Source organism: Grampus griseus (genome assembly GCF_964374135.1).
Source record: "Grampus griseus genome assembly, chromosome: 5".
Taxonomy (NCBI): domain Eukaryota; kingdom Metazoa; phylum Chordata; class Mammalia; order Artiodactyla; family Delphinidae; genus Grampus; species Grampus griseus.
Window position 1 is genome coordinate 100,810,159 of NC_138998.1, and position 72,089 is coordinate 100,882,247.

The 72,089-nt window shown below is 36.9% G+C and overlaps 1 pseudogene across 1 annotated transcript; it reads right to left on the minus strand.

Moving 5' to 3' along the window:
- Nucleotides 1-17,373: 17,373 nt before the first annotated feature.
- LOC309822976 (14-3-3 protein theta-like) lies at nt 17,374-18,059 on the minus strand (annotated as a pseudogene). The gene has a single exon. The product of its transcript is annotated as a 14-3-3 protein theta-like (transcript).
- Between the last annotated feature and the right edge of the window lie 54,030 nt (nt 18,060-72,089).

Consider the following 72,089-nt stretch of genomic DNA (forward strand, 5'->3'; position numbering starts at 1 on the left):
GTAATAAATCCCATTAGAAAGTGCTTCAAGCTGGACATCTATTATCATTATCTACTTTGCTTATAAAAAGAAAAAAACCTGTTGTTATGATCTTCACTGGTCTACAAATGTTTTGACTAGATATTCAGGCATTTTTAAGAAAGGATATTAGAAGACTGTTGACATAGTAGCCTGGAAAAGGAGAATGTGTGTGGACCCCTCAAAATAAGCCCATTAAAAAAATATATTTAGATCATAGGGTTGTGTTCACATTCAATAGGCTGCCATTTTCTAAAAGGAACTTAATAATAAAATGGAAAGATAAACCACTTTGCGCATGTTCATCAACATACTTTCTTAGTCACTAGAGTGCCTGCTCAGTGACCTCATGGAAAAGCTTCCCTAGCAATACAGGAGGTCTATGCATGGGTCTGCACAGTGGGCTTGCCCTCATTAAACCAATCAATCATTAATACTTAGTGCAAGAGTCTTCCTTAGCAGCTATCAACGATGTAACCCCTACAGAGTTCCTAAAATTTTAGAGCTGGAAAAGCCATATAGTTACTTGATGGCAGGTTGATTACATTGGAACCCCACCCATAAAGATCAGATCAATATTTTTTCCTTCAGTAAAACAGACACATTCTAGTTGTGGAAATGCATTTCTTATCTGTCATTCTTCCTTTATCACTACTAACACTAGACCAACTAAATGCCTTATATGCAATTATAGTATTACATACAATGTTGATTCTAATTAAGCAACTGGAGAGTTGCTTAATTAGCAGCAAGAAGTTAAGTGATTCTTTTGTGCCCAAGCTCTCACCATGTACTACATCACACAAAAGTGGCTGACCTTAAAGAGAGGTGGAATTGTGTACTGTTACTTAAAGTATCAACCATTATAGTGCTACAATACAGAGAACTATAGAATCTATATCATTCATTCTTTCTCATATGATAAGTTTCCTGAGAGAAGAGAGCATTTTCATATTACTTTTGTGTCCCCAGTATTGTACACAAAATGGGTGCTTAAAAGAATGCTGGTCAAAATTAAATAAATCAATTAAAAATTATTTTGTAGATTCATAAAGTATGATTAAAACCCACTAAAAAAAAGAGACCAGTATCATAAAATATCCAGAAATGCGAATCTAATTTGCCTTTCAGGTTTCACATAAAAATGGTGCTTTGTTGATACCATTACAGAGTACTCACTGTTTCTTTCAAATAATCAACTATATTTAAAAGCTATATTTTAACACTGTTCTTTACAAAGAACTGAGTATTCTGCCCTTATGATGACAAATGTTTTGCACAATTGAATTATATCCAAGCCACTGATTTCATTTTGATAACTGCCTTTCCAAAATCATTTGCAAAGCATTTGTATTTACAGCTCTCAAAGAACTGAACTTCTGGTAAGGAACAGTAATTTGACTATCCTGAAATTGTGAGTTTTTTAGCTTCTAGTTTCCTTGCTGTATTTATTTTTATTTGTTTATTTTGTTTTAGTGTAAGGTGGTATGGGTAGATTTAGTCAAATCTAAAACATTTTTTTTCTTATTGATGATTACTAATATATATTTATTTGTTTTCATTTTCAAAGATTAGTAGGGCTGCTATCTGACTATACAACTTTAACTGATTCATCTATTGAAGGAAGACCGAGAGGTTGTAGTCTCTGAGCTCAGCATTGCATTAGTACACACTAAAAATATAGAGTACAAAAAATAAAATTCAGTCCTTCAACTCCTTAATCAATCATCATCTTCTAAAGGAAGTGCAAACAAATTATTACAACAAGCACTGCAAATAAAGTATGCTTAAAAATATTCTGAAAGCACAAAGCAACTTTCTTGAATACAACATAGATTTAATAAACTCATGTTGTTGGGGAGAAAGAAATCTTCCTCTACGCTTCTAGGTTGGTCTGGCTGGTCTAAGAATTAAATCTACATGAGATAGATTAACAGGAGAAAAATCAGACAAAAGTTTAATAACATGTGTACATGGAAGAGACCCAGGAAAACTGAGTAACTCACCAAAATGACTGCAATCTTTACCTTACATACTTCAGCTAAAGAAAAAAGAGGATGCTGGGGAGTAGTGGTTTGGGACTTCAAAGGGGAGGAAGGCAATTGACATGGGGATGGAAAAGCAAATGTTTGGTAAATAAATGTTTGCTAGGCTGGCCATACAGAGACAATGGTACAAAGAGAGGAATTTTAACAAACAGCCTTTGCCAGGTTCCTCCCTGTCTACACACCTAGTTTATACTATAGCTGTCTATGGTGATAGCTACATTCTTTAGGCAGTCCTGGAAGGCCACAGTTTCCTCCTGAATCATTTGGGCCTTGACTGTTTTCAGCTCAAAATAATCTGCATGCCAAAAAGACATTTTGGGGTGGGAGATTTTGCTCCCCTATAATATGCTGAATTTTTAAAAATTAAATATCATGTTTTTAGAAAGGAAGTACTTTTTTATTGTTATAAAATCTCCAGAAACAAGTTGGTCTCTAAATTTTAGAGACACAATATATTTTTGGTGAATTAATGAATATGAATGATTGCAATAACAAAATTAAATGAAAGCCTGAGTCATTTTTATTAAAGTTTTACACTTTGAACAATTTATAATATTGTTAGAACACACTAATCTGTAACTTCTGCCTTTTCAAGAATTTTATAGTAAGTCTGGACTCATTCAAATTCTGTCATCACTATTATACCTTTCTTATTTCTCTGGGTTTCTGGTAGAATAATTAACCAGAGTTTTAAAACTTGAAATGAATCTGAATTTTTATAGTCTACCTATGAAAAGAGTATGATTACTGTTGGGTATTTACTTTATCCACTTTTTTCTCCAATCAATCAATAAGAAATTGTTGATTAGTATTTTAAAATATTGCTTGTGTTCGGAAATTATGGTGATAATTAAGGTCAAAATAAAATGAATTGCTTGTAGACAGTAAGTTTAATTTAATATCATATCAGTATATTTCATATCAAATTTTAATGTATAACTTTACTGAAATATATGATCTTGGTCTACAGTGATATTTTCAAAGAAGAAATAAAGGATGACTATAAAGATCAATTTACCCTTCAATCTCAGGAAAGTACCTACAGACTATAACAGAGATGCAGTCTTCACTTACAAGACGGAATCATAGCATCTTAATATTTGAATTTCATGTTTATACTGGCAAAGATGAGTAATTGGTAAATGTAAGCTGCATAAACACAAATACAGTCCTCAGGACTGAATCTCTTATTCATGGTATTTTTCTGAATTATATAATTACTATATCAAATACACAGTGACTGTGAAGAGCATGTACTACCAGCTTTCTTGTGTGTGTGTATAAGATTCTGAGGATATTTGGACATTTTCCCATTAGCCTTCTAATAAATTGTGGATATGCCCAACCAGAAAAGAATGAAATACCTGGCTATAATCAGAATTTCAGGAAAAAAATCAATGAAAAAGCAACTCCATTTCCCTTCCAGATCCATTCTCCACTCTGTTCCATCTTATGCCACGCTCCAGGACACTGACATATTGAAATATATCATCAGATCTCCTGTGCTCTTCCAGCTGGGGAGGCCCGGGGAATTTTGGAGGAAGAGATGAGAACATGGTCAAGGCTTTGACCCTGATTCCCTTCCTTTGAAGTCACTTCAGTCTGACTGTCCCCCTTGAAAAGATGGCACTACTGCACTCAAAATGGCCTATTCTACACAATTCCTTTTGGTTCTGAAAACCTCTCCTACTCCACATCACCATTATACGTAGGGAGAGTAACATTTGCTTCTGTTACCAAGGTTCTGGGATTTTGCACCAATCTTTGTGTTATTCCAAGACTCCAGCCATTTTTTTTTTTAAATTTGGCACTTTATAAATAAACCATCTTCAAATCATCTACTATGAATGTGCTATTTTCTGATGCAGCCATTGATATCAGGAGTGTCCTAAGAAACTTACCCTTAAAATGGGACTATGGGATTTGGTTGGTCATATATTCCAGGAGCTCACAGATAACCTCTATTCCAGGGAAAAGTAGGATACAAGTAACCTGTGGCATGCTGTGGCATCATAATTACTCAAATTATTACTGCTAGTAACACTGGATAAAATACAGTTGGAGGAAACGGCATTGTGAGATTGACTGCTTTGACACCATGCTATGAGAAAAACAGTGATCTTAAAGTTCAGATGTTCACCTGGTTTCTTCTAATGCCCCTAGAGAATTAAAATAAGGCAAAGAGAAATTTGAAACTATGAATGTGAAGCTAAGAATATATATGAAAAAACAAAATGTGCCTGTGACAGCTTTCATGAAGACTTTTATTTCCTCTACTCACAAGGCACACATGGCTGAGGACCATGCATAGGAATTTATAGTAAGGGTTGCAGTTTCATCACCAATGAAATGCTCAGCTCCTCCACTAGTGGGGAAGGAGCAGGACCCTGAAATGTGGAGTGGGGACAATTAAACACGTATGGATGAGATCTTGAAACTTTAACTTCCCCCCTATGCCTTCCTCCATCTGAAAAAATCAGTCCATCCTCAACTCCTGGTTGCACCTGGGACAATTAGCTTCATAAGATAATAAAATTTTTTAGAACTATTTTCTCTACTTCCCCTTCCTGTCAGATCTACAACAAGACTTATACCCCAGGATTGTCCAGACAGTGAGGTACAAGGTCTATTCTAGGAGGAGAACAGTGTATATACCAAGCAAGTTAAAATCTTTCACAAATTTAAATTTTTGGATCTGTGTGGTACTTGGTTCTACATGTGTTAGACCACACACAAAATTTAAGATTCACTAGGTTCTAATCAATGGCATGGACCCTTTCCCATTGGTTTCAGAATTTGCTGCGTAGGCTTGAGCACCTGTGCATGACAATAATATTCTACTAGGCTGGCTAATCTAAGTCTTCTCTCAACAAAGCGCTATAGTTAATGAAATTGAAAGGCAAAAAACTTCCTTGTTATACTCTAAAGGAAAGTCTTAATTCTTAAGGAAATAGACTTGTTGGAATGAATCTATTAAGTGGACTATTCTCAGCAAGTGCCTAGCCACATCCTCCTGGGATATCTGGGAGGACATTCTCTCAACAGGACATTAAGAAATGCTTTCATGAGGGAGGCATGAGCATTCTTGATCTCTCTGGTGTTTATACTCTTTAAGCCAGAGATGCCAGTGTGAGATGCTACAATGAAAATTGGCTCAGTGACCTCAGTGGTAAGAATGGGATTCTAGAGTGGTAGAAAATGTGAGCACTATTACACAGAAGCCATAGGGAGAAAATGGCTACAATAGTGTTTTGATCCATGGGGATCTATTGCTAATTACTCATAGCCTCAGATATGAAATAAATTGATTCCTAGAAGTCTACTTAAGTGCTTCTTGACATATATAGGATGATAAATTCTAGACTTGTTGAGAAAAATCTGACCCAAATTGCCATTTGGAGATTCTCAGCTTAGTTATTACACAAAGTCAGCTCAAGTCAGACCTTTCCCCATGAAAAATTTTGAGGCTATTCAGTTTGAAAAGTAAACCTGCATCAGGTTCCTCAAATGGACCCATTACCATTTTCCAGAATGATTTTAGAAAGGGAAATATCCGTAATTCAGAATTTTTCAGTTACTGGCTCTGAACTCATGCTTATCCTCAGAGACCCAAAATACTGTCATATTTTACTAGTCAGAGTAAATCTTGAGTTGTTCTAGCAGCAGTTTCAGAACATGCAGTAAAAATAGAATATACTTAATCAACAAGAAGAATTCTCATATTTGTTCCCTAGTATATGGAATAAAGGCTATTTTTGTAGGAAGAACCAAAGAGAACCCTGTATCTCTTCTCTTCCTTAAAATAGCAAACCAAACTACCATCCCTAGGGGAATTACAGAGATTAGTGCTACCATCAAGGACCTGAGATGTGCAAGGGTTGTCATTCCTAGCACAGCAACAATGAACTAGCCTGGCTGGTCAGCACAAATACTTGATGGGTCATGGAGAATAACAGTAGATCATCAAAAACTTAATCAAGTACTGATGCCTATTGCAGCTACGGTTCTAGATCAGATATCTCTATAGGCACAACTCAACACAGATTTTAGCACTTGCTATGTAGTAAATAATTAATTTTCTAATAAAGTTAGTAAGCAAAATCATAAATGGTTTGCATTTTCATGTCAGAGAAAACTAGGTAACGTTACTGTCTTGCTACAGGGCTTTGTCATCTCTTTAGCTTCCTTACATAACATATAGAGAGTTTTTAGTTCACTAATTAGCTGGCACTCTAGATAACTTATTAAGGCAAATTTGTGCCAGAAGTTATGGGATAAACTACAAATGTTCATGAATCTGCCTTATTGGTGTAGTTTCCAGAAGTCCAGTAGCTTGGATCTGTCAGAATACTCTTTCTAAAGTAAAAGGTATGACCAGCCTCAAAAGAATAAGCACATGGGACTTCCCTGGTGGCACAGTGGTTAAGAAGACACCTGCCAGTGCAGGGGACATGGGTTTGAGCTGTGGTCCAGGAAGATCTCACATGCTGTGGAGCAACTAAGCCCATGCACCACAACTACTGAGCCTGCGCTCTAGAGTCCATGAGCAACAGCTACTGAGCCCGCATGCCACAACTGCTGAAGCCCACACGCCTAGAGTCCATGCTCCGTGATAAAAGAAGCCACCGCAATGAGAAGCTCGCGTACCACAATGGAGAGTAGCCCCCCACTCGCCACAACTAGAGAAAGCCCGCACGGAGCAACGAAGACCCAACACAGCCAAAAATAAATAAATAAACAAACAAATAGATTTATTTAAAAAAAAATAGGCACAATGTTTCATGGGTGTGTATAGATTTTAGAGGCAAAATATCCTGTATTTGGGTGAGCTGTTTGTACCCAGACGCCAGGCACCTAATGCGCCTGTTTTCAGTGTGATCTGGAGAGAGAAATTTCACTTTATCAGATTTAGGTTGTAATATGATTGTGCTTCTACTAGGCATAATGACTCAGTAGTTCAAATGGTTTTGGAATTGTCTTTGGCATACAGATGCTGTATGATGTTTCTGGTAACCCCAGAAAGAAAATCAGAAAAATCCCTAGGGTAAGACCATGTCCTCCTCTTTTGGCAAATGTTCTACATTAGAAAAGCAGCTCCAGGATTGTAGCTGGATCCTTGTACAGACTAAATGACTGAACATGAGATACCTAAAGACCACATGAACCAAACTGCCCATTATGACAATAATCCAACAAACCTTAGCATTGGAGGTCAACAGGCAGCATTCCCTTATAAAGTAAATGTAAGATATACAAAGCAAAGCTCTATGAGGCCCTGAAGACATGCTTGAACTGCACAAGCACATAACTAAGACGCATGGCACCTGTTCCTACTGTTTCACTTCCTCTCTCTCTCAACCTACATTTGTGGTCTCATGGAAAGTTCCCTATGACAAGTTAATAAAAGAGGAAAAGGTGTGGGCCTTATTCATGGATGGATCTACAGTAAATTAGAACCAGATGGAAGTATACGATTAGTGCTCCACAATCCCCCTCAGAAATGGGCCTCAAAAGCAGTGGAAAGGCAAACCTTCCTGTATGGAAGTGGCTCTCCACATTATGGGAAGGGAGAATAACCTCGCATGGATCTGCTGGAACAGAACCTAGAAAAAAGTCAGAAAGTTAATGAAAAAGTGGTCTAGTAAAAGATAAATGAGAAAGATTGCTGGAATCATGAAAAGATTAATAATATAAAAGGAATTAGTGTGGAAGAAAAAAAGACTCATTCTCCTATTCTTAAATAAAACAAAAAGCAAATGTTTCTAAAAATAGAGAAAATGAGCACCATGAAAAAAATGAAATAATTTCTTTTTAAAAATCTGCTGTCAATTATAGTCACTCTGTGATTCAGCTAAATTTCCCATTATAATTGTTTTCAGTTTCCTTGATTTGAAGGGAGCAATTGCCAACACTTGCTTAAATTTAGATCAGTGCAACAATATACTGAACTGCATTCCTGATCATATAGGAGCATAGTAATCAATAATTATTTCTGCCCCTTTTAGAAATGCTAGAAACCTGTCTTAAATGTTAAGTTGCTGAATAGGCCATGGATCATTATCATACAGAAGCAGGAATTCATGCTCTGAAAAAGCCCACCTTGACATTCTGAGTCTTGCTACTTCATGGAGCCAGGTAAATGATTACTTAGGGCCAGTTGCAGGGTCATGCCAAGGCTCTTGAGCTCGGGATCATTTCAGGGGCCTACAATTAGGACAGCCCAATTAACTGGTGACTTAAATGACCCAAGTTTTACCAAAGCCTATGCCAACTTCAGTCCATCTTTGCATTTATCTCCTATAATTAATAAACTTATAATTAAGTAGCTTAGATTCTTTCTCTGATTATTAAGACTCAAAGACCTCTCTGTCAGAGGTCACAACAACATTGATCAAAAGTCTGCATTCATTTATTATGATTAGAAAACATATTATTTAACCAACTAAAAGTAAAAAAATACAAAGAAATATTATCAAGACCATTAAAGAGGAATATGTCTGTCCATACACAAATTTTTTTTAAAAAATATTTCCTTTTTACTTAGGAATCCAACAGAGAAGTCCTCTTTGTTTCATAAAAAAGCACAAGTTGAGCATAGGGGGAAGCTGTCAGTGTGCCTTTTTAAATTCACTTTCAACATACTCTTAAATAAAGAACAAAAAGAATATTCTTACTCTCTGCTACATGGAAGTTAGAATTCCTTCATTCATTTACAAAAATTATTTGGCTTGAACTGTGCATATAGTATAGGACATGCAATTGTTTGAGGCAGGAATACCCATTAGAAAGGCTATACAAAGGCTGTTCCTGCCCTTAAACCTCCTAGAACCTAGTAAAGACTGATTGAATGCCTGCTCTGAGGTAAATCTCCAGCTCCACAAACAGTTAAACTCATAACTCCCTCAAGTACATGCATTCACAGGTACACAAGCAGCACTTAACTCTCAATTGTTATGTCCAGGCTCTGTTCTCCCTCAGGTGAGAACAGCCAAAGTATTCTCTAGTCCAAAAGTCCAACAGAAATTGCTAGGACTTGTAAATATAGCAGTAGACAACCTTTACCTGCAATGTTAGAGATTATTTCTATGTGATTTCCCTGGCCCTTTCACCTACACAGGAGCACACTTTGGAACTCTGACTGTTATCCAGTATTGTACTTTTAGAAAATCGTAACTACCACTCAAAATAAATAAACTTAAAATAATAAGTGGAAAAATGAATGAGAACTTGTAAAAGTGTTTAATAAATTTGCAGCTAAAAAATGGTATTGAATTTGATTGGTCTAACTCTGTGATTAGAATTTGAATGAAAGTATATTCTTGGGAACATCTCAGATTTCAAGGTCATCTAATCAGATTCCTAACAGTTCTTCACTGACTAGCATCAGGTCCTACAAATTTCCCTAAGAAAATATTTTTATTTAACACATTTTTATCACCAAAAACTGGACCTAGGGCTTCCCTGGTGGCACAGTGGTTAAGAATCACCTGCCAATGCAGGGGACACGGGTTCGAGCCCTGGTCCAGGAGGATCCCACATGCCGTGGAGCAACTAAGCCCGTGCACCACAACTACTGAGCTTGTGCTCTAGAGCCCGCGATCCACAACTACTGAAGCCCGCGTGCCTAGAGCTGTGCTCTGCAACAAGAGCAGCCATTACAATGAGAAGCCCATGCACCGCAGCAAAGAGTAGCCACCGCTCGCTGCAACTAGAGACAGCCCACGCATAGCAACAAAGACCCAACACAGCCGAAAAAAAATAAATAAAATAAATAAATTTATTTAACAAAAAAACTGGACCTAAAGGCTTTAATAAGTGGTTTAGTTTTAGAATGTGGTTCTTCTGAAAGTCGTCAAACTGATACATGCATCAGAAATTTATATCTGGGACTTCCCTGGTGGTCCAGTGGTTAAGATTCAGTGCTTCCACTGTAGGGGGCATGGGTTCAATCCCTGGTCAGGGAACTAAGATCCCACATGCTGTGCAGCCAAAAAAAATTAAAAATTGTATCAGATTATTCATAACAGTGTAAGTAATGTCCTTAGGCCATTTAATGTAGAACATGAAGTTCACAGTGGTGAGTACATGGTGAAACCAAGACCTCAGATCATTTTGTTTCCAGGGACTAGAATAAAATACTATAAGGATTTAAATCCTAGGATTTTATTTGGTTGGTCAGATGCAGAGAATAAACTATGAAAATACAATAGAACTATTGAAATTATTAACTTGGAATTCTCATGTATTTTTTTTGCACCTGTAAATTATGTCCTCCCTGAATAATAAAGTATTCTTTATATTTTAAATTGCATAGACAACTTGCAAATGGATACAATGTATTAAATGGCTACATTGTACAATGTAAAACACATTAGTGATTATTAGAAACAGTTTTTTTAAAAACTCCCAGTATATTACTACGAATCCATGTTCATAAATTCTAAAATTTGTAAAAACGGATCTAGGCCATCCTTGAAACTGTCACTCATTTTTTAGATGCTTAGTAAACAGAACCAGCTGTGATTCTGATGGCTATGAAAGTAGATATAATACCTTTTCTTCTTTCTCTTATAGTCTTCTGTATATCTCTATGTTCAACAAATATAAAGATATGTTCCCATCAAACTACCAATGGCATTTTTCACAGAAGTAGAACAAAAAATTTCACAATTTGTGTGGAAACACAAAAGACCCCAAATAGCCAAAGCAATCTTGAGAAAGAAAAACAGAGCTGGAGGAACCAGGCTCCCTGACTTCAGACTATACTACAAAGTTATAGTAATCAAGACAGTATGGTAATGGCACTAAAACAGAAATATAGATCAATGGAACAGGATAGAAAGCCCAGAGATAAACCCATGCACATATGGTCACCTTATTTTTGATAAAGAAGGCAAGAATATATAATAGAGAAAAGACAGTCTCTTCAATAAGTGGTGCTGGGAAAACTGGACAGCTACATATAAAAGAATGAAATTAGAACACTCCTTAACACCATTCACAAAAATAAACTCAAAATGGATTAAAGACCTAAATGTAAGGCCAGACACTATAAAACTCTTAGAGGAAAACATAGGAAGAACACTCTACGACATAAATTACAGTAAGATCCTTTATGACCCTCCTCCTACAGTAATGGAAATTAAAAAAATATAAACAAATGGGACCTAATGAAACTCAAAAGCTTTTACACAGCAAAGGAAACCATAAATAAGATGAAAAGACAACACTCAGAATGGGAGAAAATACTTGCAAATGAAGCAACTAACAAAGGGTTAATCTCCAAAATATACAAACAGCTCATGCAGCTCAATCAAAAAAACAAACAACCCAATCCAAAAATGGGCAGAAGACCTAAATAGACATTTCTCCAAAGAAGACATACAGATGGCCAACAAACACATGAAAAGCTGCTCAACGTCACTAATTATTAGAGAAATGCAAATCAAAACTACAATGAGGTATCACCTCACACCAGTCAGAATGGCCATCATCACAAAATCTACAAACAATAAATGCTGGAGAGGGTGTGGAGGAAAGGGAACCCTCTAGCACTGTTGTTGGGAATGTAAATTGATACAGCCACTATGGAGAACAGTATGGAGGTTCCTTAAAAAAATAAAAATAGAACTATCATACGACCCAGCAATACCACTACTGGGCATATTCCCTGAGAAAACCATAATTCAAAAAGAGTCGTGTACCACAATGTTCATTGCAGCTCTATTTACAATAGACAGGACATGGAAGCAACCTAAGTGTCCATCAACAGATGAATGGATCAAGAAGATGTGGCACATATATACAATGGAATATTAGCCATAAAAAGAAACGAAATTGAGTTATTTGTAGTGAGGTAGATGGACCTAGAGTGTCCTACAGAGTGAAGTAAGTCAGAAAGAGAAAAACAAATACCATATGCTAACACACATATATGGAATCTAAAAAAAAAGAAAAAATTGGTTCTGAAGAACCTAGCAGTAGGACAGGAATAAAGACACAGACGTAGAGAATGGACTTGAGGACGAGGGGAGGGGGAAGGGTAAGCTGGGACGAAATGAGAGAGTGGCATGGACATATATACACTACCAAATGTAAAACAGATAGCTAGTGGGAAGCACCCACATAGCACAGGGAGATCAGCTCGGTGCTTTGTGACCACCTAGAGGGGTAGGATAGGGAGGGTGGGAGTGAGATGCAAGAGGGATGAGATATGGGGATATATGTATATGTATAGCTGATTTACTTTGTTATAATGCAGAAACTAACACACCATTGTAAAGCAATTATACTCTAATAAAGGTGTTAAAAAATATATATGTTCCCAAATTATTTGTAATATTTCACAAGGCTTCCTCCATAATGTTCTATTGTTATTATTCTTATTTGGAAGGAATGGATGTTGAGGAGAAAAGGATGCGTTCACTTAACTACAGAACATTTTTACTTCTGGAGCTTCTAAATAGAGATAAGAAATACACAGCAACAATATAAGGAACGATTTCTTAGGAAAATGTGTACAAAATATTTTTAAAGAATTTAAAATATATTAAAAGAATATACTTTTACTGTTTAATGATCCTGACCTGGTGAATTTAGGAATAAAAGGTAAACTTACTTTGATAAAAAGAAAAAAATAGAAAGAAAAAAAATAAAACCACCTCAGGAGCTTTTAAATTAAAAGTTTAAAAATCACTATTATTAAAAATGTAGGGCTTCCCTGGTGGCGCAGTAGTTGAGTCCACCTGCCAATGCTGGGGACGCGGGTTCAATTCCTAGCCCGGGAGGATCCCACATGCTGCGGAGCTGCTGAGCCCATGCACCACAGCTGCCTGACCTGCACTCTGGAGCCCTTGAGCCACAGCTACTGAGCCCACATGCTGCATCTGCTGAGGCCTGCGTGCCTGGAGCCCATGCTCCACAACAAGAGAAGCCACGGCAGTGAGAGGCCTGCACACCACAACGAGGAGTGGCCCCCGCTCGCCACAACTAGAGAAAGCCCCCGCACAGCAACAAAGACCCAACACAGCCAAAAAAAATAAAAACACATAAATAAATAAATTTATTTTTTAAAAAAAGAAATATAAACATATACTTAAGGTGTCATAAGAGTAGGAATGGGAACAGAAGGAAGCAAAGGAATGTTAATAAAGTCAATACATGTAAAACAAGTACATGCCTTGTATAAAGTCTCAAGATAGCAAGTTTTTGTACTTTAAAAGTCAGTTGTCGGAGCGGCTGGGCCCGTGAGCCATGACCGCTGAGCCTGCGCATCCGGAGCCTGTGTTCCGCAACGGGAGAGGCCACAACAGTGAGAGTCCCGCATACCGCAAAAAATAAAATAAATAAATAAATAAAAAGTCAGTTGAAATGGAGATTTCCAGTCTTCCTCCCCAGAGATTCTGAGTCTTTTGTTGTCTTACCCTTGACAGGTCATAGGTGATACAATTGGCCATTTACTAGTAATGCAGTGCATAGAAGCACAAGAGATATCCTAGTGAAACCCCTGGATGGTCCCCAGACGTACTCCTTTCTGCTCCCATTGTGTGACATCAAACTGAATACTTCATGGCAATTACCATTGCTTCTGATATTACAGGAGCTCCTGTGTTTGTTTGCTGGTCCACGGTCAGGAGGAGGAGCTGAAAGCAGTTTGTTCCTACTCACAACATCCAATTCAGTGAAATTCTCTGTCCCCTGGCTGACTGAGTGTTACCTCCCTGAAAACCACAATCCTCAATAGATGTTGATAGGAACTAATCCTATTTCCAACATATAGTGCCTGGAACTGTATATTTTAGCTTTAGGGGATGTCCCAACAGAAAATAAACTGTTAGTTGATTACATAATGGCCTCCTAGGGAACAGCGCCTTACCCCTACAGGGTATTGTCCCTAGGCCAGTGCTTTGGCTAAGCCTTTAGCAGTATGTTCCGTCATCCTAGTAGGTCAGTTGCATGCAGAAGACCAGTGGATCCTATCGTTATGCTTTTTATTTTTGTGCCTCCTTTACCATCAAATGGACCTCGGTCTGAAGCAACATCCTTTGGGATAACGTGTTTATAAATCAGACATTCTATAAGCACTCAGATGGTGGTGGGGGTGGACACATTGTAGATAAGAAGAACCAGCCCATATCTAGAGTAAATATTGATTGTAATTTAAAAAAAAAAACACTGCTATCTCATCCAAGACAGAAGGGGCCCAATGTTATCCCTCTGTGATCAGTAGCTAGTTGGTTTTCTCAAGGATTGGTGCCATATCAATCTCTGCAGCAGACTGAATAGTCATTCAGAAAGAAGCAGTAGCTAATAAAGGAAGAATACGCTATAGAGTCCATGCATTGCCTCTATGCCTTCCACAAGGGCTACTCTATTTATGGGCCCATTGTATCATCTTGTGCTGGCATTTTAGGATTCAGATCTAAGCACTTTACCACTCTTTCAGTTAGTAGTGGGGAACGATCCATGAAGCTGAAGGTAGGAGTTGAAGTGCAAGGGTAGTAAATACCACGGGAATCTGGACTATTTATTCAAGTAATTTTCTTGTGCCTTCTGGACTTAAGCTGGTTCAATCTCAATTATAAAATTTCTATTAGCCAAAGGGTTGTTGTACTCACAGTGGAATTTATGACCCAGAGAATCTGATAGTATCCAGGTTATTCCAGCTAGCAGTCATTAAAGCTATCACTTGCTTAGGTTAATGTAATCTACCTAATCTATTTGGTTTTTACATGTACTAGAAAGACAAAATAAGCAGGGAAATTATGGGAACCACCACATCTGACTTTTTCAAGTTATAGATGGCACAGATTCTGAAATTTGTGTCTTTTGTATGCTGTAAGAGAGAGAAATCGAACCTAATTTTCTTCTAGCTGTTTTCACATTAAATAAACTATTCTTTCTCACTGGATTTATATTTCATCTTAGACATACATAAATTATCATGTATACCAGAATCTATTTACAGACTGTCTTTACAGACCAGTTCTACTGATTTATTCCTATACTAATAATATGTAGATTTGATTACAGTAACTCTGTAGTATGTTCTGAAATCTGATAAGTAAATCCCAACTCAATATATTTATTGGTAATAAAATTTTTGGCTAATCTGAACCATAAAGTCTTGCAGAACATCTTGAGGTTATTTTATTCGATCTATATCTCCTCAGTGTTTGAATTCTAAAATATTAGTCAAAGAAAATGTAACTCATATACATTGTCTTCTCATCTAAGAACATGACTGTATTTCCTTTTGCCGTATCTTATTTTATATCTGTCTATTAAATTTAAAATCTGTTTTCCTTGAGTTCCATAGCTTTCTTGGTAAAGTTATTCTATCTCTATTATAGATCTTTATTTCCAGTATCAAAGAAAGCTATTGCTATTTGTTGTATTAATAACACTACATTACCACATTATCTTATTAGTTTTAACAGCTTTACTGAAATATAATTAAAGTAAAATAAACTGTACATATTTAAAGTGCACACTTAATAAGATCTGGCATGTGTATGTACCTGTGAAACAATCAAGATATTGACTATATTGATCACTCCCAAAAGTTTTCTTATGCCCTTTATCACACCTCTTTCCCACCCCATTCACTCCTGTCCTTCTACTGCCCCATTTCCAACTATTATTCTGCTTTCTGTCACTAGAGATTAGTTTGCATCTTCCAGAATGCTATGTAAGTGGAATTTAACATTATGTACTGATTTTATCCTGATTTCATTCACTCAGGATAGCTAGCTATTTTCAGAATCACTCTTTTTGTAACAGGTATCAGTAATTCATTTCTTCTGATTGAAGAAGATTGTTCCATTATGTTTGTTTAGTCATTAACCTGTTGATGGCTATTTGGTTTGTTACCAGTTTTTGAACATTAGAAATAAAGTTGTTATAAACATCTGTGTATAAGTCTTGGTATGGACTATGCTTTCATTACTATGTGTGGAATGCAGAGCAAAATGCTTAGATCTCATGGTAGGTGAATGATAAACTTTTTAAGAAACTGTCAAACATTTTCCAACATTGTTGTACAATTTTACATTCTCACCAGCAGTGTACAAAACTTCCAGTTTATTCATATCCTCATCAACACTTGGTATGGTCAGTCTTTTTAGTTTTAGACATTCTTACAGGTTTACAGTGGTATCATATTGTAATTTTAATTTGCATTTCCCTAATAAAGTTGAGCATCTTTTTTGTGTTTATTTGCTATCCATATGTTTTCTTTATTGCAAGAACTTGTTCAAATCTTTTGCCACTTTTTTTTTTTGGTTTATAAAATGTAATTTTATTTTATGCTACTCTGCTATTACATAGGGCATAACATTTTCACAAGGCTTTTTTGGGACTACAGTCAATGATTATTAGAGCAACATACAATAGTTGTCCAACTCTCTAAATAACAATCACTAGACAAACTGGACACCCTCTCACATGTGTACAAATCTGCATGGAAAAGTACTAAAGTTTTAGACTTGGACTTGTGTACTTTATTTCCCCTTTCTAGTGTATTAAGAAATGACATGCACTTTCATTTGCCAAAAGCAATGCTTGTATTTTGGCAGCAAAATGCTACTTCCATTACATAGTAAAGGGAATACCAGAACTACAAAGGCAGGAGATGTAAGTGAATTTTTATTGGGAAGGGAAGTTGTCAACTTAAACAGCAGTAAATGAAGAGTGAATGAGGAAAGTCCCTGTTGTCACAGATACACAAGACCTCCATCATATATGATACAGGAGGCATTTTAATTTGTGACCCCCAGCCTCAAAATGTCAAATGTTTTTCCATTCAATCTAATACTTCTGGATTCCTACCAAAAAGGAATATATTAAGAGGATGGAAAAGTTGCTTACTGAAAGAAAATCCCCAAAGAAGAGTAAGGGAGGGAATGTAGAAGTCAAGAAGTTATGTAGAACACTCTTTAAATTGTAATTAACTACATTTTCATATTTTCACAGTAATACAAAACACAGTCACGTGCAGAACTGGTTCAGGTTACTTAAATACCAGATAGATTTTTGGTTCTCTACATAAGTGTTTGGAAGTTACTTGTGTTTTTATAAAATGAAGCTATTAATACTTTTCTACAGCAGTAACTGCACACTAGGAAGGCCAAGACAAACACAAATCAAGGAATGGAGTTTTCCCAAAGCTGCAGTGTGAAAAGACTATGAACAGTTGATTCCATACACATGAGTGTGTTTCTTTGCTATAGGAAATCCAAATGGAATAAGGAATGGAGATGAGTAAAAAGGTTTCTTGAGGGGAAGAAGGATGACACCCTGTATGCACTTAGTTCTCTGCCCCTTCTGCCACATCACATTTTTCTCCTGCACTGTCTGACGTCCATTATGTTAGGTTGTCTCTAAGCAACTGCATGATGAGGGTGCTGTCTTTGTATGAGTCTTCATTCAGTGTATCAAGTTCTGCAATGGCTTCATCAAAAGCCGTTTTAGCCAGTGTGCAGGCAAGTTCTGGGTTATTAAGGATCTCATAGTAAAATACAGAAAAGTTAAGAGCCAGCCCCAGGCGTATTGGGTGTGTGGGTTGCATCTCTTTCTTGCTTATATCAATAGCCTCTTGGTAAGCTCCTTGGGAATTATCTATTGTTTGTTTCTGATCATCACCACAAACAACTTCAGCAAGGTACTGGCAGTAATCTCCCTTCATCTTCAGATAGAAGACCTTACTCTCTGGATTAGTTGCATTGGCTATTAAATACTTATCCAACAATTCCAGGACCATGGTGCAGATGGACCTCAGTTCGGACTCCACTTTCTCCCGATAGTCCTTAATCGGCTGCAACTTCCTGTCGGAGGTGTTGGTCTTCTGCTCGATGCTCGAGATGACCCTCCAGGCGGACGTGTGGCCCCCGACGTTCTTGTAGGCCACCGAGAGCAGGTTGCATCCTCGTCGGACAGCTCCGCGCCCTGCTCCATCACGGCTTTCATGCAGGTGGCCATGTCGTCATAGCGCTTGGCCTGCTCGGCCAGCTTGGCCTTCTGGATCAGCTCCGTCTTTTCTATGGGGCTGGGAACAGGACAGCGAGGGCAAGCACCAACCCGGATGGCAAGGAGGAGTCTCTTTTGCCACTTTTAAATTGGATTTTTGTTATCTTATTATTCAGATTTGAGTTCCTAATATATTCTGACAATCATTCCTTTATCAGATATGTGATTGGCAAATATTTTCTCCCAGTCATTGGCTTGTATTTTCATTCTTTTAACAGTCTTTCAAAGAACAGAAATTTTAAATTTTGATGAAGTTTAACTTATTAATTTTTTTTTATGGATCATGCTATTGATGTTGCAACACAGAGTCACAAAGGTTTTTCCCTTATGTTGTCATCTAGAAGATTTACAGTCTTAGGTTTTCAATCTAGGTTGATGATCCATTTTGAGTTAAATTGTGTGAGATGGTTGAAATTCATTGTTTTGCATATGTGTTTTCAGTTGTTGCAACACCATTCCTTGAAAAGGCTATCCTTTCTCAACGGAATTACCTTTGCAACTTTGTAAAAATTTAATTGTCAATATATGAGTGAGTCTATTTCTCAGCTCTATTCTTTTCTACTGACCTATACATCTATTTTCATGCCAGTACCAATCAAAACATTACTGTAGCTTTATAAATCGTATAATATCTTAAAATCAGGTAGTATTAGTTGTCCAATTTTACCCTTTTTCAAAGTTGTTGGCCATTCTAGGTCCTTTGCATCTTCATATAAATTTTAGAATCAGTTTATCAATTTCTACCCAAAAAGAAAATAGTCTGCTTGGATTTTATTGGGATTTAGTTGAATCTATAGATAAATTTGGGGAGAATTGACATTTTAACCCTATTGAGTCTTCTGACCCATGAACATAGTTTATCTCTCTAGATCTTTTTAAATGTTTCTCAGCAGGGTTTTGCAGTTTTCGTTAGATTTATCCCTAGTGGTTTCACATTTCCTGATGTTGACGTACATGGAATTCTTAAATTCCAATTTGAGTGTTAAAAATATATAAGATTTCAAAAGTTTTTTATACATTAATACTGTATACTGAACCAAAGATTAAAGGAATATTCTAAATGCTTCTAGTAGGGAGGCAAAGGGGAAGTGATAAAAATCTGACTGTGCTCAGACTTCTTACTTGAAACTCTTGAAGCCAAACTATAATGCCTTTGAAGTTTGAGGGATAAATTATTTCCAATTTAAAATTCTATTCCAAGTCAAGCTATCATGAAAGTTTGGAAGTAAAATTAAAATTTTTTTCCAACAAAACAATAACTAATACAGATTTGTTCAGCATTATCTTAATTTTGTACTTACTGTATCAGCATAATTATAATAGCTCTCATTCACTTTTCAATTTTTCTTCATAAATATCAACAATTCTGAAAGTCTGCCTTATATGCTCCATAAGGAAGATCCTAAGGTTATGTTCCTGCCCAACAATGACATAAACCATTAAAGAAGACTCAGAATTCAAGAAACAGAAGATAATGTAGGAAAGTAATAAAGAGAAATTATAATGTGACTGATTAGAAAAGGAATTACCAAAGAAAGGATTTTCATTCCTGGAAATAGTCAAACAGTCATAATAACTATCTACCTTGGGTTTTGTAGAGAAATCTATGGGAGGGCTAGATTAGGTGAACTGTGGTCTCCAAAGTTAAAAAAACCTTCTATTGTAAAATAACAGTTCTTTGATTATGATTCATAAATGTCTGCTTCTTTTATTGATGGTAATGTCAATGCTAACAACTTACATTTAAAGTTAGCATATATTTTTCCCTTTATTCTGAAGCAATATTTAAGAACTTCAATAAGATTGAGTAAAACTTTTTAAAAGTTATGAAATAGTGAATATAGGCTAGCTTGTTTCATAAAGTCCTAGGGAAACAGATATGAAAGAGATATATCAAAGTTTGTCTGCCCTTAATAATGATAATGGAATTACATTTGTGTTCTCTCTTTTCTTTTTTTTTTTTTTTTGCGGTACGCGGGCCTCTCACTGCTGTGGCCTCTCCCATTGCAGAGCACAGGCTCTGGACGCGCAGGCCCAGCGGCCATGGCTCACGGGCCCAGCCGCTCCGCGGCATGTGGGATCCTCCCGGACCAGGGCACGAACCCGTGTCCCCTGCATCGGCAGGCGGACTCTCAACCACTGCGCCACCAGGGAAGCCCCATTTGTGTTCTCTTGACCTACTTCTCTGATGACCGATAAAGCCTGTTGATAAGAACACAAGATTACATATAATTATCTGTAGAGTAATAACTGTCTATATGGATATTAAAACTATAACTTTGACGCTGGGTGTTACACTCATTCAAAAGAGTTTAGCAAACTTTATGTAAAAATTTTAATCTCCATGAATAGAAAGCTTGTCAGAAGTTATTAAAAAAAACAAATTGAAATTCCCATTTTTAAAAAAAGATTTCAGTTAGACTGAATCATCAACATTGTCTAAAGACTGATGGAAAGATTCAGTTAAAAAAAAAAAAGGTGAGATAGGATTCTCATGAAAAAGGAATCTTATTCTTGCTTAGTTCAAATGCATTCATTCAAAAATAACTTATTAAGCACCAAGGATATTCCAAACACATGGTGACCATGATGATCAGGGGGAAAAGCTACCTTAAACTTCAGACAGGAAAATGTCAAAGAAAGTAGTGAAAGATATAAATGGTCATGTAGTTTCAGACTCTAAAATGGGAAAGTTCAGAGTTTGGAAATCACTTGAAATTGAATTTCCGCCTATGAAATTACAAGAACACTTATCAAGGAGAGGATCTGAAGATTCATAGTGGCTCCATAAAGATCACTTGGATGGTTTTAAGTTTTAAATTTATATGTAGAAAAGAGGTATAGAGGCATATAACCAAGCACAAATATGAAAGAAACATGAGCCTGTGAGAACAGTGCCAGAAAACCAAGAATGAATTGAGGTTTGTGAATAAACTGCATAAGGAAAATAAAACATTTTTAAGTTACATTTATATCCAGAGCAAGAACAAAGAGAATTTACCTGTAATATGTCTGGCAAGATTTTATAAATTGAACAAGTGACACAAAATGGGATTTGGAAAATTCTATTTTACTTCCATATTCTCTGACCAGAAGAATAATTTTTAGCCTAGAGAAGGCTGAATAATACGGGTAAAAGCAATTGAACCTCAGGATATGTAAAGAGATGATAAGATAGCATTTAGCTTCTCTAAATGATTTCAAGTCTCCAGGCCTAAAAATATTACATACTAGAGTATGGTAAAAACTTACAGATGAGATAGTGAACTGCAGGAACGGAAATTTCTTATCTTTCAGCCACCAAGGAAAATGGGAGATGTGACTAGGAATCCAGTTATAAACATTTAGTCTTGACTTTCAAAATGAAAGGAAGAGATAGTGTCTTGGAAGAATTTATTATTATAATTTGTGTGTTTTCACACTGCTCTAAGCCAGTAGCTAGTCCATTAATACATCCATGTCTCTGGGATGGTTGCAGATGGAAAGCAGACAGAGCTTATGATCAGTGGCTCCTTCAGTCTTTTGTGAAAACCTACGTTTCTTAAAGAGAGGGTGTTGGGTTGCAGATGCCATTAATGCTCACCTAATATTCAAAATATTCTCTACAATTCCTAGCCTCCCTGGCATTTGATTTGGGACCATGTGACTAGTTCAGGCTAATGAATTAAGAGTAGAAGCAGAATATTTTATTTCCAGACCAAGGCAGTTAAAAGTCAAATTCTTCCTCTCACTCTCTCTCTTTCCCTGCCACAAGTTGAGATGGTGGCAGCGTAAGATGGAAGAAGTCTGGTTCCTTGAGTGACTACAGAAAGGACAACCTATGACAACTCACATCAGACCTTATGTGGATAAAATATAGCCTTTCGTTGTGTTAACCTACCCATTTTTCATGGTATCTTAAGGTAGCTAGCATTAATTTCCTTACTCTCTGAGTATAGTTACTCATTTAACTAAAAAGTTTAGAGACAGATAAAGCCTTAGACATTGCCAGAGAATTTTCATTTCATTTATAAGATGTTTTGTCAACTATGTGTTTCAACTAAGCCTTCACACTTAGGCTGGCATCCCTCATGTTAGCAAAGTAGCTATAAGCAGTTACAGGCCTCATATCTGCACATCTTATCATCCAGAGCAAAAGAAAGAGACTTCTTTTTCCTCAACCTAATATTCTATCCAATCAAAGAAGATCTATTCTCTGACTGAGCTATCCATGAACCAAGAACTGTGACATACTTAAATTATGCCAACTAGCTTCAACAAATCAGGGCTAAGGCCTAAAGAAGATATGAATCAAGCCCTCCCAACCTCATAGCTGGTACAAGTCAAGGGGAAGTTGGAATGGATCTTGCAGAGAAACAGCAATGAAATATACTAAAGAGGTCTTGAATATCCTTAGATCATTTTACTTTATCTTATTGAAAATGTTCATAATGATTTAATAGCTTATTTAGTGGATTCATAAAGCTTGTAAAGAAAGTCATTATGTTCGACAATACAATAAAGTTTCAGAATAATGGTTCAAGTCTAACAACATAAACATTTCTTAAATAGAAATTAAAAAACTAATATGTAAGATATTAGTAAGAACCTGGACTTGGATTTTTAAAAATTATACAAATACAGGTCCAGTAGGTAAAGATTATTAGTACCTCCTGTAAAAGATTAGGGGGTTATAGTTTAACAGGAAACACAATCAGTCAGCAATGTGATGAGACCATCCAATAAGGTCAATGTTAAATTGCACAAATGGACATAGAAAATCTCCAATGATACAGTGAAAAATCTCATGATATTCTATATAAATGAGACCACCCTTAGAATCTATGTAAAATTCTGGAATCACAATTCAAGAGGAATATTGAAAAATCAGGAACATCTGAAGAAGAATGAACAAATTAATGAAATTGAAGCTGTATCAATTTTGGAGCAGTTGAAGGAAATGTGGAGGATGCTTAGCCATGAAAAGAGGGGCTTAAGAAGAATTTGTTAACTGTCTTCAGACTTCTGAAATGCTGTATATTCATGCACATACAACTTGTTTGGAGGGAATCACTAGGACAAAGGAACTGAAACACAAAAAAACAGATTTCAACAGTATACAGAGAAGGCTTTTGTAACAGTTATAGATATGCATGAATGAAAGAGGATACTTCAGCGCAGAAAGCTTTCTCATCACCAGGGTGAGTTCAAGAAGTAAGACTAGCTTGTCAGATGTGATATGGAGAAGATATAAGCCTGCAGTGATACTTGAACAAGACAATTTTTATAATCCCTTTAATGTCAGTTTTCTAGGATAATATGAAATAAGCTAGATTTCACTACTATGTAGAAGTAGTCTATTTTAAAGCTTAATTCCCTAAAGATGCTGCAATTCCACCATATAGCTTCAGAGAAACAGAAAGAAAATGTCAACTTTAAACAATCTCTACTTTTCTAGCTCATGAGAGATTTCATAAATTTTATGATTTCTAATGACACAGAGAACATGTCATATTTCCATTAAGAAACAATTTCATATAAGTTAATATCGACCCATGAAATGTCACTCTCTGATCGTTAACTGCAATGACAACATTGGCTAAAATAGAGTGCTTTTAAAGAACTCTATCCATATCATTGGTTTAAGAATAGAGTGTCTCCAAAGGCATTCACTCAGGGAATAACAACTCAGAGAGATAAAACCAAGCCAAGAGAACAGTGGATAATTTCTATTAGCAGTGCATTCACCTTGAGAAATCACCAGCCTCTCTTTGACTTTTCTAACTATGACCAATTAATTTCGAATGGATTTTCTACAGCTCTTCTCCCTTACCCTAAAAAAAAAAAAACACATAATATCAATTTGTGGCATTGTATTTCCTTTTGTCTGGGATGAAGCCACCAAACACTAAAGGTTAGAGTCTTACATAAATTTAGATAGCAGGACTAAATGAAAATGAAGCTCTTATTAATGGAAAATAATCTCATTGGAATAAACAGACAAAAACTAATTTATAATACAGATTCCCTACACCAAGCAGTATCTGCTGAAAGCCCTTTATCTAAAGTATCGACAAACTACTCACACCTTTTAAAGAGATCTTAAAAATACACCAAAGGTATTCTGGAGAAAGTTTAGGTCTACAGATGTGAAAGAATTTCCCATAAAATTACATAATCTGCCTACAACCAAGTTTTTCAAAGTTACATTGTTTTCATAAAGTTAAAACTGCCTCTTCCTATGCTTCTGTGTAATGCCTAAGAGGCATTACTCTTTGGAAGCTTTCTAACGGCCTATGTGAAATAAACTGGTAGACTCCATCACTCTAAACAACCTTACTAATTTTTGAAGGAAACTTTAAAGACTTTGCATTTTACAAAAAGTGAATTATTTAAGGTCATTTATTACACGCTCTCTCTGTTTTCAGCAGGGCTGATCTAAGAAGCAAAGAGAAGAAAAACTGACCCCTTAAGCTCATGTGAGCTATTTTGCAGGGAATAGTTCCTTGTTCAAGAACAATTTACTATAAATTTTTATTATCCCTTTTATGGAGCTAGGGGAAATATTTAAGAGCTACTCTTTGAAAAGCACAAATAAGTGGTAAATGTGGCTTTCAAAGCATTGACATGTATTTGGAATTAAACTACTAAATACATCAGATTACTTCCCAAATTGATAAAAATGAATGCTGATTCTATTTTTTAAATCAATCCAAACTTTTGATGAATTACATTGTTAAATAGTTGTGTTTAGACATTTTTCAACTAGTATTTTTACAAAAAGCAGAAAAAAATTCATACATTTTACAACTTAGTAACATGGACATTTCTAAATTTCATGTTCATTTAGCTAATATCTAACAGGATTTTTAAAATTTGTAATATTACTCATCAGTGTAACAAGAAAAATCCTTTCTATTTATAGTACTCAAGGCCCAGTTCTAGAACATCTGAGTTTTAGTCCCTTATCATTAATTTGAGGCTGGGGTAGATGGGTGAAGAACTTGGTGTCTCAGGGCCAATTCAGCTATGTAAAGGAAGGAAGTGGGCTCATGCTAGGTAGGACGTATCCAAACCTGAGGGCTCTTGCCCTGGCTAATGAGAAAAATACTACCTGAATCAAGCATATTGTTTCTATATAGGAATTAAGAAATTTTCCCAAAGAAGCCACAACTTAGATTTTTGTGTAAAATTTCTCACTTTTGCAATTGACATCAAGATTGATGTCAAGAACTGACCTCAAGAATTGACATCAAGATTTTCAAAACACTATGCAGAACAATGTTATGAGAACTAAGCAAAATACACATGCAGATGAGGGAAACTTCACTTCAGTCTACAAGAGAATGTTTCGCACCTATGGTCTAGAGAATGCACAGGGCATCAAGAAAAGGGACTCATAATTCTTATTTTCAGACTCCTGCTTCACATTCTTCCCTCTTTTCACATGCTTATTCTCCAAATGCTACCTCTTTTTCCTTCCTTCCCAAGCCACCCCAGCATGTCCTTCTTCCTTGAGGAAAAACAACTAAAACTTCAGGAACATAGAAAGAAGTATATTAGAAAACCAAATCTAAGCTATTTAAATAGGCACTAGAGTCCACTGTGATTCACTTTCTAAGAGTAACTCATAGCTCTCTCCAGGTGTTCCTACCTGGACTTAGAATTAACCTTAATTGTGTGGCATAATCTTCAATCGTAAAACACAAAACACTAGAAAAACTTTCAGTATGAATAAAACTATTTAGTAGAACTTGACTTTCATATTGATATATGAATCTTCTATACTCCATACTTATAATTAAGAATGATAATAGAGAGACATTAGGTATTAGAAGTTGTAAGTTTGGCCAGACCAAAAAGATTGATCCAGTCTAGCAAGGATGTGTTCACCTTGGTTTCCAACTCAGTGTGCAAACAAACATCATAAAACATAGGAAAACAAGGAACAACTTCCCTGTACCTCTCTAATTACTTAGGAAGACATACCTGAAGGTTTAGTGGTGAAAGAAACCCCCAAAAGAGTAAGAACTGATAGTAAAAGCCCAAGGCCCCAAGCTTGTTGTCTTTTCTTCATTTAGCCAGAAAAGCCCTTGATTATACTGCTTGCTAAGCCAGTTACTTTCTTCCCTGTCTAATAAAAGAGTTACAGTATAGGAATTACAGTCCTAATTTTAATATATCACATATGAAGACAGAAGAGTTGCATAAAGGAGAATTAACATTATTTTTTAAGGTTGAAAATTAAAGAAATACACAGCAGGGACTAAAGGAGTTTAGAAAAAGAAAGAATTTTATTAGAGTGAACAAGGAAACCTTGTATATGAGAGAAAACTCAAACTAGAACATGAGGGAAAGTACTCTTGTTACACAACTAAAAGAGCACAATTCATTGCAGATTCAGAAAATTAATGAACTCACTGTTTGGTTGAGAGAACTATTTTATAGGGTTGAAGGGATTTGTGAAGGGACACAATAAATGTTGAGGCTGACGTGATAGACAGGGATCAGTATACGAGTTGTAAATGCCAAATTTCAGGCTAAGTTCAAACTTTTTTAGGCATTAGGTTTGGCCACCAGTACTTTCTGTGAGGAACTGGAAACAGCTACAACTAAATTTGAATTTTCAGAAAATACATGGTGAGACACTTTAGAGACAGAATTTGAAACTTCTTTTCCAACCTGGTTTGGCAAAAGCACAAATCAATCTACCTTTAATGCAGACTGAAGGTCCATCGGCTCAGGCTAGCCCACCCAAAAGAGCATACTGAATTACCATTGCTCATTGATGCATCTGTGCCTTTTGAATCGTTCTTCTAAAAAATTGTGTATTTTCAACTGTAAACTGCTCTAAGGCAGTATAAAAGATACCTTTTATAAGAAAAATAATTTTGTATATTTACATATACAATCCACTCAGCATTTTAAAAATGTTATTGAAATATAGTCCATGTACAGTATTATATTAGTTTCAGGTTATTACATAGTGATTTAACATTTGCCTACATTATGAAATGATCACAACAATAAGTCTAGAAACCATCTATCCCTATAAAAATTTATTACAACATTATTGACCACATTCTTTATGCTGTGTATTATACCTCCATGGCTTATTTATTTTATAACTGGAAATTTGTACCTCTTAATCCCCTTCACCTGTTTTGCCACTCCATCCTTCTCTCCTCTAGCAATCACAACAATCTCAGTATCTATGAGTCTGTTTTCATTTCCGTTTGTTTATTTGTTTTGTTAGATTCCACATGTAAGTGAGATCATATGGTATTTGTCATTCTCTGTCTGACATTTCACTTAGCATAACACTCTCTAGATCCATTCATATTGTTGCAAGTGACAAAATTTCATTTTTTTATGGCTGAATAATATCTATATCTATGTATCACAATTTCTTTATCCATTCATCAATCAATGAACACTTAGGTTGCTTCCACATACTGACTATTGTAAATAAGACTATAATAAACATTGGTGTGTGTATATCCTTTCCGATTAGTATTTTTGTTTTCTTATGGTGAATAACCAGAAGAGAAATTGCTGGATCACATGGCAGCTCTATTTTTAATTTTTTGAGGAATCTCCATACTGTTTTCCACAGTGGCTGCACCAATTTACATTCCCACCAACAGTGCATAAGGATTCCCTTACTCCACATCCTTGACAATGCTTGTTATTTGATACCTTTTTGATTCTGACATGTGTGAGGCGGTACCTCATTGTGCTTTTAATTTGCATTTCCCTGATGATTAGTGATGTTGAGGACTTTTTCGTATGCCTGTTGGTCATCTATATTTCTTCTTTGTAAATATTTCTACTCAGGTCCTCTGTCCATTTTTTAATCAAGTTGTTTGTTTTTTTTTTTGATGTTGAGCTCTATGTGTTCTGTGTATATTTTGGATACTAACTGCTATTGGATATATTGTTTGCAAATATATTCCTCCATTCAATAGTCTGCCTTTTCATTTTGTTGATAGTTTCCTTTGCTGTGAAAATCTTTTTACTTTGATGTTGTTCATTTGTTTATTATTGGTTTTGTTTCCCTTGACTGAGGAGACACATCCAAAACATGTTGCTAAGATCAATATTAAAGATGTACTGCTTGGGCTTCCCTGGTGGCGCAGTGGTTGAGAGTCCGCCTGCTGATACAGGGGATGCGGGTTCGTGCCCCGGTCCAGGAAGATCCGACATGTCGCGGAGCGGCTAGGCCCGTGAGCCATGGCCACTGAGCCTGTGTGTCCGGAGCCTGTGCTCTGCAACGAGAGGCCCGCGTACCTCAAAAAAAAAAAAAAAAAAAAAAGATGTACTGCCTATCTACTGCCTATCTATTCTTCTAGGAGTTTTATGGTGTCAGGTCTTAACATTTGTCTTTACTCCATTTTTTTTCTTTTCTTTTTTTTTTAAATTGGGTTTTGGTTGTTTTACAATGTTGTGTTAGTTTCTACTGTACAGCGAAGTGAAGTACAGTTCCCTGTGCTACACAGCAGGTTCTCATTAGCTATCTAATTTATATATATTAGTTAGTGTACATATGTCAATCCCCATTCCCAATTCATTCCACCCCCCTTCCCCTCTTGGTGTCCATACATTTCTTCTCTACGTCTTTGTCTCTATTTCTGCCTTGAAAACCCATTCATCTGTACCATTTTTCTAGATTCCACATATATGCATTAATATACGATATTTGTTTTTCTCTTTCTGACTTACTTCACTCTGTATGACAGCCTCTAGGTACATTCACATCTCTACAGATGACCCAATTTCATTCCTTTTTATGGCTGAGTAATATTCCATTGTATATATGTACCACATCTTCTTTATCCATTCTTCTGTCAAAGGACATTTAGGTTGCTTCCATGACCTGGCTATTGTAAATAGTGCTGCAATGAACATTGGGGTGCGTGTGTCTTTTTGAATTATGGTTTTCTCTGGGTATATGCCCACTAGCTAGATTATTGGGACATATGGTAATTCTACTTTTAGTTTTTTAAGGAACCTCCATACTGTTCTCCATAGTGGCTCTATCAATTTACACTCCCACCAACAGTACAAGAGGATTCCCTTTTCTCCACACCCTCTCCAGCATTTATTGTTTGCAGATTTTTTCATGATGGCCATTCTGACTGGTGTGAGGTGACACCTCATTGTAGTTTTGATTTGCATTTCTCTAATTATGAGTGATGTTGAGCAGCTTTTCATGTGCCTCTTGGCCATCTGTAGGTCTTCTTTGGAGAAATGTCTATTTAGGTCTTCTGCCCAGTTTGGGATTGGGTTGTTTTTTTTTTTTTTTGATATTGAGCTGCATGAACTGTTTATACATTTTGGAGATTAATCCTTTGTCTGTTGATTCGTTTGCAATTATTTTCTCCCATTCTGAGTGTTGTCTTTTCATCTTGTTTATGGTTTCTTTGCTCTGCAGAAGCTTTTAAGTTTCACTAGATCCCATTAGTTTATTTCTGTTTTTATTTCCATTACTCTAGAAGGTGGGTTAAAAGAGATCTTGATTTATGTCAAAGCAAGATTTATGTCGTGATTTATGTCAAAGTGTGTTCTTCCTATGTTTTCCTCTAAGAGTTTTATAGTGTCCTCGCTTACATTTAGGTCTTTAATCCATTTTGACTTTATTTTTGTGAATGGTGTTAGGGAGTGTTCTAATTTCATTCCTTTACATGTAGCTGTCCAGTTCTCCCAGCACCACTTATTGAAGAGGCTGTTTTTTCTCCACTGTATATTCTTGCCTCGTTTGTCATAGATTAGTTCACCATAGGTGCATGGGTTTATATCTGGACCTTCTATCCTGTTCCCCTGTTCCATTTATATATGTTTCTGTTTTTGTGCCAGTACCATACTGTCTTGATTACTGTAGCTTTGTAGTATAGTCTGAAGTCAGGGAGCCTGATTCCTCCAGCTCCATTTTTTTTGTTTGTTTTGTTTTTTTCCTCAAGAGTGCTTTGGCTATTTGGGATCTTTTGAGGCTCCATACAAATTTTAAGATTTTTTGTTCCATCAAAATACCATTGGTAATTTGATAGGAATTGCATTGAATCTGTAGATTGCTTTGGGTAGTATCATCATTTTCACAATATTGATTCTTCCAATACAAGAACATGGTATATCTCTCCATCTGTTTGTGTCATCTTTGATTTCTTTCATCAGTTTCTTATAGTTTTCTGAGTGAAGGTTTTTGCCTCCTTAGGTAGATTTATTCCTAGGTATTTTATTCTTTTTGTTGCAATAGTGAATGGGATTGTTTCCCTAATTTCTCTTTCTGATCTTTCATTGTTAGTGTATAGGAGTGCAAGAGATTTCTGTGCATTAATTTTGTATCCTGCAACTTTACCAAATTCATTGATTAGCTCTGGTAGTTTTCTGATGGCATCTTTAGGATTTTCTATGTATAGTATCATGTCATCTGCAAACAGTGACAGTTTTACTTCTTCTTTTCCAATTTGTATTCCTTTATTTCCTTTTCTTCTCTGATTGCTATGGTTAGAACTTCCAAAACTATGTTGAATAATAATGGTGAGAGTGGACATCCTTGTCTTATTCCTGATCTGACAGGAAATGCTTTCAGTTTTTCACCATTGAGAATGATGTTTCTTGTAGGTTTGTCCTATATGGCCTTTATTATGTTGAGGTAGGTTCCCTCTATGCCACTTACGGGAGGGTTTTTATCATAAATAGGTGTTGAAATATATCAAAAGCTTTTTCTTCATCTATTGAGATGATATGGTCTTTATTTTTTAATTTGTTAATACGGTGTATCACATTGATTGATTTGCATATATTGAAGAATCCTTGCATGATAAACCCCACTTGATCATAGTGTATGATACTTTTAATGTGTTGTTGGATTCTGTTTGCTAGTATTTTGTTGAGGATTTTTGCATCTATATTCATCAGTGATATTGGTCTGTAATTTTCTTTTTTTGTGATATCTTTGTCTGGTTTTCATATCAGGGTGATTTTGGCCTCATAGAATGGGTTTGGGAGTGTTCCTTCCTCTGCAATTTTTTGGAAGAGTTTGAAAAGAAGAGGTGTTAGCTCTTCTCTAAATGTTTGATAGAATTCTCCTGTGAAGCCATCTGGTCTGGATTTTTAATCACAGTTTCAATTTCATTACTTGTGATTGGTCTGTTCATATTCTTCCTGGTTCAGTCTTGGAAAGTTATACCTTTCCAAGAATTTGTCATTTCTTCCAGGTTGTCCATTTTATTGGCATATGGTTACTTTTAGTAGTCTCTTATGATCCTTTGTATTTCTGTGGTGTCTGTTGTAACTTCTCCTTTTTCCTTTATAATTTTATTGATTTTAGTCCTCTCTTTCTCTTGAGGAGTTTGGCTAAAGGTTTATCAATTTTGTTTATCTTCTCAAAGAAACAGCTTTTAGTTTTATTGATCTTTGCTATTGTTTTCTTTGTTTCTATTTCATTTATTTCTGCTCTGATCTTTATGATTTCTTTCCTTCTGGTAACTTGGGGCTTTTTTGTTGTTCTTTCTCGAGTTACTTTAGGTGTAAGGTTAGGTTGTTTATTTGAGATTTTTCTTGTTCCTTGAGGTAGGATTGTATTGCTATAAACTTCCCTCTTAGAACTGCTTTTGCTGTGTCTCAAAGGTCATGGATTGATGTGTTTTCATTATTTGTCTCTACGTATTTCTTTATTTCCTCTTCGATTTCTTCAGTAATCTCTTCGTTATTTAGTAGTGTATTATTTAGCCTCTATGTGTTTGTGTTTCTTACAGGTTTTTTTTCCCTGTAATTGATTTCTAATCTCATAGCATTGTGGCTGGAAAAGATTCTTGATGTGACTTCTATTTTCTTAAATTTTCTGAGGCTTGATTTGTGACCCAAGATGTGATCTATCCTGGAGAATGTTCTGTGTACACTTGAGAAGAAAGTGTAACATGCTGTTTTCGGATGGAACATCCTACAAATATCAACTAAATCTATCTGGTGTATTGTGTCATTTAAAGCTTGTGTTTCCTTATTAATTTTATGTCTGGATGTTCTGTCCATTTGGGTAAGTGCAGTGTTAAAGTCCCTCACTATTACTGTGTTATTGTTGATTTCCCCTTTTAAGGCTCTTAGCATTTGGCTTATGTATTGAGCTGCTCCTAGGTTGAGTGCAAAAATATTTACAATTGTTATATCTTCTTCTTGGATTGATCCCTTGATCATTTTCTAGTGTCCTTCCTTATCTCTTATAACAGTCTTTATTTTACAGTCTATTTTATCTAAGTATTGCTACTCCAGCTTTCTTTTGATTTCCATTTGCATGGAATATCTTTTTCCATCCCCTCATTTTCAGTCTGTATGTGTCCCTAGGTCTGAAGTTGTTCTCTTGTAGACAACATATGTAAGGGTCTTGCTTTTGTATCCCTTCAGCCAGTCTGTATCTTTTGGTTGTAGCATTTAATCCATTCACATTTAGGGTAAGTATCAATGTGTATGTTCCTATTACCATTTTTTAAATTGTTTTGGGTTTGTTTTTGTAGGTCTTTTTCTTCTTTTGTATTTCCCATTTAGAGAAGTTCCTCTAGCATTTGTTGTAGAGCTGGTTTGGTGTTGCTGAATTTGCTTAGCTTTGGCTTGTCTGTAAAGCTTTTGATTTCTCCATCGAATCTGAATGAGATCCTTGCTGGGTAAAGCAATCTCGGTTGTAGGATTTTTCCTTTCATCGCTTTAAGTATATCCTGCCACTCCTTTCTGGCCTGCAGAGTTTCTTCTGAAAGATCAGCTGATAACCTTATGGGGATTACTTTGTATGTTATTTGTTGCTTTTCCCTTGCTCCTTTTAGTATTTTTTCTTTGTATTTAATTTTTGATAGTTTGATTAATATGTGTCTTGGTGTTTTTCTCTTTGGGTTTATTTTGTATGGGACTCTCAGCACTTCCTGGATTTGACTATTTCGTTTCCCATGTTAAGGAAGTTTTCTACTGTAATCTCTTCAAATGTTTTCTTAGACCCTTTCTTTTACTCTTCTTCTTCTGGGGCCACTATAATTCGAATGTTGGTGCACTTAACGTTGTCCCAGCGTCTCTGAGACTGTCCTCAATTCTTTTCATTCTTTTTTCTTTATTCTGCTCTGTGGCAGTTATTTCCACCATTCTACCTTCCAGTTCACTTATCTGTTCTTCTAACTCATTTATTCTGCTATTGATTCCTTCGAGAGAATTTTTTATTTCAGTTATTGTGTTGTTCATTACTATTTGTTCTTTAGTTCTTCTAGGTCCTTGTTAAACGTTTCTTGTTATTTTTGCTATTCTATTTCCAAGATTTTGGATCATCTTTAGTATCATTACTCTGAAATCTTTTTCAGGTAGACTGCCTATTTCCTCTTCATTCGTTTGGTCTTGTGTGTTTTTACCTTACTCCTTCACCTGCAGCAGATTTCTCTGTCTTCTGATTTTGTTTAACTTACTGTGTTTAGGGTCTCCTTTCCACAGGCTGCAGGGTCGTAGTTCCTCTTACTTCTGGTGTCAGTCTGCAGTGGGTGAGGTTGGTTCTGTGGCTTGTGTAGGCTTTCTGGTAGGGGGGACTGCTGCCTGCTTTCTGGTGGGTGGAGCTGGATCATGTCCCTCTGATGGGCAGGGCCACATCCAGTGGTGTGTTTTGTGGTGTCTGTGAGCTTAGTATGACTTTAGGCAGTCTGTCTGCTAATGGGTGGGGCTGTGTTCCTGTCCAGCTAATTGTTTGGCATGAGGCATCTAGCACTGGAGCTTGCTGGCCGTTGGGTGGGGCCAGATCTTGGTGTTGAGAGGGAGACCTCTGAGAGAGCTCTTAACAATTAATATTCCCTGGGTCTGGGAGTTCTCTGGCAGTCCAATGTCCTGGACTCAGCTCTCCCACCTCCCAGGCTCAGGCCTGACCCCTGTCTGGAGCACCAAGACCCTGCAAGCCACACGGTGTGGAAGAAAAGGAAAAAAAACAAAGAGACACACACAGGGAAACACACACACACACACACACACACACACACACACACACACACACAAAACAAAAACAAACAAAACCCCAAGACAAATGGTAAAAGCAAAACCATACAGACAAAAACACACAAAGAATCACACACACACACACACACACACACACACACATTAAAAAAAAAAGAGAAAACAAAAAAGAGGAGAGAAATCAACCAAATAAACGAACCCCCAAAATGAAAACAAACACTAAAAGCTAAACTAACAAAAACAAAAAAAACAAATCAAAAGCAGAAAGCAAACTCTCGGTAGGTCTCTGGACCTGCTGTGGGCACTGTGGGGCCAGCTCAGACTGTGACCTGGCCCAACTCCTGTGTGTACTTGCTCCCCAAGTCCACAGTTGCCCCCAAAGTCCACAGCCTCTATTGTGGTAACACTCATTGTCTATTCAGATATTCCACAGATGCAGGGTTTACCAAGCTGATTCCGGGGATTTAATCTGCTGCTCCTGTGGCTGCGCAAAGAGATTTCCCTCCCTCTCTTTTGGTCACACTGCCCTGGAGTTCAGCTTTGGTTTTGGCCTCACCTCTGCATGTGTGCCGCCCTCAGGCATCTGTTCCCAGCCCAGTGAAAGCAGTGGCTGATTCGGGCTCACTTGCTCACTCAGGCTGGGGAGAGGGAGGGATATGGCAGTCACAATTGGGATATGTGGGAAATGCCTTCAGCAGCAGAGGCCTGTGGGAAGTTGCAACAGCCTGAGGCACACCACTCACTCTCCCAGGGAAGTTGGCCCAGGATCACAGGACCCTTGGCAGTGGCAAGCTGCACAGGCCCCTGGGAAGGTGTGGGCAGTGACCTGTGCTTGCTCACAGGACCACTGGTGGCAGTGGCAGCAGGTGTAGCTGTCGCGCCTGCCTCTGCGGTCTGAGATAACAGCTGCGACTTGTGCCCAGCCCTAAAGCTTGTGTAGGCGGTGCCCTGCTGTCTGTGAGTGCACGGAGCAAGAAGCTCATATGACGGGCCCGCCCCTCTCCTCACACACGCACCCTACAAAAATTGTCCCTTTCCTCTCTGGCAGGCCCAGGTCTCTTCCTGGACTTCCTCAGCTGTTGAGCACTAGCTCCCTCAGGCTGTCTTCATGCAGCCAACCCCAGCCCTTTCTTTGGGGTATGACCTCTGAAGCCCGAGCCTCAGCACCCATCCCCCACCCACCCCAGCAAGCAGGCAAGCATTTCAGGCTGGGGACTGCTGGTTGGCACTGATCCTCTGTGTGGGATTCTCTCCACTTTGCTCTCCACACCCCTGTTGCTGCACTCTCCTCTGAGGCTCCAAAGCTCCCACCCCCTAGTCCCTGACAGTGAAGGGGGTTTCCTAGTGTGCAGAAAATTTTTCTCCTTCACAGCTCCCCCTCATAGGTGCAGGTCCTGTCCCAATTCCTTTGTCTTTTTTTCCTTTTTTCTTTTGCCCTACCCAATTATGTGGAGATTTTCTTGCCTTTTTGGAAGTCTGAGGTCTTCTGCCAGCATTCAGTAGGTGTTCTGTAGGAGTTGTTCCACACGTAGATGTATTTTTGATATATCTGTGGGGAAGAAGTTAATCTCTGCATCTTACTCTCCATCTCCATCTTCCCCAAACTCCTCGTCTTTAATCCATTTTGACTTCATTTTTGTATATGGGGTGAGAATGTTGTCCAGTTTGATTCTTTTACATGTAGCTTTCCAGTTTTCCCAACACTTTATTGAAGAAGCTATCTTTTTCTCACTGTATATTCTTGCTTCCTTTGTCGTAGGTTAATTGACCATATAAATTTGGGTTTATTTCTGGGCTCTGTATTTTGTTCCTTTGATCTATATGTCTGTTTTTGTGTCACTATTATACTGTTTTGATTACTACAGCTTTGTAGTACCATTTGAAATAAGGGAGCAGGATACCTCCTGATTTGTTCTTTCTCAAGATTGCTTTGGCTATTTGTGGTATTTTCTGTTTCCTTACAACTTTGAGAATTATCTTTTCTAGTTCTGTAAAAAAAATGCTTTTGGTATTTTTATAAGGATTACATTGAATCTGTAGATTGCCTTGGGGAGTATGGTTATTTTAACAATGTTAATTATTTCAATCCATAAGCATGGTATAACTTTCAATTTGTTTTTGTCATTTCCAATTTATTTTATCATTGTCTTATATTTTCAACATACAAGTCTTTTACCTCTTTGGTTAAATTCTTAGGTATTTTATTCTTTTGATGCAATTGGAAATGGGATTGTCTTCTTAATTTCTTTTTCTGATAGTACATTGTTAGTGAATAGAAACACAATATTTTTCTGTATATTAATTTTATATCCTGCAACTTTACTGAATTCATTTATTAGTTCTAATAAAATTTTGGTAGCATCTTTAGGATTTTCTATGTATAGTACCATGTTATCTGCAAACAGGGACAGTTTTACTTCTTCCTTTCAAGTTTGGATTTCTTTTGTTTTTCTTGTTTGATTGCTGTGGCTAGAACTTCCAATACTATGGTGAGAGTGGGCATCGTAGTCTGATTTCTGATCTTAGAGAAAATGATTTCAGCTTTTCACCATTGAGTATGATGATGGTTGTAGGTTTGCCATATATGATCTTTATGATGGTCCCTCTAAACCTACTTTGTTGAAAGTTTTTTATGATAAATGATGTTGAATTTTGTCAAAAGGTTTTCTGCATCTGTTGAGATGATCATGGACTTTTCATCCTTCATTGTGTTAATGTGGTATATCACACTGATTGATTTGTGAATATTGAACCATCCTTACATACCTGGGATAAATTCCACTTGATCATGGTTTATGACACTTTTAATGTACTGTTGAATTTGGTTTGCTACTATTTTTTGAAGACTTTTGCATGAACATTTATCAATGCTATTGGCCTATAATTTTTGTGTGTGTATGGAGTCTGTCTGGATTTTCTATTAGGATGATGCTGGCCTCACAGAACGAGTTTGGAAGTATTCTTTCCTCTGCAATATTTTGGAATCATTTGAGAAGGATAGATGTTAACTCTTCTTTAACCACTGAAGCTGTCTGATGCTGGACTTTGGGTTGTTGGCAGTATTTTAATTACAGCTTCAATTTCATTACTGATAATCAGTCTGTTTATATTTTTTTATTTCTTCCTGCTTCAATCGTGGAAATTTATCCATTTTTTTCTAGGCTGTCCACTTTATTGACATTTACTTGTTCATAGTAATCTCTTATAATCCTCTGTATTTCTGTGGTGTTAGTTATAGCTTCTCTTTCATTTCGATTTTATCCATTTGGGCCTTCTCTCTTTTTCTGGATGAGTCTGGCTAAAGGTTTATTAATTTTGCTTATCTTTTCAAAGAACCACCTCTTAGCTTCATTGATATTTTCTGTTTTTTTTTTTTTACTCTCTAGTTCACTTATTTCTGCTCTCATCTTTATTATTTGTTTCCTTCTATTAACTTTGAGTTTTATTTGTTCTTCTTTTTCCAGTTCCTTTCTGTGTAAGGTTAAGTTGTTTATTTAAGATTTTTTATGTTTCCTGAGTTATTCTTCTATGGCTATAAACTTCCCTCTTAGAACTGCTTCTGCTGTATCCCATAGATTTTGGATTATTGTGTTTCCATTTTCATTTGTCAGTAGTTTTTTTTTAAATTTCCTGTTTTATTTCTTCAGTGACCCATTGGTTGTTTAGTAGCATGCAATTTAGACCACATGTTTGTGTTTTTTCCAGTTTTCTTTTTTTTTTGGTTGTTGATTTCTGGTCTTATACCATGTGTCAGAAAAGATGCTTGATATGAATTTAATCTTGTTAAATTTATTGAGACTAGTTTTGTGGCCTATCTTGTGATAGATCCTGGAGAATGTTCCATGTACACTTGAAAAGAATGTGTATTCTGATGTTTTTGAATGAAATGTATATGTATATACACATTGATTATATATATATATATATACACACACACACACACACACACACACACACACACACACAATATATATATACATTGATTTTCTGTCTGAATAATTTTTCCATTGATGAAAGTGGAGTGCTAAAGTCCTCTACTATTATTGTGCTACCAACAATTTCTGTTTAATGTTTGATAATATTTGCTGTATATTTTTCGATGCTCCAATGTTGGATGAATATATATTTACAACTGTTATATCTGCTTGTTGGATTGATCCCTTTATCATTATGAAAATTCCTTCTTTGTTTCTTGTTACAGTCTTTGTTTTAAAGTCTATTTTGTTTGACCTAAGTATTGCTACCACAGCTTTCTTTTTGTTTCCATTTGCATGGAATACCATTTTTCATACCCTCACATTCAGTCTTTGTGTGTCTTTAGATAAGAAATGAGTCTCTTGTAGGCAGCATATATATGGGTTTTGTTTTTGTATCCATTCAGCTACTTCTGATTAGGGCATTTAGTCCATTGACATTTAAAGTAATTATTGATATGTATGTACTTATTGCCATTTTGTCAGTTGTTTTCTGGTTGTTTCTGTAGTTCTTCTTATTCCTTTCCTCTTCTTTTGCTCTATTCCCTTGTAACTTGATGACTATCTTTAGTGTTATGTTTGGATTTTTTTTTTTTTTTTTTTTTTTTTTGGGTTTTATTTTTTTATTTTTTTATTTTTTATTTTTTTAACATCTTTATTGGGGTATAATTGCTTTACAATGGTGTGTTAGTTTCTGCTTTATAACAAAGTGAATCAGTCATACATAAACATATGTTCCCATATGTCTTCCCTGTTGCGTCTCCCTCCCTCCCACCCTCCCCATCCCACCCCTCCAGGCTGTCACAAAGCACCGAGCCAATATCCCTGTGCCATGCGGCTGCTTCCCACTAGCTATCTACCTTACTGCGTTTGTTAGTGTGTATATGCCCATGACTCTCTCTCGCCCTGTCACAGCTCACCCTTCCCCCTCCCCATAACCTCAAGTCCGTTCTCTAAGAGGTCTGCGTCTTTATTCCTGCTTTACCCCTAGGTTCTTCATGACATTTTTTTCTTAAATTCCATATATATGTGTTAGCATACGGTATTTGTCTTTTTCTTTCTGACTTACTTCACTCTGTATGACAGACTCTAGGTCTATCCACCTCATTACAAATAGCTCAATTTCGTTTCTTTTTATGGCTGAGTAATATTCCATTGTATATATGTGCCACATCTTCTTTATCCATTCATCCGATGACGGGCACTTAGGTTGTTTCCATCTCCGGGCTATTGTAAATAGAGCTGCAATGAACATTTTGGTACATGACTCTTTTTGAATTTTGGTTTTCTCAGGGTATATGCCCAGTAGTGGGATTGCTGGGTCATATGGTAGTTCTATTTGTAGTTTTTTAAGGAACCTCCATACTGTTCTCCATAGTGGCTGAACCAATTCACATTCCCACCAGCAGTGCAAGAGTGTTCCCTTTTCTCCACACCCTCTCCAGCATTTATTGTTTCTAGATTTTTTGATGATGGCCATCCTGACTGGTGTGAGATGATATCTCATTGTAGTTTTGATTTGCTATGTTTGGATTTTTTTTCTTTTTTTGTGTGTGTATCTAGTATAGGTTTTGGGTTTGTGGTTACCATGAAGTTTATATATAATTATCTGTGTATATAAGTGATTATTTTAAGCTGATTATCTCTTATGTTTGAATACATTCTATCCACTCTACATGTTTACTCCCTTTCCCCAGGTTTAATGCTTTTGACATATTCCACATCTCTTTGTTTTGTGTATCCTTTAATTACTTTTTGTGGGTATGAATGATTTTACTACCTTTGTCTTTTAACATTCCTACTAGCTTTATAATTGTTGATCCACTACCTTTGCTATATATGTGCCTTTACCAGTGAGATTTTACCTTTAATAATTTTTATATTTCTAGTTGTGGCCTTTTACTTTCTGCTTAGAGACATTCCTCTAATATTTCTTATAGAGCCAGATGAGTGGTGCTGAACTCTTTTCACTTTTGCATTTCTGTAAAACTCTTTATCTCTCCTTCAGCTCTTAATGATAACCTTGTTCAGTATTCTTGGTTGTAGGTGTTTTCCTTTCATCACTTTGAATATATTGTGCCCCTCCCTTCTGGCCTGCAAAATTTCTGCTGAAAAGTCATCTGGCAATCTATGGGAGTTGCCTCACATGTAACTAGTTGATCTTCTCTTGCTTTTTCTGAGATTCTTTAGTCATTTTTCATTTTTGATATTTTAACCATGATGTGTCTTGATGTGAAACTTTTGGATTCATCTTATTTGGAACTCTCTGTGCTTCCTGGACCTGGATGTCTGTTTCCTTCTCTATACTGGGGAAGTTTTCAGCTATTATTTCTTCTAATAAGTTATCTGCTCCTTTCTCTCTTTTCTATTTCTGAAATCCCTATAATGCAAATGTTAGTATGCTTGATGTTGTTCTAGAGTTCTCTTAAACAATCCTATTTATTTATTTACTTACTTACTTGTTCTTTTTTACTGGAGTATAGTTGATTTACAATATTTCAGGTGTACAGCAGAGTGATTCAATTTAATATATTCAATATGTATGAATATATATATATATATTTTCTTTTTCAGATTTTTTCTACCACAGGTAATTACAAGATATTAAATATTGTTCCCTGTGCTATACATAAGTCCTTGTTTTTCATCTATTTTACATATAGTAGTGTGTATCTGTTAATCTTAAATTCCCAATTTCTCCCCCCCTTTCTTCTTTGGTGACCATAAGTTTGTTTTCTATGTCTGTAAGTCTATTTCTGTTTTGTAAATAAGTGCATTTGTAATATTTTTTTTCTTAGATTCCACATATAACTGATATCATATGATATTTGTCTTTCACTGTCTGACTTACTTCACTTAGTATCATAATTTCTAGGTCTATCTGTGTTGCTACAAATGGCATTATTTCATTCTTTTTATGGCTGAGTATTCCAGTGTGTGTGTGTGTGTGTGTGTGTGTGTGTGTGTGTGTGTGTGTGCCATATATATAAATATATTTATATGTATGTGACATATCTTCTTTATCCATTAATCTGTCAATGGACATTTAGGTTGCCTCCATGCTTTGGTTATTGTAAATAGTGCTGCTATAAACATTGGGGTGCATGCATGTTTTCTAATTAGAGTTTTTGTCTTTTCCAGATATATGCCCAGGAGTGGGATTGCTGGATCATAAGGTAATTCTATTTTTACTTTTCTTAAGGAACCTCCATACTGTTCTCCATAGTGGCTATACCAACTTACATTCCCACCAACAGTGCAGGAGGGTTCCCTTCTCTCCACACCCTCTCCAGCATTTATTGTGTGTAGATTTTTTGATGATGGCCATTCTGATTGGTGTGAAGTGACACCTCATTGTAGTTTTGATTTGCATTTCTCTAATAATTAGTGATGTTGAGCATCTTATCATGTGCCTCTTGGCCATCTGTATGTCTTCTTGGGTGAAATGTCTATTTAGGTCTTCTGCCCATTTTTTGATTGAGCTGTTTGTTTTTTCAGTATTAAGCTGTATGAGCTGGTTGTGTAGTTTGGAAATTAATCCCTTGTTTGTTGCATCATTTATAAATATTTTCTCCCATTCTGTAGATTGTCTTTTCATTTCATTTATGGTTTCCTTTGCTGTGCAAAAGCTTTTGAGTTGAATTAGGTACCATTTTTTTTCTTTTTCTTTTTCTTTTCATTACTCTAGGAGAAGGATCCAAAAAATTACTGCTGTGATTTATGTCACAGAGTGTTTTGCCTATGTTTTCCTCTAGGAGTTTTATACTACCCAGTCTTACATTTAGGTCTTTAATCCATTTTGAGTTTATTTTCATATATTGTTTTAGAGAATGTTCTAGTTTCATTCTTTTACATGTAGCTGTCCAGTTTCACCAGTATTTCTTACTGAAGAGACTGTCTTTCCTCCATTGTGTATATTCTTGCCTCCTTTGTTGTAGATTAATTGACCATAAGTGCTTTATTTCTGGGCTTTCTTTCCTGTTGCATTGAGCTATGTGTCTGTTTTTATGCCACTACCCTACTGTTTTGATTACTATAGCTTTGTAGTATAGTCTGAAGTCAGGCAGTGTGATGCCTTCAGCTCCATTCTTCTTTCTCAAGATTGTGTTGCTTATTTGGGTAATCTCCCAAGACTGAACCAAGAAGAAATAGAAAATATGAACAGACAAATCACAAGTACTAAAATTGAATCAGTAATTTAAAAACCTTCAAGAAACAAAAGTCCAGGACCACATGGCTTCATAGGTGAATTCTACCAAACATTTAGAGCAGTTAACACCTATCCTTCTGAAACTATTCCAAACAATTGCAGAGGAAGGAACACTCCCAATCTCATTCTATGAGCCTCCATCACCCTGATACCAAAATCAGACAGATATCAGAAAAAAAGGAAATTATAGGCCAATATCACTGGTGAACATAGATGTAAAAATCCTCAACAAAATACTTGCAAACCAAATCCAGCAATACATTAAAAGGATCATACAAAATGATCAAGTGGGGTTTATCCCAGGAATGCAAGGATTTTTTAATATTCACAAATCAATCAATGTGATGCATCACATTAACAAACTGAAGAATAAAAACCATATGATCATCTCAATAGATGCAGAAAAATCTTTTGACAAAACTCAACATCCATTTATGATAAAAACTCTCAACAAAGTGGGCATAGAGGGAACCTACCTCAACATAATAAAGGTCATATATGACAAACCTACAGCTAATATCATACTCAATGGTGAAAAACTGAAAGCATTCCCCCTAAGGTCAGGAATGAGATGAGGATGTCCACTCTTGCTACTTTCATTCCACATAGTTTTAGAAGTTCTCGCCATGGCAATCAGAGAAGAAAAAGATATAAAAGGAATCCAAATTGGAAAAGAAGAAGTAAAATTGTCACTGTTTGCAGATGACATGATATTATACATAGAAAATCCTAAAGATGCTACCAGAAAACTACTACAGCTCATCAGTGAATTTGGTAAAGTTGAAGGATACAAAATTAATATACAGAAATCTGCTGCATTTCTATACACTAGCAACAAAAGATCAGAAAGAGAAATTAAGGAAACAATCTCAGTTACTATCACCAAAAAGAATAAAATATCTAGGAATAATCCTACCTAAGTAGGCAAAAGACCGGTACTCCAAAAACTGTAAGTTACTGATGAAAGAGACTGAAGACCACACAAACAGATGGAAAGATACAATGTGTTCTTGGATGGAAGAATCAATATTGTCAAAATGACTATACTGCACAAGGCAATCTACAGATTCAATGCAGTCCCTATGAAATTACCAGAACTAGAACTATACTTATTTTTTTGAATTCTTTTTTCTCTTCAGCTTGGGTGATTTCCACTACTCTGTCTTCCAGCTTACTGATCTGTTCCTCAGTATCATTTTATCTACCATTGATTCATTGTAGTGGTTTTTTTTCCCTTAGTTATTGTATTCTTCAGCTCTGTTTGGTTCTTTTTTTATAATTTTTAACTGTTTGTTGAAATTTTTAGTGTCTTCATCCATTCTTCTCCTGAGTTCAGTGATTACCTTTATGATCATTACACTGCACTCCTTATTGGATAGACTGCTTACCTCTACTTTGTTTCTTTTTTTTTTTTTTTTTGAGATTATGTCTTGTTCTTTCATTTAGAACAAATTCCTCTGTCTCCTTATTTTGCCAGATTCTGTATTTATTTATACGTGTTAGGTAGTGTTGACTAAAAAAATGCACAACCTAAAAGTTGAGAGTTATGTTTTATTCCACAGACAAAATTGAGGACTTAAGCCAGGGACATAGCATCTCAGATAACTTTGAGAGACTGCTCCAAAGAGGCAAGGAGGGGAGTCAGGATATATGGAGTTTTGCAACAAAGACCAAGTAGTCTGAACTTCAGAAGATTACTATTAATTAAAGAAAACCAGACATCTCAAGTTAAGGAACTTAGCACTTTTCTATGAATGGGAAATACAAAGTCTGGGCTCATTGAAATCATTCCTTTGATATGTACCTCAGCTATCTGGGGCTAGTATCCTTTGCTTCTCATCCAGAGTCTCCTCAGGGTGCACCATCAGGGCTGGCTGCAGTGGCTGACTGCTAGATGAGGGGTTGGGGGGCATCCTGCCTCCATCCTGAGCTCACTGAGGGCTCACAATCAGGGTGGCTGTAATGTGATGGCTTGATGGCCGCAACATCCTTTGTTTACTAATATGGCAGGCAATATTTTTCATTCACAGTAGGTTGGTTATATTTCTTGATCTTGGAGAATAGCTTTATGTAGGAGATGTCTTATGGAATTCAGCAATACACTCCCCTCAGGTCACCAGAGCTATATGTTCTAGGGGTGCCCTTTATGAGAGTTGCATAAGCCCTTCTGTTGTGGTGATCTGACTACTGTGGGCACACTGGTAGGCAGAGCTGGCCCTGGCCAGGTTGTCTGTGAAGCCATGCCTTGTGGGGTGGCTGAGCCCACTGAAGTGTGGGGTAAGCTTCCTACGTGGTTGGCTAGGCTGCCCAGGGGAGTTTGAGGCTATTGCTGGCCCACTGTTGGGCAGGGCCAAATCCCTGCTCAGCTGTGTGTGATCCCCAGGGGCACAGGGCTGGTGCCAGACCATTGGAAGTTGGAGCTGATTCCCTGTGTGACTGTCTGCATGGCCTGACAGGGCTTGGTCTAGTGCTAGCCTGCTGGAGGGTTGCCTGTGCACTCTGGGGGTGCTATGGACTGGTACCAACCCACTGGAGGTAAGGGCAAGTTCCCCACATGACTGTATATGTGGCCCAGTGAGGGGGCTTGGTGCTGGTGCCTGTCTGCTGGAGGGCAGGGCCAGGTCCCCATGCAGCTGTATGCATGGCTCAAGGGGGCTCAGGGCTGGGTCCCTGTGTGGCTGTCTGCATGGCCCATGTGGGCTCAGGGCTGATGTTGTCCTGCTGGTGGATGGAGTTGGTCCCTGATACTAATAGGCTGGAGGGAGGATTCCAAACTTGTGCTTGCTAGCACTGGTGTTATCATGGTAGAACGAGCTCCCAAAAATGGCTGCCTCTGGTATCTCTGACCTCAGGGGAGTCCCAGTTACCTCCTACCTCTCCAGGAGCCCCTCTAAGGTCAGCTAGTGCGTCTGATTCAGGCTCCTTTTAAACTACTGCCTCTCTACTGGGACTCAGATCATGTGACATTTTGCATGCACCCTTTAAGGGGGGAGTCTATTTCCTATAGCACTCTATTTTCCTAGACATAAGGCCTGCTGGTTTTCAAAGCCAGATGTTCTGGGGAATCTTCTCGGTGTAGGACCCCTGGGCTGGGGAGTCCAACATGGAGCTAAACCTCTTGCTCCTTGGGGAAGACCTCCTCTATAACCCCCATTTGTGGGTTGTCAACATGGAGGGTTTTGGTCCTGACTATACTCCATCTCCGTTCCTCCTACCCATTGCATTGTGGTTCTTTATTTACGTCTTTAGTTGTGGGAAATCTTTTCTGTTAGTCTTCAGGTCATTCTCATAGATAGTTGCTCTGTAAGTAGTTGTAATGTTGGTGCGTTCTTGGGAGGAGATGAGTTCAGGATCTTCCTATGTGAAATCTTGACCTCCTCTCCTCCACTCAAAAAAATTTTTTTTTTTTTTTTTTTCGGTACGCGGGCCTCTCACTGTTGTGGCTTCTCCCGTTGCGGAGCACAGGCTCCAGACGCGCAGGCTCAGCGGCCATGGCTCACAGGCCCAGCCGCTCCATGGCATATGGGATCTTCCCGGACCAGGGCACGAACCCATGTCCCCTGCATTGGCAGGCGGACTCTCAACCACTGCGCCACCAGGGAAGCCCTAAAATTTTTAATTATAGTCTGTTTAACACATCAGACACCTTGTTTCTCGATGTACTTCATAAACTCACAAAAGAAAAAAAAAATATTGTACTAACCTGACAATTATGGGGAGGAAAATAATCTACCCAAAAGCATAAAATTAAGATTAAATTTCTAATATAATAATTATTATTTCTTGTCTTCTGAGGAGATGTTGTTTATTCTTTTGTATCTATAAGTCTATACCCAGAATTTATATTTCATTCACACACAAAAATTGATCTGGACAACCTAAGTCCAACTGTCTCAACTAAACTACAGATTTTTGATAAGAAAGTGATATTTGAAACAACATATCGTTGGGATTTTCAAAATTGGAATTCATGTATTTTCATACAGATGGGGAAGAGAAGGTCAGAAAGCTTCTTTCTACCCACACATACACACACTTTAGGGGAGATCTGGGCAGGTGCTTTAAATGTTTTCTTCAAGCAGAGATGATACTCTAATTTATATATAAGATACTCTCTTTCACATCTGTGGCACATGTCAAGCTGCATATACCTTATTTTTGCAAGCAACATTTTATGAATTTGCATAATACACTCTGTTAACGTGTCTCAGTTTAAGGTTACTCCATGGATCAACCTAAGATGTTGGTACATCTTGTTTCCTCAGTTCTTAGAGTATCATCTACAAGAGGACATTGTTCTACCTTGAGATCTCTCTGGCACCTGTATGTTACCTGCTATCTGTTTGTCACATCATGCTTGCTAAACATTCCTTACATTTTAATGCTGAATCTTGATCATGTTCTATAATTGACCATACACTACACTTCCTAAAGATGGGAAACCAGACATGAGGTTACTAGATAGTTCTAGACTAGTTTCTCCTCTTTCCAAACTAATGCTACTTCCCAGCTAATTCCATAATCAGCTTTAGGGAAATAAATCCCCAAACCATTATTAATGGAAATTTAGTTGCTGCTTATTTTCATTTGCTTGAAACTCTATGGTTTGAGAGTCAAGAAATCCTAATTTGTATACAGACTGACAAACCTTGGGAAAGTAACTTAACCTTCTGAGTTTCAGTTACAGAAATAAGAATTATAATAATATATTGTCTTGATGTGAAGGGTTGTTTTAAGAATTAAATGAGATGTGTATATAGAATATTTACTACAATATCTGGTATAAAGTAGGGACAATAGTATTATTAATTAACATAAAGAAATAGATTTAAAAGGTAACTTCCAAAAATACTGTAAAAACTACATGTCTTTAGAATGGTGTTACTTAACATTATAGAGTAATAGTTTGAGCAGTTCCAAAAGGGATAGTCCCCAATGAACTCAATTTAAGGAAATCTGAAAATTCACCTTTCTTCAAGAAGGAAAACTCCACCAAAGGTAAGGTGAGCAGTATTCATTTGATCAATATTTATTGAGCAATTATTTTATGCACAGCCTTGTGTGGGAAAGTTGTCAGCAATATCTCCCTTCCTTCAAAACATGCATAATTTATTGTGATATGCACACATAAAATTGAAATGCAGGCTTCCCTGGTGGCACAGTGGTTGAGAGTCTGCCTGCCGATGCAGGGGACACGGGTTCGTGCCCCGGTCCGGGAAGATCCCACATGCCGCGGAGTGGCTGGGCCTGTGAGCCATGGCCGCTGAGCCTGCGCGTCTGGAGCCTGTGCTCCGCAACGGGAGAGGCCACAACAGTGAGATGCCCGCGTACCGAAAAAAAAAAAAAAAATTGAAATGCGAGTGATAAAAAAGAAAGAGAATACTCCAAAGGAAAGAAAGGAAAAACATACTTTTAATAGATATAAAGGAAAACATGCTATAGGAATACTGAGCAGAACAACACTATTGAAGGATTTTCAAGGTTGAGGCTAGTTACATCGAAGGAGCTTGGATATAAAGATTAAGGCTCTGGATTTTATACTGCGAGAAAGAGTGCTACTAAAGATCCAAAGCTGAACAGTGATGGACTCAATCTGACTTTTAGGAAGATTGATCTGGCAGTGATGCTTAGGACGCAGTGAAGTGGGGAAAGACCGAAGACATGGAAGTCAGATGGAAAGCTAATGCGTGAGTTCAATGAAGACATAATAAAAGACTAAAAAAGGTTAGTGTCCATCAGAATGAAAATTTCAGAAGGATTATTTTAAAAAATGAATAACCTTAATGACTTATTAGATATGAAGGAAAGAAAGAAATTAAAGATGACTGTTACTGTCTTAGGGCCATATGAACAAGTCAACTCAGATATAATGATCTTTGATGGAAATTATTAGTAAAAGCTAGCTCTTATCCAGCACTTAGAATGTGCCAGACACTGTTCTAGTTGTCACATACATTAACTTATTTAGTACTCACAGTAACACCATAAGTTAAATATTATTATTGTACCATTTTTTTAGCTAACACCTGGGGAAGAGGTGGCTTAAGTGAAAAAAACTAAAGCCACACAACCAGTATGCAACAATGCCAGATTTGAACCCAAGTTGTTTGGCTCCTAGGTAAATGTCTCTTTACACTACATATACTGCCCTGCACCATTTCTATAGGAAAGACAATACATTGCTAGCATCAGGTGTAATACTCATAAAATCGGTTCCCTCCTAAGATTGGTACAGTATTTGTACAATACTCCTTCCTTCCAAGATTCTGCTTCAAAACTTAGTTTCAAAAACTATAAGCCATGAAATAAGACCAGTTATAAATTATATTTTATTCTTATCTTTTTATAATCTAGTCAATGCCAAAGAGATGAAAAGCTGCCAAATATTATAATTAGAAACAGTGGTCTAGAACTGACAGCGTAATTACAGAAAGTCAGACGTGTCAGAGTTCATGAGTGGTCTGAAATAGAAGACTCTCATGTAAAGACCTTTAATTTTTGCATATTTTATGCCACAATGTTGATTTTTTATAATTTATTGTGTTTCAAAAAATAATTAGAGGTTCAAAATCAGTGAATTGCCAGAACTTACTGGTAAAGGGCAATGCTCCTGGCTGTGGAGTGTAGTTGTAGTCCACAGGATATCGGACATGAAGTGATTAAGGAATAATTCCTTGGAATTGCTACATCCCTGTGGGTGGAGGAGGGAGCTATGTTTGACGTTATTACAGTATCATGCAAATGCATATGATTTCAACATAGGCTCCAGGTTGTAACTGGCATTTCCTAGTTCAGAATGTTCCTTCCCTCATCTTTGAATAGAACACCAGTTATGGCCTACAGTGCAAAGATGCAGGACAGAATACCTAAATTAAAAATAGAGTGTTGGGGACTTCCCTGGTGGCGCAGTGGTTAAGAATCTGCCTGCCAATGCAGGGGACACGGGTTCAATCTCTGCCAGGAAGATCCCACATGCTGCAGAACAACTAAGCCCATGCGCCACAGCTACTGAGCCTCATGCCACAACTACTGAAGCCTGCGCGTCTAGAGCCCATGCTCCGCAACAAGAGAAACCACCGCAATGAGAAACTTGCACACTGCAATGAAGAGTAGCCCCCACTTGCTGCAACTAGAGAAAGCCTGCGCACAGCAACGAAGACCCAATGCAGCCATAAATAAATAAATAAACAAATAAATAAATAATTTTTAAAAATAGTGTTGGAGTGGCATGCAGGAATAGGGCAGGCAACTAATATTTTTTCAACTACATTGGAAAACCATTTCGTGACCAAAATTTTAAATGATGACATCTATTTAATGCATAAAATGTTTTTACACACACATACACACACACACACACACACACACACACACACATACACAGAATCCTATTTAATTCTCATAATGTCCCTATCATGTAGATGCTGTTATTATCACCATTTTACAGATAAGGAAACTGAGACATAAAAATATTAAGTAACTTTGCAAGGTCACATAGCTTATACATGGCAGATCAAGATAAAAAATCTAGGTAATTTGGCTTCAAAGTAGACACTTTTAACCCTTACATAGCCATTTATCTGTGCACGATGGAACAAAGCAGACCTTTCAAATATATTCACAGAACTTTCAGAAAGTACTCTTTGAACATTTGCAAATGAAAAGACTCAGGAATATCTGCCATCAGTATTAAGGGCTCTCAAAGAAGACATCTCAGCCCAGAATATTGTTGAGATAGGATTTTAAAGACACAACAAAACTGTTTATCACAACTGGGGCAATCCAACAAAACCAAACTGGACCAGAATCAACACTGACCCTTTAAATACACAGATTTAGAGTCATTACCTGATGCTGCTGAGATAGAAATAGAAGTTTCCATTCTAGGATTTAGAGAAAGCTCTCTCAATGAATTATTTTTCGTATTTCTGAATTCTTATGTAAAAGAATCCTTGTAGAGACCAACGGTATTTAAGTATCCCTTACAGAAATCTATATTAACATAACATAAATTAAGTCCATCTAGGTCTACTAAAGAATACATAAATAAATGATTCAAGAATGTATTTTTATTCTAATTGTGGAACACCACAGAATATAATCTTCACACATTTTTTTATCCCATAGGAAGATAAGTTGGCCAGTGTTCTATGTAGAAACCAGTTATTATTTTGGGACATATTAGAATCAAGCCCACCTGGCACAGTCTGGCTCTTAACATTTCATACAAGAAATTGCCATTTTAGGGACTGGTAGTAATTTATTTATTTGAGGGTTGGAAATGGGAATTTGTCTTTAGAGCAGACTTTCCTTTGTACTAAGAAGGACCATTTGGGGAGTGTGATAGGTTGTGAAGATTCTTCAGTAAAAAGTTACACTGAAGTGTAGTAATACTTCATAGTAATGCTTCACAACACTAAGCTACAAAAGAATGAGAGAAACTATATTTAGTTTTTGGTACACATCTTTGCCTTTTTCCTGAGACCAAATTACTGATTAACTGGGCAGGCAGAACTGATCCTCTCTCTATTTCACATTGGAGTACAAACTTTGAGAAGATACTTAACTGGATGCAGCAACCAGTACTGGACACTTGGTATCCTCCATGTAATGCTATTTAAGATTTAATATGCCAGACTATTGGAAACCTACCATCAACTATTGTGATTGTTTTATTGCAGCTGTGTGCCTGGTGATGGAACAAGAATTTCCCTCTGAAGGGAGTGCATGTTCTCGTTACCCATCATGTTAGAACATGTTTAATCCTGAGACATGACATCAAGCTAAGTATGGCAGGAAAGAACAATTATTTTCTCTTGAGTTGGGAGGACAGGAGTGCAGAGGCTGAGGACAGGGATGGGACCTGGACAGTTGAGATATGGTGATATTTTTAAAGAATCCCATTGGTGTAGGGCAAGTGGATGAGCTTCTGCTATCTGGAGGCCTACTTGGGGTAAGGCAAAGATTCACATTTTGATTCTGGAGTCTGAGGGCTCTAAGAGTAATAAACACAAGTAAGGGACAACTTAAATTTGTACTTGTTACATGTAGTAATGTCTTATAAAAAGTCACAGACTGGTCTTGCTTGTGCTCTGCGGGATAAGAAATGGTTTTTCCTTCCAGAAGCCAGAGAGGCAGTGTCAGTGGTACTCACCACTGGGGGATGACTATGCCAACAGGGCAGCAGTAGTACAGGCAGAAGAAGCAGCAACTGGGGCCAGACAAGGAGGCTAGAGCAGAAGAACTGAGGATGTTATGAGCATCAGAAACCTGAAAAAAATCGCAAAAAGCTAGAACAGTCTTGGATAGATGAAATTTCTGTCAATTATTCTAGCATCTGTATCGAAAGAATTTAATATAAAATAAGATTCTATTTTTCATTACAGATTCGTGAGTCCAGTTCATACTGATGATGATGATGTTGGTGATGGTGGTGGTGGAGATAGTGGTGTTAAACAAACATTCCAGACTTCACCAAGTTATAAGCACATATTTCCCTTTAATGTGCGAATCATGATTGCTTAATCTTCAACCAGATTTTTAATATTTTACAAGATTCCAATCCCTAAATGTTTGTGAGGATATGTAAAGAATACTTATGTGTTTCTCAGATTCACTGTTTTTTACACATCATCTTAGCTAGAGGTCAGGCTCATGATCACCACCTCCCCATTCCATAGTCCACCTCTTATTTTCTTGAGACTGGGGACCCACAAACCAACACTACTTTGCCTGTACCACATAGTCCCTCATAGTGGCCCAACTTTTCTTTGATTCTCCAGAATGAGAGTAGACCAGACTACAACATATGAAAGGATTGTCCAGAGGCTTGGTAATAGCACAAAGGAATTACAAAGCTGAGGATTTAAACCTGGACTCTAACTGTGGCATCCTCACAGCTTTAAGCCCCTTCAATAGTCATGTCTTCCTATGTGGCAATACCCCTATGACCTGGTGCCATCGTGTGTACCTTCCTAGGGTAAGTGCACAGAAGCATGTCTTTCTCCCCTTGGGATCCAAGCCCCAAGTACCTGAGCCCTGAAAAAAGGAAACAATCTCCCGTTATGCTGGTCTGAGGCTTGTCACACATGTTCCACATTTCTGCCTTTGGATTAAATTCTTCCCTGGATACTTGACAATATGAATGCATATTTTTCCCTACCCTTAAGCAATAAGGATTGGCCTTACCTAAAACTGCCATTAGGACAATTCATCAGAATCTAACATTCTTCTATTATTCCTCTAGCCAAGATAATTCATTCTTAAATACCATCTCAAAAATGTACTTTGACAGTCAGAAAAAACTTTAGAATCTGATAAAGGTCTCTCTCATTACACGATGTGAATATACGTCCCCATATCCTGGCTGCCATCTTTCGGTCTCCACTTCTGACAACTCTATGAGATGGGTTCAATTATTTTACCTATAGATACAGACAGGTTATATAGCTTGTCCAAAGTGAAACAGTTAGTACATGAGGAATCTATGATTCATGCCCAGGTAGAATGACTTCAGAACCTTCTGTCTCAACTACTGTTCTGAAACTGCTTTAGAAACGAATTTTCCAAGATGATGCACTCTAAACACCTATTTAGAAAAGAAACATTTCTTTCCAGAAGAAACAATCCAGCACTCTTCCAATAGACTTTGAGCCAGGCAGAATAATTCTTTGTTTTCTTAGACTCATGAAATTGCTTGCATGTGACTCTAATTATGGTAGGCACACTTTGTGAGGTATACTGAGATTTAGGCCTATTCCCCTTATGCAGAGGTGGAACATTAGAGATATACAATGAGCGTCTTTCTTTGCAAAAGTGTTGGAATGGATAATACCCCATTTTTTATGTTTTTTGTTCTGTATTGAGACAGGTGAAAATCATTAGCTTCTTCTAAGAAATCCTACACTATCAGGACAAGTAAAATGAGGACAAGTAAAACTGGGCTTTCAGTTAGATTTCCTCAGCATCAGCTATCAGACTTGACAAATCACATCTTCATGTATGTGACATAGAGAGTGCCAGCCTAATCTATTGCACAGGCATGCTACAGGGCTTAAATGAGATAAAATGCAAAAGCACACTGACAAATATGAAGTGCTTTATAAGTACAAGTTTTAATGGATATGCCACTGTAAGAAAAACAAAATGTGATAGATTAAAAAATAAAACAGAATGCCATTCCACATTATCTTCCTAAAAGTAGAATATAGCTATCATTCAGCACAGGAACCTGACTGTTGTTAGGAGAAAAAAAAAATGTCCCTAAAATTATAATTTAAAATATGTGCCGATTTGTTCCATTGATTTCCATTATGTATTTTTAAAATTACTTTATGTGGGAATACATATAGGCATATGCATATAAAAACAGTTATTTAAGAATGCTTTTAAAAATAAGGCTCAAAAATAAATGCAAAATTTTTTAACAGTGATTATCTTTGAAAAGCTGAATTATAAATTTGAGGGTAGCGCTAAAACATTATCCCAAATTTTTGTCAATAAGCATGCACTTTTTGTAAAATCATAAAATGTATTTTATAATAATTCTTCTTTGCCTCAGGAAACTCCTAAAGCATTAGATATAAAAATATGGTTGCAAAAATTAATGGCAGGAAAATAATAAGATAAATGGGAGAGATAATTAGAACCTTAACTTTATTGGTAGCAAAAAAAATACAGTTCAGGGACCTAAAATAAAAAGAATTATTCCTTGCAAACATCTATGATAGGCTGCTCCTACATTCCATAGAGTAACATCTCAACGTCACTCTCATTTAGAGACCTAGGTTCCATCACTGGATACCATAACAGAAGAAAAGGGGAGAAGCAGACAATTTCATGAGATGTGATACTTTTGTTCACACTTCACTGGCCAAAGCAAATTACATGGTGAATCAGCACTTAGGTCTACCTCACAGTTCTTTTTCAGTGAATTTTGGGGAAAAGAGAGAATTGTGTTATCCAAAGACTTGTCCTTCAGACATATTATTTATACTTTTCACAAAAAGTAGAAGGCAGTTCTCAAAGTTATGATTTGTGGATCCCTTAAGAAAATGTGGCCAACTGATTTTAGAAGCCAATAGTAAAATCACTAGCATCCTTCCTTTCTTCCTCTTTTCCAGTCAATAAGCATAGATTGACACCTTCTACACCAGCCTCTAGGAACACAAGGATGAAATGACCTAGTTCCTTCCCTCATGGTACTTTATGGTCTAGAAAATATAGAAAACACCTCTCTGTACAAGAAAATATCTCTGCTTCATAAGAACTAGAAGTTAAAATCTGATTTTAAAACAATAAAACCTGGTTTTATTCTCTTTGGAAAATTATGGACCTTCTCCCCTGCCCCAACAAAACATTAAAATTATCAACATCATTGTCCAAATAAATAGAAACTATTCCATCACAGTTTCAAGGTTACCAAGAATGATCACTACTACTGAGAGTAGCTAAATAAGAAGCAGACAAAAGTCTGGGAGGTAGAAGTAATAAAGTATACTAAAGGTCTACTTACTGCATACACTTCCTGCTTCCCAAAGAAATTACAGCTATAAGGGAGACACCAAAAAATGTGTGGACTCCATGAGCCTATATTTGTTTCTATTGCTACCCCTAAAAATGTGCTTGTACTGAAGTAGATTAACCTAAGAATTGCTTAGCTATTTTTCCAGAAAGCAAAAATAACTTAGATAACAATATTGTAAGTGCAAATTCATTGCAAGATGTTTGCAATTTGATCCCTCAATATTGTTGACTACAAATTATAAGGTAAAATTTGCACACTGAATTACTGCAGGTTCAATTACACCTGTCCTTGAACTATAATCTCTTTACCTTTCTTACTCGTATGCTGAATGCAAACTGTACCAGTAAGATAGGAATACATCATTTATATTCACTCTGTCTATCTCAAATATGTCAATAAAGATTGCTTACTATGTCATACAGTCAACCACTTTCACCACATTGGTCATTTCTTTAGGCAGAGCCAGTGTGAAAGTGTATTATGTCAGGGAACACAAAACACTTTTTTAATAGCCACATCTGGCATCGTCTTTCCAATTGGATGAAGAATCAAAGGCAAACTACATACTTAAGAAATGCAATTCATACACTGTGTCCCCTCTCTATTCATCATATAGCCCATCAGTGCCCTGCCATGTGTGTCCTGTCAAACAGCACTCATGATTTCACCACAGGAATGTACAAGTTCATTGGCCCAAGCAGCTACTGAGGTGAATTTATATGTGAGAAAATATCTCATGTGCTCCAGATGAGGAAGCTTGGATTTATGTTTTGTGTGTGCTAACCATCCTCTTAATAGCTTCTTTCTATGGCGTTGCATGGTGTTAGCTAGATTTATCTCCTGATAACTAAACAGAGTAAAACAGAAGTTTTATGATTCTGGCATTAGCAGCCAAAAGTTCTTGCAGTTAATACCTACAGATTATCCTGTAAATATCTGGAGAATTAAAAATAATAATAGCAACAAATACCCTGTTAGGTAAACTATATACCCACGGAATGGTTAAATTAGAAAGGATGCTGGCTAGACATAAAGATTAGCCAAAGCAACTCCAACAATAAGCAGAATCCCCCCAAAAAATTTCCCTCATATTTAGCATCCAAAATACTATTAATATTGTGAGGCAAGTTTCCTTCAAAACAAAATATTTTTCTCTTGCAGAAAGAAAACCTCTTTAAGAAACCACTACAACAAAGTTTCTTAATACATTCTGTGGTCATTGTTGTAGTCAGTTAAGAATGGTGTGCTACTTCCCATAGGTTTTGGGTCATCGCATTTTTGTTGTCATTTGTCTCTAGGTATTTTTCGATTTCCTCTTTGATTTCTTCAGTGATCTCTTGGTTATTTAGTAGCGTATTGTTTGGCCTCCATGTGTTTGTGTTTTTAACAGCTTTTTTCCTGTAACTGATTTCTAATCTCATAGCGTTGTGGTCGGAAAAGATGCCTGATATGATTTCAATTTTCTTAAATTTTCTGAGACTTGATTTGTGACCCAAGACGTGATCTATCCTGGAGAATGTTCCATGTGCACTTGAGAAGAAAGTGTAATCTGCTGTTTTTGGATGGAATGTCCTGTAAATATCAATTAAATCTATCTGGTCTATTGTGTCATTTAAAGCTTCTGTTTCCTTGTTAATTTTCTGTCTGGATGATCTGTCCATTGGTGTAAGTGAGGTGTTAAAGTCCCCCACTATTATTGTTTTACTGTCGATCTCTCCTTTTATAGCTTTTAGCATTTGCCTTATATATTGAGGTGCTCCTATGTTGGATGCATATATATTTATAATTGTTATATCTTCTTCTTGGATTGATACTTTGATCATTATGTAGTGTCCTTCCTTGTTTCTTATAACATTTTTTATTTTAAAGTCTATTCTATCTAACATGAGTATTGCTATTCTAGCTTTCTTTTGATTTCCATTTGCATGGAATATCTTTTTCCATCCCCTCACTTTCAGTCTGTATGTGTCCCTAGGTCTGAAGCAGGTCTCTGGTAGACAGAATATATACGGGTCTTGTTTTTGTATCCGTTCAGCCAGTCTGTGTCTTTTGGTTGGAGCATTTAATGCATTCACATTTAAGGTAATTATTGATATTAACACATATATGTGGAATCTAGAAAAATAGTACATATGAACCAGTTTTCAAGGCAGAAATAGTGACACAGACATAGAGAACAAACATATGGACACCAAGGGAAGAAAGGGGAGGTGGGGTGAATTGGGAGATTGGGACTGACATATATTCACTAATATGTATAAAATATATAACTAATGAAACCTGCTGTATAGCACAGGGAACTCCACTTCGCTGTACAGTAGAAACTAACACAACATTGTGGAACAACTCTACTCCAATTTAAAAAAAAAAAGAAATGTAAGAGACATAGCAACCAACTACAATGTATGGACCTTATTTGCATCCTGATTCAAATAAGCAAACAGGAAAAAAATGCCATTTATGAGACAACTGAAAATTTATACATGAATGAATATTTGGTTATAATTAAAGACATTAACTTAGATGTAAAAAAAAGAATGTTGTGCTATGTATGTTTTCCTTCCTTTATTTATAAACTCAAAAAGGAGGTAAAAGAAGTTTAACTAGATAACTGAACATAAAAAATTGGAATGACAAATTTAAAGGAAAAAAAAGTAATATTTTTCCTCTAGAAAATCAACTTCCTTAATGAAGTTCTATTTCTGTTTCTGTCAGGTGAAGTCTAATTGTATTCTTCTCCACTGCACCAGAGCCATCTTGATTATTTTTAACACATGTATTTCCATTAAAAGTGGTATTATCTGATCCAGCTGCTGAGGAAAGTGTCAGAAAGTCATATCCAGATTTTTTGCTGCTATTGTTTTTCTTCTGTTTAGTTTTTTCTTTAAATGAAACATGTTCTATAAATGGAGCAACATGGCAGAAACAGAGACCAAAAATATATTTCCCAGAAATGGAAACCCAAAGCACCGAATGATAATTTAATAATAGAGTCTTCTGAATCATGGGATGACAATGAATTCTAGCAATAAGGCAATAAGAGAAGGGTATCAGTGAAGAAAATAGTGGGGTGTTTTTGGTAGTATTATTAAATGAAACAACATTGATTCAGTACAAAGCTCCCTGTTAAGGAAAATCAGAGCTGACACTCACTTTCACTCTGTTTTATAGCCATTTTTTCATACCGTGGGTAATGGTCCATGATTCCAACTTATGCGCCAGATTAGAGGATTGAACAAGAGAATTATATCCACATTCATCATGTCTGAAAAAATTTATTCTAGTTCCATGGGGTTTTTTGATGAGTTAAACATGTTCATTCATATTGGAGGAAATGTTTTAAAGGTCCATATACATTAAGATATGTCAAACATTTCTCTCAAAAGTACAAGTAGGCCAACTATACTAGGAAAAAGATTACTTTCCTCTCCAACTTTGAAGTAATGCCATACATCTATAGTAAGTGCAAGATTAATTCTTTTATTACCAATAATAAAGTTATAATAGTCACCATTTACTGAACACTTAACTAAGCTAGGTTTATGCTTACTATGTGTATTACCTCATATAATACTTATGATCTCTAGATGAAACATTATCTTTCCCATAACCACAACTACTTTATGAGGTATAATTTATATTCAATAAACTATATATTTAAAGCATACAATTTAATAAGTTTAAAATACGTATATACCAGTGAAACCATCACCAGAATCAATATAATGGACATAACCATCATCCCCAAAAGTTTCCTAATGCTCACTGTAATCCATCCCTCCCTTCCCATCTCAACTCTATCTATTTTCCTTTTATCAGACAACCACTGACCTGCTCACTGTCACTATAGATTATGATGTGGAGGAACTAGAATTCTCATACACTGTTGATGGGAATGTAAAATGGTACACATATTTTGGAAAAGGTTTTGGCAGTTTCTTTAAAAATGAAACATACAGCTACATTGTGACCTACACACTTTGCTCCTAGGTATTTATCCAAGATAAATAGAAGCATATTTCTCAGAAAGACTTGTGCATGAATGTTCATAGATCTTTTATGTGATGTATGCCATGGCTTATGTTTCAAAGAGATCCTTCTGAATGTTGAATTTGGACTGGACTCCAGAAAAGTGGAGAGTAGAAAGAGGAAGACCAATTAGGAAGCTATTATAATAATATGGATTGGGATAACAGTGGCTTAACCAGTGTGGTGTGATGGTAAAGTGGTGAGGAGTAAGCAGATCCTACATACATTTTTAAGACAGACATTACTGTATTTCCTGATATACTGGATGCATGGTATAGGAAATGGAGAGGACTTGAGGATGTCTCCTAGACATCTGGCTGGCCTAAGTGACTGGAAAAATGGAATTGCCATTAACTGAATAGGGAAAGCATCAGGAGGAACAGGCTGGGGGAGGATGAGATCACAGGTTGGTTCGGGATATGGTAATATTGAAGTGCTACTTCTTAGTAAAGAGATGGTATCTAAATATGGAAGTGAATGTAGAAATAGAAAAGATGTAGTCCAAACTCTGATCCCTAGGACTATGCATGGATAGCAAGTCTAAGAGACAAGGAAGAACAAGCCATGCAGATTGAGAAGGAACAGCGGGGCATAAGGAGGAAAGCCAGGAGAGACCACTTTTCAAAAAGTATTTAAAGGAGGATGGGGTAATATACCCTCTCAAATGCTGCTGGTAGGTTTACTAAAATGAGGAGAGAGGACTGGACATTCAATTTAGTATCACGACCAACGGTGGCTTTGATGAGAACAATATCATTGGAGTGATGGGCATTAACTACTGATTAGGGTAGTATGGGGAGAGAGGTGTTGGAGATATGGAGTATATGCAAATCTTTTTAGACTTTCTGTGAAGGAATGCAGAGAAATGAAGTGGTAGTTGGAGAAGCATGCAGGATCAAGAGAGGTATTTTTGTTTGTTTTGATTAAAAAAAATACTTTTTTACTTTGTCTTGTGTTCTTTTGTTAGTCAACCTAGAAGTACAAGTTAATGTATTTGGTGGTCTTTGATATGTTAAAATTTGATATATAAGATATTTCACTGTGGGTACATTTTCTAACTTTTTATTTTGAGATGATTATAGATTCACAGAAATTTGCAAAGATAGTACACAGAAGTCCTTATAATCTCTACCCAGTTTTATCCTGTGTTTATATCTTATATAACTATCATACAATATCAAAACCAGGAAATTGGCTTTGTTATAACGTGTGGGTAGAGTTCTAAGTCATTTTATCACTTGTGTAGATTCATGTAACCACCACTACAATCAAAACACAGAACTATTATTCCATCACCACAAAGATCTCTCTTGTGCTACTTTTTTTTTTTTTTTTTTTTTTGCGGTGCGCGGGCCTCTCACTGCTGTGGCCTCTCCCACTGCGGAGCACAGGCTCCGGACGCGCAGGCTCAGCAGCCATGGCTCACGGGCCTAGCCGCTCCGCGGCATGTGGAATCTTCCCGGACCGGGGCATGAACCCGTGTCCCCTGCATCGGCAGGTGGACTCTCAATCACTGCGCCACCAGGGAAGCCCTTGTGCTACATCTTTATGGCCATGACCTCACTCCTCCCTGCTACCATTCCTCACCACTGGCAACCACTAATTTGTTCCCCATCTCTATAATTTTCCTTTACCAAAATGTTATGTTAATGGAATCATACAGTATGTGACCTTTCGATATTGGCGTTTTCTCACTCTGCATAATACACTTGAGATCCATCCAAGTTGCTGGGTGTATCAATAATTTGTTCCATTTTATTGTACATGGTATGTATGTACCACCATTTGTTTAACCATTTACTAATTGTAAGACATTTCAGGGATGTTTATATGTTGAAGAAATAATCTAGTAAAAGAGGGGGAGCTTGACGGTGCAGAAGAGAGTGAAATTACTAGAGCAATGTCCTTGGGTGAACACGTAGAGCATATAGGGCTCAAGTGGAAACCAGGGACATTCATCCAAAGTAAAGCTTATGAAGTCAGAGTCAGTGGGCAAAAATGCAGCCAAATGGGTGTGCTGGTGGGAGACTGTGGAAGCTCTTTCCTGATGCCTTCACCTTTCTAAATAAATAAGCAAGCAAGGTCATAAACTGAAAGGAAAAGTTGTTGCAGATTGGAGGAGAAAAGAAAATGTATTCAACAAGCAACTAGGAAAGGAGACAGTGAAGAGATCAGAGAGAAGTCTGATGTTATGCTGCAGCACAAAAGGCCCACAAAGATAACAGCCATGAATTTAAAGCCAAAGTAACCAGCATGGCTGTGTTTTTCTTCTGCCTCATTCAGCTCCATTGATGCAGGTGCAGAGAATGCAGGAGGAATAATGACTTGAGGTAGGCAGAGGAGAAGTGAGAAAAATAAAGAAAAATCTAGAGTTTGGAAAGCACTATTTGGTTTTGTTTTCAAAAATGTAAGGCACATTGCAGATAACAGATGTTCTATAGATGCAAGCAGCTTAAGAGTTAGTGACAGGATGCCTTGAATTATAAAGAGAAAGCCAATCCTGTTTATCTTCACCGTTAACCAATACCCTGAAAATCCCACTGAAATACCACAGGTGGAAGCGCAGTAGTGATTCCTTGGTCTGTTAAGATGCTGACACTTAGCACTTAATGCTTGCCCTTTCTCCAAGGAGGGTTGGTGCTCTCTTTGGTCAGCTCCCTCGGTCACTGCTACTTCAACTTCTCCAGCCATTTGAATACCTGTAGCCTTTGACTAGCTTTTATAAAACACTCATACCTTATCCTACTCAGACAATCTGATAAACCGTTGCTATTTTTCCATCTGTTGGATCTGAATATCCCGTCAGGGAAATAAAAGTCTGGTTAAAGGCTTCTGCGGGAATTTTCATTTTCCTGATTCACTTGGCTGGGGTGTTAAAACACAGAAGCTTTGCAGTTCCTCCCACACAATGAATTTCATGCAGAATATCCCAGTGGCATTCCTGAACAGATTATGCCTCTTGTGCGCCAGGGACAACAGCACATGAAACAACCCAGGGTTGTGTGGTGTGTTTGAGGCAATCGGCATGTCTGTGATTTCACAAAGCAGGCTGCCACTTGGCTGAGTAAAAATACGACATTTCTAGAAGCTCTGGGGAAAGGACAGAGAAACAGTGCCTCAGTTCAGAGACACTTCCTCATGTTGGTACAGCCCTTCCAGCCTGATACATCTTGCAGTGTCCATTGTTGAAAACAGAGCGGTCAGCACCATTACATTGGTGCCTCTGCTTTTTTAACAGGTTGGAAGCTAGACATCTTTCTAACTAATATCATTTGCTTAAAGCAAATTTCTGGCATTCAGTCTGGTTACAGGTAACAAGGAACAACAGCCTCTTAGGAAATAGAAAACTATATCAGTAATTTGTTGAACTAGCTTGATCTGTTTTAGTGTACTCAAGTCTCACACTCTTTCTCCCTCTTTGCCCTCCCCACCCCACCTTTCTCACTCAATCTCCAAACCAACACCCCTACTTCTGCCAGAAAGTAAACAAAGAGCCACAGTACTTATCTGGCTCACAGCACTTAGTTACTCAGGCAAAAAAGAATAACAAATAGCTTAAATTCTGTCACTAGCAGAGGTCAGAAGTATGACAGAATCAAATCTGTGGGCCTTTCATTAGGGGCCTTCATTTAGCTCTGCCTAATCACCTTAGTTTTCCAAGTTCTTCTAAGTCAGTGCTCTCAGTTCAAAACACAGCTTAAAATGCTTTTCCCCGTTATCAGCATGTTTACTTTCACCTTTAAACAACAAAGATTGCAAATATAACCTTCCACTGTCCTAATCCATTTTAAGAGACTTAAAGCAAAACTGACTGAGCAAAGCACCCCTGTATGCCTGTGAGGCCAAGAACAGATAATCTTGTCAAGCAGCAGCAGCCTGTAAGGGAAACGTGTTCCGGCCGAACACTTCACAAAGCTGTTTTCTTGGTGTCTGCTTTAGTGACTGGGTTATAAAAGTGCCCATGGAGCCTGTGCTCCGCAACAAGAGAGGCCGTGATAGTGAGAGGCCCGCGCACCGCGATGAAGAGTGGCCCCCGCTTGCCACAAATAGAGAAAGCCCTCGCACAGAAACGAAGACCCAACACAGCAAAAATAAATAAATTAATTAATAAACTCCTACCCCCAGGGCTCACTGGAAATAAGAGGGACTGGGAAGCAAGTGGGTGGGTGAGTGGGTGATTTCAAGGTACAGGCTGGTGCAGGCTCCTCCCCTGCCGATGCTCTGCAGGCCACAGTTCAACATGGCCTCACAGGCCCTGTGCTGGAAAAGAACTGTGAGTTTTCCCAAGTCTGTCTTCAGCACTGTTCCCACTGCTCTTTGGCCCCTTTGTGCTGCTATCCAGTGCACCCCACCACTCCTCCTAGCCACATCCTCTCTCCACATACTTTTCTCATTCTCATTCATGGTAGCCAAGGCCTGTCACTGTCTTCTCAATTCCGTCAACTTGCCAAACTCTTCACATCAGGGTTTTGCATACATTGTTCCTTTTGCCTTAGAGACTTTTTGTCTGCCTGGCTCCTTCTCATCAGTTGGGTCTCATCATAAACATAGCCCTTCTCAAGAGAGGCCTTCCCCAATTGTGGACTCCAAATTAGATCCCTAGTCCAACACTATCCCTCATCACTCCCTGGTCTGGTCCTTTTTTACCATAATTTGACATTTTCTACTTATTTTTCCACTAACATTCAGAAAAGAAGTCTATTTTATTCACCACTGTATCAATACCTAGAACTGGCACAGGGAGATCAGCTTGGTGACCACCTAGAGGGGTGGGATAGGGAGGGTGGGATAGGGAGGGTGGGAGGGAGCTGCAAGAAGGAGGGGATATGGGGATATATGTATACATAGAGCTGATTCACTTTGTTATACAGCAGAAACTAACACAACGTTGTAAAGCAATTATACTCCAATAAAGATGTTTAAAAAAAAAAACCTAGTACTGGCCCGGTGTAAATGTCGCCCTTTATGTGTAACACTTGATTTTAGTAGGATTATTTTCACTGAGTGCCTATTACATTTTAAAAAAAGAAAACTGATTACGTGGTTGCCTCCCTTTCCCCCACTAATCTGAACCACCCAGGCCTCCCCAGCACTGCACCATGAACTTGAAATATACTTCCTCATTTAATCATCAGCGCAGCAGTGTCACGTTATACCCATTTTACAGAGAAGAATACAATGCAAAATAGTTATATGATTCTCCCAAAATGTTTAGAAATGCTAATGCCAAAATATAAATTTATATGAGCATTTCAAGCGTGATAGCAAGCCAATAAGATCTCATCATGGATTATGTGATACAAGCTGTATAAAGACTATTTTAAAGAACATTGCCAGTAGCTTGATTCTTTACTGTAGTAGTATTACATTATCTCCAAATCAAGTTCAGGAAATGTAGAATGATGAAAAGTATCAACAGGTAGAGCCATCCTTTTAAGTAAGTATGGGGCACAGAGACTCAAGCAACATCTAATGGAATGTGAGGTATGTGATCAAGAGATTTCTGGAAACATAGTACAGCACACTAATACCAATAAAGGATGTTAACCCTGCCTATAACTATACCAGTATAATGGTGTGGCTAAGATTAAGAACTCTAGAATAAGACAGACTTGAGTTTTAATCCATGCTCTATTATTGGCTAATTCTGACTCATTTTCTCATCTGTCGAATGAATACAACAATCTCATCTCCCAACATCGGTATGAAAAGTAAATTTTGTATTTAAATTGATTACCACAATGTCTGACAAATAGTAAGTGTTCGATCATGGTAATTATTATTGTCATTGCTGTCATTAGCTTGAGTTGCCTGCCACTGTAAGACCAGACATTTTAGTTCCCATCTCTGAAAGTTTACAAGCTATATCCTGTATGTTGATGGGAAGTGAGGATATTCCTTATAACTATGCTGCAGTAGCACTTTCCCCTCTTTGTGAAAAATTCTCTGTAATAGCACATTTGCCCCTCTACTTATTTATCAAGATTGAAAAAAAAATTCTTATTCTGAAAAAATGTCATTTGATGGTGTGTAATAGGTCTTTCTCATTTACATAAATGTAATGGAATTTATAAGTATGTGGTTATCAAAAAAAACTTAAAATTTTACTTTTTGTGAAGTTGTTTTAAATATATGCTAGGTCTTCCTTAGATTCTGCAAAAAGGTTCCAGTTTTATTTTATGCTGCCTGACAATTAACTCCCTTGGGGATATCATGTTTTATCATCCTAATTATCATTTTGAAGCATTCTTGACAATTATGCTCAGAACAATTTGCTCAACCACACCTTGTTTAGGCTACTTTCAGGTTTGACTCTGCCGGCTGTAAAACTAAATCAGTGCATTTGTACCTAAAACAAGTTTGCAATTACCACCACAGCAATTTTCAGAATCATTTCATGTGGTGAGTGGAAACATTAATCTGGGTGCTTAACTACTGCTTGGGTATTAATTGGCATTCAGATAACATATATTAAAGAACACTGAATGGTAAAACTTTTTATAAAAATAAGTTCTGTTAAATAACTAGCCCCTATGGCTTATGTTTCAGTATACAATGATGCTAATGATTGAAGCTATATTCACTGCATTAAAAAGAAGGCTATAAGGAGTCAGGAAATTTAGAGTTTTACTCCTAGCCTAAAGAATTCTCTTCATTATGTAAGAAAACTATAAATAACAGTTTTACCATTGGAAGGATACTGCAAAGAAATGTAATTTTATTACTTTTAAAGAGCTTTTAATGTGTATGGAATAATTAAAATCAATGCTTGGACATCTTTAACCCTAGGTATAGATTTTACGCAAGATGAGCATTCATAATTTTATGAAATATTCTTTCTTACAGAAGACTTTATTTTCCTTAGATGTTTTGGTTGCATAAAATAAAAAAAAACAATTGAGTTATTTTCATAATGTGAAACAAAGCATGATTGCCTAAAATCAGAGACATTGAAAAATGTCAATGCATGAATCAAATTTTCCCAAAATGACTACTAGAGTTAACACCATTCTAGTTTTGTGATTCATTTACTCAATCACTCATTCATTTTTTCGTCATTGTTAGTCGTTGAATATTTATTGATGATCATTTAATGTGCCAGGCACTATTATAGCCACAGGAAACAAACATAAAATAAACAAAAATTAATGCCCTCAAAGACCATCCATTCTAGTTGGTTGTGGAAGATGGTCAATAAACAAAATAAATAAACAAAATGTATAGAAACTTGGATGGTGATAACTCCAATGGAATAAATAAAGCAAGAAAGGGGAATAGAAAATTCTGTGTATGGATTTGGAATTTTAAAGAGGAAGGTCAGGGTAGGTTTTACTAAGAAGGTGACGTTTAAACAAAGACTTGAAGGAGAGATGTTGGTTCACAACTTTCTTGGAACTTCGTGTGTGTAATCTAAAATTGGACCCCATACTCAGAGGGCAGAGAGAGACAGAAGAAAGAGGCAGGTCCTTCCAGATTGTTAGGTGGCAGTTTTATTAAGGAAAGGAATTTCCTTACAAGGCTTGTCTTGGGCGGCCGCAAGATGAGTAGACCTCAGCACTCAGGTAGTGCCAGAATCTTAAAAGTTTACATAGAGTTCTTAACTGGGCTCAGTCACATACATTAGTCCCAGTATCTAATTGCCCTCTCAGGGCTGTGTCTTTGGGCAAGTTCGAGCAAGGAGAGGGCCAGAAGAACACACATTCCAAGGATGGGGAGGGAGTGAGGGACCTCCGACTGCCTGGGTCAAATCATGCGTCAACCAGCGTCATGTCCTCTCTCAATTTATCTCCTCCAACAAGAGACTGGAGCAAATCTTGCAGAAATCTTGGGGGAAAGAGGGTTCTAAGAGAAGGAATATTAAGAATAAATGCTCAAAGGTGATAGAGTGGCTGGCACTTAGGAGAAAAATCAAGAATGAAAACGTGGCTGGCCTGTCATTAGAGCAGAAGAGAGAAATGAGAGCTGGAGACAGAGAGGTTACTGACGTCAGATCTAGTAAGGTCCATTGTAAGGTCTTTTTCATTAGAGCTGAGTGCAATCAGGTGTGACCCAACTCTTCATTCTGTTTGGAGAAATATTTTAATCATCTGCTGTTTCCTACACACTCTATAATCATGTCCACTTGGTAGTACACTAAAAGGTTCATGGTTGAACTCCAACTTTTTAAAAAAAATTCTTGATTGTCACCAAGATCAATAATAAAGGTGAAATAAACCAGATTTTAAAATTAAATGCATTCCAGGGATGGAGAGAATTTTGTTGAAATAATTTGTCTTCAATTAAATTTTTCGAACTGTGGCAGAAACTGTTAATGGTTCTCTAATGTCTTTCTCCCCACTGACTCATAATAGAACTCCTGCAGGCCTTGTGACCAAGTACCAGCTAACAGGATGGGAGCAAAAGATACACGTGCCAACTCTAGGTCCTAAGAAAGAATATGTTTCTATCTTGGCTCTTTCCCTTTTGTGGCTGAGTCAGTGAAAACGGAAACAGAGATGGCAGTAAAATATTAAGTTGAGCAGTTACCCAACCAGCTGTGACTGCTTATCTTTGGTTGGCAATATGAGAAAGAGACAAAGGATTGTCTTTTTACAGCCAATATTTTGAGGTCTTTGGTTTGCACCAGCTTAACCTACATTCTATCCCAAAGACATTAGCAAAACAAGAGTTAAATGAGACAGAACTCCTAAAACTCTAAATTATTTCATTGTAATCTTTAACCCTCTGATACTCACTTTAAACTTCTTTACTACATCCCACAAGGAGAAATGCAACTGTAATTCACTGTACTTTTTTAACATAAATAAGGAACAAGAAGTCCATGACCTTTTGACTCTAATTTTTATTCTACATTTGATGGAAAAGGAAAGAGAGGGACTTTGGAAATAATTTGAAGAACTTCTCAAAGAAAAACTCTATTTTCTGGCACAAAAACATTTCCTTTTTTTATTGCTAACTAGAGTGGTAGTTAGATTTGTTCAGGAATATGTGGTAATGAGTTACATATGGCACAGGGAGGCATTCACTGAACTATGATATTTTAATATAGCTTGCTACAGGAAGAGAGAGACAGGAGAGAGAGATTAAGATAGAGAAAATAAAACAAAAAAAGAAATATTAGGGTGGAGGAGACTGCAATGGAGAGATATGGGCTAACATAGCAAAGGAGAAACTTAAAGACAGACTCAAAGGGCCAAAGAGGAACACGGCAAAAGACTGTCAAAAACCACGTGTGGGAATCTGTTTATTCTTGGTTTTGTTTGTTTGTTTGTTTTAAGTTAATGCCCTGGAAGGTTTTCACTAAACTCAGAAAACAATCTAGAATATTTGAAACCCTTGAAGCCATTGTCTAAGTAGTTGAGAAGAATAAAAAAAACACCAATGGGGTGAGAACAAGTGGAGTTGTCTCTGCTTACTTTTCAAAGTTCCAAAGAAAGTATCTCAAGGACTATTTTATAAATATCTTTTAATGAACTGTAATCTACCCATGACTTTTGTCAGAGGTATAATATTTACATGAATATGTCCAAGGTTCCTGACATTTCAATTATTTTTTCCTTGAACTTTCCTAAATGATTTTGTGTGTGTATTAAGATTAATTGATCTGTTGCTCAGATCTGTTAGAATTTGAAAGCCAGTTGGTTGAGAGGGAAGAAAAGAAAAACAAAAAAAACCCCTCAAGGCATACTATTTTAGAGTACTTAAATGACAATTATTCAAGTTTAAAGACAATTTGAAAGAGAAATTTAAGATATAAGCATCTGTTGAACTCGAAAAGCATTCTTTTTTTAATATTTCTGATATATTTTAAAAAATCTGACCCAAAGATCATTTTGGAGTACTTATTTGGAATGGTCCAGATATCAGCATGCTGTCTAATCATTTGAAGGACGATATGAGAGCCCTCTAAGAATAGTCACTTTAGTGTTCATATGTGATTATTTCCCTGTATATGTCAATTCCTAAGCAAAATTTGTTTGTAAAATGACAGTTTGGAGAACTTAGCATAGCCTACAAGAATATGTCTAAGAAATAAAATAAATTAACTGCTTCATTTTTAATTCAAGACACAATATGAGCTGATAAAGTTATGAAAAGAAAAAAAATCCCAAGTAGGAGGCACAATCTGTTTATTAGATTGCTCATATTTTAATTTTTCTAAAAAAAAAAAAAGAAAGGCATGATAACATATAGGTCTGATAGAACAATGGTAAGAAAAATTAGAAATGAACAGCTCAGCAAGCACCTTAGTTTGATTTGCATGTCAAGTGATTGAGATGAAGAGACAACTCCCACCACCTAAAGTTCAATTCCTTTCTATTGGGACAGGGATTCAAAACAGAGTATGCAGGGCTTCTCTGGTGGCGCAGTGGTTGAGAGTCTGCCTGCCGATGCAGAGGACATGGGTTCGTGCCCAGGTCCGGGAGGATCCCACGTGCCGCGGAGCGGCTGGGCCCGTGAGCCATGGCCGCTGAACCTGCGCGAACGGAGCGTGTGCAACGGGAGAGGCCACAACAGTGAAAGGGGCCCACGTACCACAAAAAAAAAAAGAGTATGCTATGCACCACTAATTATCAGATCAGCTTGTTTTTCATATGACTAAATTAAATGATAATAAGTAATCAACTTAATTATTCTGTCATCTAAACAACTGATAAGATTACCCTTCTTTCATTTACTCTGCAAAAATTATGTAATTTGAGTCTAATAGTATAAAATACAGGAAATTATAAATGAAGTCTTTGCCCATAGAAGTTAACAAGCATCTGAGGAGAGAAGGAAACACCATCATCTCCCACTAGAAGTACTGGAAAAGCAGCGTGGTCTCTGTTAAATCCATTCTCCACACTGCATTTAGGGTGATATTTACAAAGGGCGTATCTGATTATGTCATCAACCTCCTGTGCCCCCAACCCCAACTAAAGACATGAACTATTTCAATGAATTTCCAGTGCACTTAGCTATACATGCAAAACTCCTTGCCAGTGTTTTTAGTGCTCTTCATTAGTCCTCCCCTAGAGACTTTCCAGTCTGGTCTGTCACTGGGCTCCCATTGTCTCTGCTTCAGCCACAGTGGTCGTGCTTTTTCCAGCCATGACATCTTTGCAAAAGGTGGTTTTGCTTCATCAGGTTCACTCCTACTTCAGATCTCAGCATAAGTGTCACTTCCCTGACCTCCCTTTTTAGGTCAAATTCTTTATGTATAATATTTTATAGCACCATGAACCTCTCCTCTGCGCTTAGGGGTTAGAAACAGTTTTATGCTTTTGTTATTAATTAAAGTCTATCTTCCTGTGTAGGCTATGAGCTGCACAAGTAAAAAAATCACGTTCAGCTCTCCTCACTACTGTAAAAGATGTGCTTTTTTAAACAGCCAGAATCCTATAATCCCTTGATAAATATCAGTAGAATGACTGTTATTGTTAAGTGAGAAATGAAACTGAATTCAGCATTCCATCAATGGAACTTCAGAAAATCCCCTCCTAATGTTGGTAATGAGTTTCAGTCTTCAGCTTAAACTAGTCATTGGTGAGTTGATTGGGTTTTATTTGTTTGTTTCTTTGTTTTTGAAAAACAAACTTTGAATTGCTCTTATTGACAAAGAAAATGACTGCCTCTAACTATATTATAAACATTTATTTCTTCATGTTTTCAACAAATACAAAAAATATATATGAATTCAAAGATACTGCACAGGTTTTAATCACTCAAGAGCATGAATTTATAAATTTATTTCAAAATAAATGTAAACCGTATTACTTTTGAAAATTCTGTTGGCTCATGATGGCTTTTATGTACACAGATCAAACTGTGTACTTGCTGTGCTCTATAAACTAAATTGTCAGTTAACTTTGTGCTTCTGTGGAAGAGTTGGCACTCCTTCATTTACCTGCATTAGACATTTTCCCAATCTGTTTTTCTCCCTTGATTGAAAAATCAGAAGTAATTTTTTCGGTTTTGAAAAATGAATCACTTAACCCTACCAAGTATTCTCTTATTTTTTATTTTCATTTTTTATTAAACAATTTTATGAACCAATAAGTTACCAAGCACTTATAACGTGTCAGGCTCTGTTCAAAGTATTTTATATGCACTATCTCATTTTAACATCATGTAGAGACGATTACTAGATTCTTTGAGTAACTAGAAAGAGAAGTTCATCAAGTTGCCTCATCATGACCCAGGTAATGAGGGGCATGGCTTGGATTTTAGACCAGTTTTTCTTCCTTCCCAAAAGGTTATATCAAGAATAAAGAAACAGCACGAAGTGGGAGAAAGATTACCAAACTAGAGTCTTTTAAAATCCAGAGATAAGCCGTGACTCCGTGACTAACGGACAAGTCACTAAAATTCTCTATAACCACCTTTAAAATAAGGATCATGTAGAACATCAGGGCCAAAACTATTGTCTGCCGAGTGAAAGTTAATTGATTCTCTGCTTACTTCATCTTCCCTTTACCCAGCCCCAAAATTAAGTCCACAGAAAGAATGATGAATGGCTTAATGATCATGTATTATACAAGCAGACAGAAATGTAATCACATAGTCAGCATTTTTCATCTTCTAAACCACATGCTTATCTTCACAGAGTAGAATTTTTAGATTAGTAGCATTTTTTTTAATGTGGTGTATATCATTAGGAGATAGGACTACTACCAGCTGTTTGAAGGAAATAGGAGTTTTAGAATCCATCGGAAGGAAGTGAATAAGACAGATTGTTGATAGGAGAGGAAATCACGTCTAAAGGCTCCATTTCTTATCCCAACTCCCTATCTTTCTTACAAGTTCCAGTGACTTTTGTAAAGGATTTTAATACCTTCATTTACATCTCTACAAACTGTTTTAATGTGGACATTTTTACTTACATAAAAGTTAATGCTTGAAAAGTACTTTAAAATCCTTAGTGCTTCAAGCATTTCAAATGAATCCATATCATAATATAGTCTACTATACCATAAAATGTGGTAAAACAATGGTTTTTCAACAGTGTTGAAGAAACCTTAATTAAACAGGCTAGACTCAAGATGGAGTGCAAAGATCTACAATATTGATGCATGGCAGGTGTACTGAAGTGGTACAGTTTGTAACATAAAGAACACATGGATTAGATTTAGATAATATGGGATTAAATTCCACTTTTTCTATTTCTTGATTATATCTTATGGTAGTTAAAGAAATAATCTGGTATTAACTCCCAAATTTTTATTCTCCCATGTATAAGAAAGGTAATCAAAAGTAAGTTCTTGGGCTTCCCTGGTGGCGCAGTGGTTGAGAGTCCACCTGCCGATGCAGGGGACACGGGTTCGTGC